This window comes from Talpa occidentalis, unplaced genomic scaffold (genome assembly GCF_014898055.3).
Source record: "Talpa occidentalis isolate TD23 unplaced genomic scaffold, MPIMG_talOcc4v2.1 talOcc4.2, whole genome shotgun sequence".
NCBI classification, from domain to species: domain Eukaryota; kingdom Metazoa; phylum Chordata; class Mammalia; order Eulipotyphla; family Talpidae; genus Talpa; species Talpa occidentalis.
Window position 1 is genome coordinate 79,381,092 of NW_023602073.1, and position 72,089 is coordinate 79,453,180.

A 72,089-nucleotide genomic window follows, 5' to 3' on the forward strand; every position below is an offset into this window, starting at 1 on the left:
AGATAAAAATTAAGCAAGACAAAAATCTGTTATACTTCATAGGGAGAGAGAGACAAGTAAACAAATAGGCAAAATGTTACACATCATAAAGAGATTAAGCCAACCTCTACCTGACAAGATTAAAAAAGACAATAATTACAAAATGCCATGAATATTACAAAGAGAGCGAAGTGAAGAAGATATTTCAGCAAAAAAGAGTTTAAGGCATTAAGACTGGAAGACTGTCTTGCATTGTTAGAACTGCAAGCAGTTTGTTAATATTAAAGTTTTGAATAAATATGGGATAGCAATGTAAAATAACACTAGAAAGTTTCAAGTCATGAAGATCTGTATGAAACATGCAGGCATTTCATAGAAAGTAAGACTTTTAACATTTTCAACTAAACAACACAATAGAAGATTTGTACTTTCTATAAATCAACTTAGCTTCAGTCTAGGAATTTTAATTTTGTTTCATCCCTTTTCCAAAGCCAGGCAGTGGAAGAAAAAATGGTGAGAGGAGAAAAGAGAAATATTAGAAACAGTAGAGAGATGAATTTAACAAAACTTAGTACCTAATTTGATTTTATTCCAGAAAAGGAATAACAACAACAACAGTAACAGTAATGATAATAATAGTTGTTCTAGATAGTAATCTTCCTTTGGTATTACATTTTATCTAAGTACAATAAAATCAATGAATGGTAAGGTTTTATCTTCTCAAGTTTGAAAAGATATATTTGGTATATATGAGATATCGAGTAAAACCTGGGTAACCCTCTGGCAATGAACAGTTCAAGTTCTTATTTTTGTGTGGAAAGGTAATTTCTATTTGACTTTAGACATCAGGTTCATGCCTTTTAAAGTGGACCTATGTTTTGAGTCGATAAGTCAACATTGATAGATAAATGCATGTATATAATACACACGCAAAATAAGGGAAAGCTGATTCAAAATTCCTTTTCTCAACTAATACATTCTTAATACCACCTTATGACAACCATATGACTTTATTTTTCTTTCCTTAGTAGTAGTACCATCAAGAAATGGTAGAAGATGATCATTTTTCTAAGGTTGCTCACGCATGCCCTGAAGTGCCCTTTTCCCCAAAAGCTAATAATTAAAATGAGAATGCAAATTTAAAATGTGATGCTTCTTCCTGAAGGTAAGCTAACAGCCACAAATAGTTTTTACTGATGACACTCTCTAGGCCTATACATTGAAATTCTCAAATCCCTTCCTCCTTTTATTTTATCATGGTCTTCTCCTGGATTTTTTTTTTTTTTAACTACTGAAGAAATGTTTTATTTTTTATGGTCTCAAATTTTCCAAAATACACTTATGGTGTGAATAATCTAATCTCTTTAGAAGTAAATCGCTGAAATTTAAGAGTCGGGAATCAGTGTCACTACTGGAGTTATTTCTGCTTCTGCTTCTGCAGTTCTCATTGGTGGGGTCTCCCTGGTGGCACAAGGATTAAGTCTCAGCACTGTGAAGCTATGGGCAGCCACTGCAGCAGAAGTTCTACCCCAGGCCAGGGAGCTGACCCACATGGCTCAGCAGACCTCTCCTGTCTTGCCTGCTGCTCCCCTCAGCAGTGTATTTCACTAGATTCGCCTGTTCTGCTTCCCACTGTCTCTGGTGAATCCTCTCACCCCCCCAACCCCTGCACCTCTGGCCTACACCCCAGTTCTTTAAAAAAAAATAAAATTCTCATTGCTATTTCTCAACTCTAGTTTTCAAAATATTATTTTGTATCTCTCATGTCCTCCATAATTTGAGTGTTTTCTTTCTGTTTATTTTTAATTACTTTTATTAGTTTTATTTTCTACGTATTTTAAATTTCATTTTTAACAGAAGAGAAATTCTTTTTTCTGAGTCCATTTAAGTATTTGTTGAATTTAAGAACATTTAACATAAAGCATTTTACTGTAAGGGAGAGCTAAAGTAATGCTGAATTATCATTTTTTCCATAAAGTTAAAGAATCAAGTATGAAAGTAAACAGAATTAAAATTACCCATGTTTTTTTAAAAATCACCATACTACTCAAATTTGTAGATTTACTACAATCTCAATAAAAACCCTAATGGCAGTCTTCAAAGAAAGAAAACAAAGATTTCTGAAATTCATATGGAACCACAAGGAAACCCAAATATACACAGGGGAAAAAAGGGAAAAAATGGAGGCATCACACTTCCAGACTTTAAACTATCCTACAAAATCATAATAATTAAAACAGAAATTATTCTACAAAACAGACACATGGAACAATGGGAGAGAATTGAAGCACTGAAATAAAACCACCCATATATGGACAACTAACATCTGGCAAAGGAGCAATGTATGTAAATTGGAACAAGGAAATTCTCTTCAATATATGGTTATTTGAAAACTTGGACTGCCACCTGCTAAAGAATGAAACTGGTCTATTATCTAACACCAAACATGAAAATCAACTCAAAAAAAAAACAAAAAAAGGTGGGCGGAGCAACATGGCGGCGAGGAGACGCTGCGAGTAAGATCTCCCATTAAAAAAAGTTAATAGGGAGGAAAAGCGGCAGGTCCCAGTGAGAACTGGGACACGGAAGATAAACGGAGGACTCCAGCAAACTGCCCGAAGAAGAAAGTTGCCATAAAAGAGGACGAGAAGGGAGGGAAGCGCAGAACCCTGCTCCCCTCCCCCGCCCACAGAGGCGGCACTCTCCGACCGGCAGAGAGGAGGAAACAACAAACCAAAACGGCCCACAAGAAAAACGGACACAGCAAGCGGGACTGTGAGTGGAAAGGAACTATTGCAGCCACCACACCCCGTGAACGGGAGCTGAGGCGAACCCTGCAGGATCCGCCTCGGAGGTGAGCTCCAGGCGCCATTAAAGAGAGCCCCGCCCCCCAGGAGGAGACCAGCCCCAGCACAAAGCCCCCGCCGCCCGGCTGCTTGAAACTGACAGATGACTCCTGGAAGAACCAGAGGGGAACAGAGAAGCCCACCCAAGATGCCGGCCAGTCCCAACAACACAGTGTCCCAACGCATACGGCAAATTAGAAAACAGACAGTAGGGAGGAGAAGAACCACACGCAACCTAGCAACTCTCCAGAGAAAAAGCACACCACGAAAAGAAAGCCAGCCCCCAGATTGCAAAGACAATAACTTGGAAGAATTTCTGAGCCTTCCAGAAAGAGAATTTAAAATTGCCGTGATTAAAAAACTGACAGAAGTCATAAAGGAAAACAATGATAAGGGAAAAATAATCAACGATCAGAAGAATGCAATTGAGTCCCTAGAGAGGGAAAACAATGGTCAGAAGAAAGAAATTGAGTCCCTAAAGAGGGAAGTAAAAGAAATGCAGGAGATCAAAGAATTAATGGAAGAACTAAAGAATTCTGGGAAAAGCAATGAAAGCAGAATAGATGAAATGGAAGAACGAATAAGTAATCTTGAAGACACAGAAATAAAAAGAACCAAAACAGAAAAGGAAAGAGAAGTACGAAGGAAAAAGAACGAAGAAAGACTTCGGGAACTATCTGACTCCATGAGGAAAGGAAATATAAGAGTTATAGGAATCCCAGAAGGAGAGGAGAGAGATGTAGGAACAGAGAAAATATTCAAAGAGATAATTGAAGAGAACTTCCCAAATGTGAAGAAGGAGCTGAAAATTGATATACAAGAAGCAAGAAGAACACCAAACTTCCACGACGAAAGGAAAAATACAGCAAGACACATAATAGTAAAGCTCCCAAGAATCCAGGACAAGGAAAAAATAATGAAGCTGGCAAGAGGGAAGAAACAGATAACATTCACAGGAAAACCAATCAGGCTGACATCAGACTTCTCCGAAGAAACACTACGGGCAAGGAGAGAGTGGAGGGACATAGTCAACAGACTCCAAGAAAACAGATGCCAACCAAGAATACTCTATCCCGCAAAGCTCTCCTTCCTCTTTGAAGAAAGAATATGGACCTTCCCAGACAAACAGAAACTCCGGAATTTCATTGCAACTAAACCCCCACTCCAAAAAATACTACAAGGAGTCCTAAAGCCAGAACCTCAGAGGGACGAATAACAATGAAAGAAGGCCAAAAAAAAAAGTTATTAAAAGAATAAATAAATAAAATCAAAGGAAAGACAAACACAATGGCAAATACAGATGTTAACATATCAATATTAACTCTAAATGTAAATGGACTAAACTCTTCAATAAAAAGACACAGAGTGGCAGCCTGGATTAAGAAACAAAACCCAACCTTTTGCTGTCTCCAGGAAACACATTTAGCTACAAAAGATAAAAATAGGCTCAAAGTTAAAGGATGGAAAACAATCCTACAAGCAAATGGACCAAAAAAGAAAGCAGGAACAGCTATACTTATATCAGATAAAACAGACTTCAAACTCAAAAAGATAAAAAGAGACCCCAATGGTCACTACATTATGATCAAGGGGACAATACTTCAAGAAGAAATAACACTCATTAACATATACTCACCAAAACGAAGGAACACCAAAATATATCAGACAACTGTTGTCCTCTCTGAAAACAGACATCAGAGAAAACACATACGTAGTGGGAGACTTCAACACACCACTATCAACAATGGATAGATCAACAAGACAAAAAATAAGTAAAGAAACCAAATCTCTAAATAAGGACCTAGAGCAATTAGGCTTAACAGACATCTATAGAACACTAAACCCCAAAAAAACGGAGTACACATTTTTCTCAAGCGCACACGGATCATTCTCCAGGATCGATCACATACTGGGGCACAAGACAAACATCAACAGATACACCAAGATTGAAATCATATCAACCATCTTTTCTGACCATGAAGGCATCAAACTAGAAATAAACCATAAAAAGAAGGCAAGGAACTTTCCTACCTCATGGAGATTAAAAACCACACTACTGGAAGACCATTGGACTAATGAGGAGATCAAAGAAGAAATTAAAAAATTTTTTGAATTGAACGACAAGGAGGACACTAATATCCTAAATGTATGGGATGCAGCAAAAGCAGTAATAAGAGGAAAATATATAGCAATAGAAGCTCACATCAAGAAACAAGAAAGAACGCAAAGAAACAACCTCATCTCGAAGCTCAAAGATCTAGAAAAAGAACAACAAAAAAACCCCAAAACCAGTAGAAGAAAAGAAATAATAAAAAACAAAGCAGAAATAAATGAAATTGAAACTAAAAAAACAATCCAAAAGATCAATGAAACCAAGAGCTGGTTCTTTGAAAAAATCAATAAAATAGACAAACCCCTAGCCAGGCTCACAAAGGAAAAAAGGGAGAAAGCACAAATAAACAGGATCATCAATGAAAGAGGAGAAATCACAACGGACACAGCAGAAATCAAAAGAATAATCAGTAACTACTATGAACAGTTATATGGAAACAAGTTTAACAATCTAGAGGAGATGGACAAATTCCTACAACTCTACAATCACCCAAAGCTAGATAAAGAAGAAATAGAACACCTAAACAGACCAATTACAATTAGCGAAATTGAAATGGTAATAAAAAACCTCCCCAAAAACAAAAGCCCAGGACCTGATGGATTTACAAATGAATTCTACCAAACATTCAGAGACGAATTAGTGCCTATCCTTCACAAACTCTTCCAAAAAATTGAGAAGGAAGGGACAATACCAAACACGTTTTATGAAGCCAACATTACACTAATACCAAAACCGAACAAGGACAACACAAAAAAGGAAAACTACAGGCCAATCTCCCTAATGAACACTGATGCAAAAATCCTCAATAAAATTTTAGCTATCAGAATCCAACAATGTATCCATAAGATAATTCACCACGACCAAGTTGGATTCATTCCAGGGGCACAAGGATGGTTTAACATCCGAAAATCAATCAACGTTATCCAACACATCAACAAAAAGAAATATAAAAACCATATGATAATATCAATAGATGCTGAGAAAGCTTTCGATAAAGTGCAACACCCATTCATGATAAAAGCCCTTGAAATTCTGGGGATACAAGGAACATACCTCAACATCATAAAGGCCATCTATGACAAGACAACAGCCAGTATCATTCTCAATGGTGAAAAGCTGAAAGCAATTCCATTAAGATCTGGAACAAGACAAGGATGTCCACTCTCACCATTGCTTTTCAATATAATACTGGAAGTCCTAGCCAGGGCAATAAGACAAGAGAAAGACATCCAAGGAATCCAAATAGGAAAAGAAGAAGTCAAACTATCACTATTTGCAGACGATATGATATTATACATAGAGAACCCCAAAAACTCCACAGAAAAGCTAATTCAACTCATCAATCAGTTCAGTAAAGTGGCAGGATACAAAATCAACACGCAAAAGTCAGTAGCCTTCCTATACACAAACAATAAATCTGAAGAAGAAGAAATCAAAAAGACCATCCCTTTTGTTATTGAAACAAAAAAAATCAAATATTTGGGAATAAATCTAACAAAAGAGGTAAATGACCTATACAAAGAAAACTATAAAACACTGTTAAAAGAAATAGAAGAAGACACAAAGAAATGGAGAGACATCCCCTGCTCATGGATTGGAAGAATAAACATTATTAAAATGGCCATCCTACCAAAAGCAATCTACAGATTCAATGCTATTCCAATCAAAATTTCAATGTCATTCTTCAAAGAAATAGAACAATTATTGATGAAATTCATATGGAATCACAAAAAACCCCGAATAGCCAAAGCTCTCCTGAAAAAAAAAGAAGGGAATGGAGGCATCACACTCCCAGACTTCAAACTATACTACAAAGCCATAATCATCAAAACTGCATGGTATTGGAACAAGAACAGACATACAGACCAATGGAATCGAATAGAAAATCCAGAAATAAACCCACAGATTTATGGTCAACTAATCTTTGACAAAGGAGCAAAGACTATGCATTGGAGCAAAGAAAGTTTGTTCAATAAATGGTGCTGGGAAAACTGGGTCGCTACATGCAAAAGAATGAAGCTTGACCACCACCTCACACCATACACAAAAATCAACTCAAAATGGATTAAAGAACTAGACATAAGACCTGAAACCATAAAATATATAGAAGGAAATATAGGCGAAACACTACGTGATTTGCACATCAAAGACATCTTTACAGACACATCACCCAAAGCAGTGATAGTGAAGGCAAAGATAAACAGCTGGGACTACATCAAATTAAAGAGCTTTTGCACAGCGAAAGAGACAATAACAAAAACAAAGAGAAACCCCACCAACTGGGAGAACATTTTTGCACCCAACACTAATGATAAAGGACTGATCACAAAAATCTGCAAAGAGCTGATGAGACTCAACAACAACAAAGAAAATAATCCAGTCAAAAAATGGGCAGAAGAGCTTAAAAGAAACTTCTCTGAAGAGGAAATGCAAATGGCCAACAGGCATATGAAAAAATGTTCAACATCACTTGTCATCAGGGAAATGCAAATCAAAACTACCATGAGATACCATCTTACACCAGTGAGAATGGCACATATTAAAAAAACTAGCAACAACAAATGTTGGCGAGGGTGTGGAGAAAAAGGAACTCTTCTGCACTGTTGGTGGGAGTGCAAACTGGTCCAACCACTGTGGAAAGCTGTATGGAGATTTCTGGACCTACTAAACATAGAGCTTCCATATGATCCAGCAATTCCACTCCTAGGTATTTACCCAAAGGACACAGAAACATCAATTCCAAAGAACACCTGCACCCCTATGTTTATAGCAGCACTGTTTACAATAGCTAAGCTTTGGAAACAACCCAAATGCCCAAAAATAGATGACTGGATCAAGAAGATGTGGTACATATATACCATGGAATATTACTCAGCATTCAAAAAAGATAAACACATGCAATTTGCAGCAACATGGATGGCGCTGGAAGGGATCATGCTCAGCGAAATAAGCCAAAAAGAAAAAGAAAAATACCGGATGGTCTCACTCATAACAGGAATCTAGAAAACTTAAATAAGGGACCAGGAAAATGAATAACTATAAGAAAGTGAAAATCAAAATCAACAAAAAACTATGAACCAGAGACACTTTTAGGGGGCGGGGGTGGAGGGGAGGGATTGGGGTCAGAATGGGGGGGCTGCAATTGTATGGGGATATAACAATAAAATTTATTAAAAAAAAAAAAAAGAAAATCAACTCAAAATGGAAAAAAAAAAAGGACTTGGATGTAATATCTGAAACTATAAAATACATAGAAAAGAAATAGGCAAAATACTCTATGATATAAACCTCAGAAACATCTTTGCAGACTCATTTGTAGCAGCAAGGAAAACAACAGAGAAAACAGACAACTAAGACTATATCAAATTAGAAAGCTTCTATACAGTTAGAGATACAGTAACCAAATTAAGACACACCCTACTTAATGGGAGAAAATATTTGCACACCATACATCTGATAACGGCTTGATATCAAATATCTACAAAGTGCTTATACAACTCAACAAACAAAACAACTCAATCAAAAAATGGTAAAAGAGAAAAATAGGCAGTTCTCCAAATAAGGCATGCAGATGGTCAGCAGACATATATAAAAATGTTCATCACCACTTACCATCAGGGAATTGCAAATTAAAACCATAAAGAGATACCATCTCACACCTGTGAGAACAGTCCCTATATATATATAAAAAAAAATACTAAAACACAAACAAGTGCTGGAAGGGATGTGGAGTAAAAGGAACCCTCTTAAGTGTTGCTGGGAATGTAGATTTGTGCAGCCCTATATAAAGAAGTGTGGAGTTTCCTCAAAAGACTGAAAATGGATTTACCATATGATGCAGAAATTCCACTCCTAAGTATCTATTCAAAGGGCACAAAAACACTAATTTGAAAGGAAATCTGCACTTCTATGTTTATTGCAGCACTATTTATAATAGCCAAGATGTGGAAACAAGCTAAATGCTCTAGAACAGATGAATGGATTAAAAAGATATTGTATATATACACAATGGAATACTACTCAGCGATCAAAGAAGATAAATCCATGCCATTTGTGGCAATATGGATGAAACGGTTAGGGTTTATTCTAAGTGAAGTGAGCCAGAAGGAAAAAGATAAATACCAGATGGTTTCATTTATACAAGGATGTTTAAAAAATAATTACTCATGTTTCTATGGGAAAATAACAAAGTTAAATATTCCTATTTTACTATTCTAAAATTAGATATAATTTTGTCATCCTTATTGGAGGAAGTCCTGTCAGATATATAGTAAGGTGAAGAGTAAGTGTAGAAAACATGTACTGCCTAACTGGAATTGTTAGTGTAGTTATTCTCCTTCAGTAAGTAGAGCAAAGATGGGCAACTCATACCACAAAGGCAAAAGCTATCTGGATGCCGAATTTAGCATTGTCTATAAGCTAAAAAATATGTTTATATTTTTAATGATTAAACAAAAAGTTGTAAGTTTAATACACTGTCAGCATGAAATTTACCTAATACTCAATTTTATAAAATATCAATCTTCATTAATTTATTGACACCTTTTTGTGACCTAACATGTTGTCTGGAGAATGTCCCATCTGTACTTGAGAAGAATGTGTACTCAGCATTTTTCCTTTTTTTTGATGTAGTGTCCCATAAATATCTCCCAAGCCCATGCGGCCTAATTTCTCATTTCAGGCTATTGCATCCACAATAATTTTGTCTGTTTGATATATCTATTTATTTATTTATACAAGAACCGGGGTACAGGCCAGATGTGCGGGAGGGTGAGAGTACTCACCAGAGACAGAGCGGGGAGCAGAACAGGCAGACTGAAGAAATATACTGCTGAGGGGAGCAGTGGGCAAGACAGGAGGGGTCTGCCATGCTATGTGAGACCCTCGCCAGCTGGCTGGGATCCAACCTGTGTTGCAGAGGCTGTGGACAGCTTCACAGCATGGCGGACAGCTTCACAGCGTGGCGTTCAACTGCCAGTGCCACCAGGGGAGGCCCTGTCCCCCATATTGAAATTCCCTGCAACTATTGTGCTACTACAAATATTTGTTTTCAGGTTTGTTAATAACGGTCTTATTTATTTTAATGATCCTTCATATGATGCATATATATATATATTTTACAGATTTATTTATTTATTTAATTTTTATATTCCCCATACAATTGCAACCCCCTTATTTTGACCCCAATCCCTCCCCTCCCCGCCCCCCACTCCTCATAGAGTGTCTCTGGTTCATAGTTATTTGTTGATTATGATTTTCACTTTCTTATAGTTATTCATTTTCCTGGTCCCTTATTTAAGTTTTCTAGATTCCTGCTCTGAGTGAGACCATCCTGTATTTTTCTTTTTCTTTCTGGCTTATTTCGCTGAGCATGATCCCTTCCAGTGCCATCCATGTTGCTGCAAATTGCATGTGTTTATCTTTTTTGAATGCTGAGTAATATTCCATGGTGTATATGTACCACATCTTCTTGATACAGTCATCTATTTTTGGGCATTTGGGTTGTTTCCAAAGCTTAGCTATTGTGAACAGTGCTGCTATAAACATAGGAGTGCAGGTGCTCTTTGGAGTTGATGTTTCTGTGTCCTTTGGGTAAATACCTAGGAGTGGAATTGCTGGATCATATGGAAGCTCTATCTTTAGTAGTTCAAGAAATCTCCACACAGCTCTCCATAGTGGTTGGAACAGTTTGCACTCCCACCAACAGTGCAGGATGCATATATATTGATGAGTGTTATGTCTTTCTGATGTATTATAGATTGAAATCATATCAAGTATCTTCTCTGATCACAATGGTATCACTAAATATCAACCACAGAGAAGAAAGCAGGACTAACCCAAATGTATGGAAACTCAACAGTATACTACTAAATGACTATTGGATTTATGAGGAAATCTTAGAGAGTTGTTTAAAAATGCTGGAGAAAATACAAAAATGAAGAACTACAAGAACCTACGGACATAACAAAACCAGTACCAAGAGAGTTTAGAGCATTATGGTCCAATCTTAGCAGCTCAAATAATCTCAAACAATTTTGAGATTTATTTTTTTCTTTTGATTTGGATTATTGACTATTTTCTAGAAATGGAAGATTTTTTTCACACCCTGGCTACATCTGGACATTGGCTTGTAAGTTATTTCTTTTGAGTACAATGAAAAAAAAAAAAATGGAGAAGGCTCTTTTGAGGACACAGTCCCACATCTAGACATCTGGCTTTCTTCACTATAGAAATAGTGACAAAAATTTTAAGTGAGGAAATTTTGAAAGGAATAGTAAGGAACAATCTCCAGTCAATAGGTATTGCTTATAGCCAACCTCACAGTTGAATCCATGACTTTCCAAACTCTACCCTTTGAGGGGGGCTGATAGAGAAAAGGGGGAGCTGTGATTCTTTTGGTAGTTAAACTGTTGGGCTTTTGGCTAATCTTCTGGGACTTCTGGCAGTTAAGCTGCTGGCACTTTGGTAGTTAAATCACAGGAGTTTTAGTGGTTAAAACCTTAATGAGGAGAGGTGTCTGTGGAAAAGCTTTTAGCTCTCCACATGAGGCTTTGGTTTGCATATTGGCCTGTGCTCTGTGGACACTATATGAGGCAGGATAGATGACATCTTGCTATGTGCCAGCATATCATTTTCTTTCTTTCCCTCTCCCTTTTTCCTCTCCCCTTGTATAAATACTGTTATTCTTTTTTCACCCAATATGTTTGCTTTTGGTTCCAGTCCTGTAGCTCTAAACGCACAGGAAAGGATCCACCTAATGGGTCAACTCCAGTCCTCCTGAGTTTGCCCTATTTCAGGAAGGATTTAGTTAAAGCTAATGGCAAATATTTATATGACAATAATAGCTATTATTTCTACAGCATTTAAAAATAAGAAAAATTTACATATTTATTAGATTCTATTTTCAATTTCTTAAATTTTAATGGGCCGTATAAGAAAAATCAGAAAGCACAGTATAAATATACTCCTCTAGATTATTCCATTTTCCATGTAGAGTCAGAGAAAACCAGACACTGAAAGACATGTCTCAATTGTGACTACTCGTTATCAAAATTAACTGTTTTGAGTTAATAAGACAAAAATTGAAACATAAAAATTCCTAGAATTTTTTAATGGCAAAATGTAGAAAATATTAAGTCCATTTATGCTAACTTCCACCTAACTACAATTTCCAAAAGTTATGTCAAAGAAAATTCTTCACACTCTATAGTGTTTCTCACATTTTGAGTGCATTTAATTTTATTTTCATGATTCCTTTCATACTGTTACAAATCATTCACTAAATTGCTACACGGAATGTTTTGATTAACTTTCCTTGAAACTGTCTATATTGAAAAGAAATTAAATAGAAATTGAAAATGAAGCCCCACTTCTGAAAAAAAGCAAAGATAGAACAAGTATTGCCTTGAATAATATGCAAGGAAATGGGAGAGAATAAACAAACACTGTTAAAGTGCTGACCTCTAAATATGTGAGACTTTCTTTCACCTGCAGGATCTATTTTTGTAACAGGGCTATGATGATGCTATAAAATAATTACAGGGACATTTTCCTAATATGAGTAGGTCAATTTAAAGAACAGCTAAATGAGTCAATTACCAAACAACCATATTGTGAAAGGGTTAGATTTTTATAAGCTTTATGTTACACACACATGCACGTGCACATACACAATCAATTGAACAATAGAAAATAATTGTATTTCCATAATAAAAGATACATGGAGGTTACCATCATGCAGCAAAACTGAGGCTATTTTTTAAAAAAATAAACTGATACTTTTATTGGGGATATGTTATATAAACCATTTCTTAGGATCAAAGGGGAATTATCATTAAGATGATAGTTTCAGCAAAAGTATTGCCAGAACCCCTAGCAATGTGAAAATTCTATGAGTAATGGTGACTGAAAATTCTAAGAATTTATTGTAACCTCTGTAAATAGGTTAGTTAAATGAACTGGAATCTACCAATTTGAAAGATGAAAAAATAATTATCAGGCCTATTGCTACAAGTTTACCAAATGCCTAAACTAAAATTAGTTTCAATAGCTCAAATACTAAAATTGGCTTATTTCCTTTCATTTAAGCACTATTAAAATACAGGTAATATGAGGAAATGCAGTTACATATTAATAAATTAGACTAATACTAAGGCAACATTGTAGATAATTTCATATAAAGTAACATGGAATATATAGAAATGTAGAGGACATTTAACACAGGAAACTGGGGACAAAACTATTAATACATTTCTTTATCTATTTTTAAGATTGCATAATAATCTTTATATAGGAAGTAATTGTGAAAGAAACATACAATGGATTCCAAGACACTATATGAGCCACCAAACAATTAAAGCCCCCACCATTTTCTTTTTCCAGCACTTTCAATATTTTAAGTAGAAAATCTCTCTCTTGTCTTCTGAAACTTTCAACTGCTTTCTCTTCCCAGGGCTACTCCCACAGACAATGAATAATTTAGTCATAATTCTAATTAAAAACTGAGTAGGAGCCCCACAGCTTGTGAGAGTTACAAGGCAATGCTGCTAATTATTTGTTACTTAACTTGTGGTCTGAGGTAGTTCTAGGCAGTTTCAGGAATGTACATGTAGAAATTAGCAATCCAGATCAAACTATTTTCTCAGAAATTCAGTTTAGATATTGTTGAATTGATAGTTATTCAGTCTTAAGCATGTTTCCAGTTTCCATTGTGATTTAAATCCCCTTTCTTTTTAGAAAATTATATGAATTATGATAATTATATGAATTATGATAATAGATTAATAATCAATTAAGTAATTTTTATTATACTGATGGAACACAATAACTATATAAACAACTGATTTTCCTCATTAACTAAAACTTAAGTTTTCAATGCTTTCAATTGAAGTTTTATATCATAATCTAGTATGTTATCCATGATAATGAAGGAGAAGAAAAAAATATTGCAAATGTAAAACTATCATGCCAGATGGATATTTGTATACATTTGTTTAAAAAAAGGGCACTGAAGTATACTAACTTAGTTCTGTATGGAAAATTTTCTGATGCTAAAAAGGAACTGATTGTCATCTGTATAGAAACAGCGCACAAAAAAATAGGAAATATCCAACTCTGGCAGGGCAAGCCTTAAAGGGTCTTCAGCCCCAAATCATACATATATTGTTCATGAAATTTAAAAGCTGAAAAATTCACCAGATCAAGTTTTTCTTTAAAATGTTTCTTGAGACTGAATTTTTAAACATGGCTGCAAGTATCTAGAAGATTCTCTCAAAACTATTATAATATTAAAGCAATTGTTTTAATTTAAATTTATGTCACATTAGCTTTACAAAGAAAAAATATACACCATAAACACTGTATGATAAGATTGCATCTACATTGAAAGTTACAATACTATATGAAAAAGATACAGTGATTGGAATTTGCCAAAATATTAAGAGTTCAGCTTACCTTTTTGATATAAATCCTATAGACAAAGTAAATGGCAAGCTGACTTTCAATGTCAAGTGATGCTCTTAGTACCAAAATTTATGGTATTCTTTCTCATTACCATAATTGAGTGGATAATTTACTTTTATAGAATTTTATAACTCTATTTAAAATAATCATAAGCTAAACCTTATTAACTTACAAAGTGAATTATAGAAATCTTTATAAAGTCTGTTTATAAAAATAAGAATGTTAGTACTTCAGAAATTGTGCTTGAAACAAACTACACAGAAAAGTTGCACTCACTAATACCATCTAAATTTCTTGTTTCATTGAAATTTTGAGTTTTTAATCATAGACTTACACAAAGGGACAGCCATCTTAATAAGAATGTTAACAAATTAGCATCTGGTGATTCCCAAAACCCATATTATTGACCGTTCTACCTGAAAAGGAGAAAATAAAAGGACAAACTTCAAAGTTAACAAAAGTCATTGTTGAGTATTAAAATAGAATATATATAAATACTTACATTTTTCTTAAACTTTAAAAATATTCCACTCTTCCATTAAAGCATGCATTATTTTATATTCTTAATATATGACAATAAGCTAATTAAATAATGATCAGTGAGGAGGATATAGCTGAACAGTTGCAAAGACAAAGACGATGCATTTTTACTTAGTTGAGTAATGTAATCAATTTAGAGTAGCACAGCATTTTATTAGCTAAAACACGGCTAAAACAGAGCTAATAAATGGTTCTAATGGTTGTGTCACTGTATATTCTTTAGTATGAATAAAGAACATTTTTTTATTGTCAACTGTGCAGATCATAATTTCAGTGCTTAAGGATTTATTTAGGAAAATTAGAGAATATTTTTAGGAATTGATAGTGACATTGACAGTTCATTCTTAAAACTATGCCACATATTATTAACTGAGCATATTTTAGCATTAAACTGACAAGAATAATGAAGGGGAAAATTCTTGTGAAGTATTTCATCATATTGCCCTATAGGTTAGAATAGAAAATCTCATAATAACTTAAAATACTCTGATGCTGTGATAGTCACACCGTTTGTTATATTACAGGAAATATTAAACTTTATTGATTTGTTCCATGTCTTTGGCTCTTTTGGACATGCTTTCTGAAAAACATGATGGTTTATAGATCATATTCCATAGAACCGTAAAATATTTAGCAGGAGTGAATGAGACAGGGAGAACTTCTTGTTACTTCACTGTAAATCAACTAACCTCTCCGAATTATAAATCAGAAGAACAGAACACAAATCAAAATAGAATAGGAGACTCACCAAACCAAGTGTTAGAAAAAATATTATGTACTAGTGAACACCAATACTTCTTCCTTGACATCTAGTATTGGTTTCATGTTTATTAAAAACATCATATATCCTAAATGCACTTTTTAGCATATTTAAAGCAATTCTTACAATTTCTCTACTTCATGTGAATATGTAAATAATTTGGGTCATTAGTTTTTTGAATGTTATTGAAGATATTAATGAATGTTGTCTGCAGAATTCATATTGTCAAATCAGATGACATAGGGCTTAATCTTCTATTGATAAAAGTGTATATATGTGCATATATATGTATATATAGATATACAGATATATAACTGTGTGTGCATATAATATTGTGTTCACAGGGCCTCCCTGGTGGTGCCAGGGGTTAAGACACAACCTATGAAACTATCCACAGCCACTGTAGCACGAGTTCTTTTCCCGGCCCAGGGAGCTACCCACATGGCGCAGCAGACCTCTCCTGTCTCACCCATTGCTCCCCTCAGCAGTGTATTTCAGTCAGTCTGCCTGCTCTGTTCCCCACCCTGTCTCTGGTGAATCCTCTCACCTCCCACACGTCTGGCCTGTATCCCAGTTCCCAAATGCATAAAAATAAATAAATCTTTAAAAAAATTATTGTGTTCACAAAAACCAAGGACATCACAAAGAAAATAATAGACTAATAATTTTGGTGACTATAGGTACAAAAATTCTCAGTAAAATTCTAGCAAACCAAATTCAACAAAACATTCAAAGAATTATACACTTTGATCAGTGGCATTTATTCCAGGGATGCAAAGATTATTCAATATATATACAAACCAACAAAATGTGATACATCATATCAATAAAATGAGGGATCAAAATCATATATAATCATCCCAATAGATGAAGATAAAACATTTAAGACTCAATGTCCTTTTATGATAAAAACTCAAGAAAATCAGAATAGAAGGAACCTACTTCAACACAATAAAAGCCATATATGACAAACACATAATGAACTGTATGCTCAATGGTGAAAATTATAAAGCTTTTCTCTCAAGGATATCCCCTGAGTCTCGGGGGCTTAGAGAAACCTGGGGCCAAAATTGAGACAAAAGCACTATTTGAGGTTTGTGGCACAGAAATTACATACTAGCTTCCAGGACCGGTCAGCTATCTCACAGAAGGAGAGTAACACTTGAAGAAACATGTCCATACTATTTTCAGTTGCTAGTTTTGTAAAACTCCTGAGTGCACCTCAAATCCAAGTCCAATCTTAAATCCCAAATATATAAACTTCTTAATCAAGAAGAAATCATACTCTTAGTTTTAAAAAAGCAAAATCATGAAAAAGTGCAAATACTCCAAAAGTTGATTACTTACAAAAAAAAATGCAACATTAATAGTCAAACATCATGGTAAAAGAGCTTCTTATCATCACTGACAAGCAATCCTGCCATTCCTACAAGTAAACTTAGCCTGAAGACACCAGAGACAAATATTCTAAGTTTTGCAAGTCTAAGTCCTGATTTGTCGGATTACAAAAAACAAGAGCCCAGCATTTTATTCCCATAACATTAACATCTGGACATTCAACACCCACCTATTCCAGAGGAATGCAAGACAGCAAAGAAACACTTCTCTCATACATATGTGCATTAATTTGTAGTACTTTCTCTCTTACCTTAAATGAACGGTTTTCATTATGTCTGCCATTTTCTGTCATACAGAATTGAGTTGTTAATGGAGGATCTAATCACTGACAATGATTTTGATTAGATGTCCATAGCCTAGAGAAAAAGGATCAAAAAAAGATGATGTCTGTGGGTCCTTGCTTTTTTTCAAAAACACACACATCCCTGTATATTAGTAAAATTTGAACAACATTCCTATTTTGCATGTAAACATAACAATCTTAAACATTCTACAAAATAAATAGGTAAAAAACCTTTACTAACCATGATATAGTGTGTCATCACTTCATTAGAAAAAAAGAGAACTAATTTCATTAGAGCAAAGCAATCATATTTGTAGATATTAATGTCGATTATCAAACCAAACATTAAAGTTAATTTAGCTATTATTTTTCTATTAAAAATATCACTTTCTCTAAAAAAATAGTATCATGTATGTATGTTTTATGTCAAAGGAAAAATTCTATTTCATTATTGTTTTAATTTACTGAACAGTGGTTTTCATAAAAGTTCAATTCTTTTTCATGACATGAAATCATTATTTGTAGTGTGTGTGTTTAGATATATAAAATTATTCTATATATAGTTTTTGTTTCTTAGTTTCCCAAATTTTATAATAGCTTTTCAACTCAGAAATTAGGTATATATGTCATTATTTTAGTCTGAATTACATTCAGAGATGAGTTTAATCATTCTCTAAATTGACAAATTGTTTTATATTTGTCCTTTTTACCTAGAATTCTGTATAAAGTGATATAATATTGTTACTAATCATATAATTATTTTAGTCATTTCCTTAAAGGATAATTAGTAGGTTAAAAATATATGCCTATTGTACATGTTGTCACTCAATATAAATATGTTTTCAAGCGAGGCGTTAGCAATTTATATTCCTGCCAACAATATATGGGAATGTTTTTCCCACTGATTCTTCCTTATATTCAATTTCAATTTACCAGTCCCTTTCAATTTTTAATGTTCTTGGAAAAACATGAATTTTCTTAATTTTTAGACTTTTTTATCATATATATAAATAAATAACATTATTGTCTTAATAGTTATTCAATTGTGATATAATTATGAAAAATGAGATGTTTTATATTTTTATATTTGACAGATTTTTCCTTTTACACGTTCTGATCACAATATATATGTAGCATAAACATACACACATTTATTTTTTTGAAGATTTTATTTATTTATGCATACAAGAACTGGGGTACAGGCCAGAGGTGCCATAGTTTATATGGGGTCAACTTCTTCCCTTGATGTGGGATTGCAACGAAAAAAAATGTACTCTTCAAGCATGTAGAGACCAAAAGGAAAGTATGTTAGAGTAATAAGTGGTAGGATGTTAGGTGATTTTATTCAGTTTTCAGATAATTGGCAGTTATATAATTGTTACTATGTCTAGGTAGTACATATATCATTTGGGGGACTGATCTCTGTATAGTGTAAGGGATTCAGAATTAAATGATCCTATAGACAAAATGGTGCAAAGTTACTTTGGAAGTGAGATGATGGAATTTACTAAACATTATGCATCATTTCAAATTCACATACATATTACAGTTAATGCAATAATTTATATTTTATTGAAATTTTCTCAGGAGCTGTTTAAACTGATAGTTATGAAAGCACACCTTAACAGCACAGCTCCTAAAGGCGTTTTTACCAAATGGGAGTGTTGATCCTATGGAACTTTAAATTTTAGCAGATATATTCCCCCCCATATCCAACTTTTGATTATATTGAAAATATGTTAAGGCAAGTAGCCCTCCTTTTTGATATTTCCATATCTCCAAAACTGCCTTAGAATCTATAACAAAAATATTCAACACTATCATTTTGAGGATTAAGCAGACTCAAATAGGTTGTAAAGAGAAACACTAGGAGTACATGCTAAATTTGTGACAGCATTAATCTGGCCACATTAGCTTTCAAATTATTTAAAAGTGTTATTTAAAAATATTCTTAACACATTAGAATTATGTCACAGTTATTCTGGGCATATATAACATTCTATTCAATATTCAATTTACAAATAGATTTCATGTGATTGCTTGGAATTTTTCTACTATTTTATATATTTAAGTTAATTTGCAATACCTTCAAACAAGGGATGAAACCACTGGCAATAAATTTCAGGTGGATGGTGGATAGGATCAAAGAATAGAGATTATAAAACAATTTTAGACTTCTACTTAGCAGTTTTTATGTCAAATATTAAAAAAAATGCAAACTGTTATATAATATATTCTTGCCTCAATTGTTACTACTAAGAAAAACTCATGTCGACATGTCATTTTAAAGTCTTAGAATAGGAAGGAAAATAATAGTATAGCAAGAATGATAGATATGTCTTGCCAGAATATAAATAATTCCAATTTTTCATTTAGTTTTCAGTTTCATGGGATGTAATAGCTTATTCTGTAGCTGTTTGCATTTACTATGTATTTAATAAAGTGTTGCCAGTTAAGCATCTGAAATAAATGTAACTTTCCAAATTTGAAGTCTGAGTAATAAGAATAAAAAAAAAAATCAGTTTTAAAGAAAAAAAAATTCTCCATAGTAAATTTAGAAGAGATATCTATCGGGCCTCCCCGGTGGTGCAGCGGTTGAGCGCTGGGTTGCAAAGCTACCTGCAGCCTTTGCAGCGCTGGTTCTATCCCGGCTGCCGGGCGAGGGTCCCACATGGTGTGCAGACCTCTCCTGCCGCCCGCTGCTCCCCTCAGCAGTGTACTTCCTCACTCTGTTCTGCTGTCCGCTCTGCCTCTGGTGAATTCTCTCACCCTCCCGTGCTTCTGACTGTACCTAGTGCTTGTATAAATAAATAAATAAATCTTAAAAAAATAAATAAATAAAGAAGAGATATCTATCTACTGAGGAAGAGCTTATCCAAATTTGAGGAATAATTTGCTAATGATGAATGATGAATTTGCAAATTCATTGCCAATAAATTTATTCATATAAAATATTGCAAAATTTAAGTCATAAGTCTTGTCTTTGATATTCAAAGTAATTTGTAATAAAATTACTTAATATTTTCCCATTTTACTTTCCATACATAATATTGTCCATACAAAATAATATTTAATTATTTCACATTTTCAGGATTATTTTAACTTAATAATTTGAACTTTTATTCTGAAGATATTAGAAAATTTATCTTAATTGTTGTCAACCTTTTCACATTAAATATGGTCATGTGAATCATATCTAAATTTATTTTAATACTCCTTATAAAGAAATGTTCACATAATTCTGAAGTGAATCTCAGTAGTAAAATGAAATGTGGATACCTTTATACAATTCATCAGAAACACTATTGAAGCGATAGTAAATATTTTACTTTTTTTTATTCATATGAATTTACCTAGAAATTTCATTCTGGTATCAGTTCTTTTGGAAGCCAGTGATCTTCACTGGGAACAACATTATATATGCTATACAATTTAATGGAATTGAGAAATAATCTTAATTTGTAATTCTTTATGTATATGATAATGGCAATATTAGTTTTATAAAGTTGAAAGTGGCTTTATTCCTCTCTCCTTGATTTCATTAAAAACAAATTTTGAGTTGTAAACAACATGCAGTGGATCGTTCATGACATATGCTTAATTGAGATTTCTGGTATCATCACTTTTTCCAAGAAAAACACTTTACATGTCTATGGTCATCTGACTGATGGCCTCCAAAGATGTTTACACCTTATTCCTTAAAACCTGTAAATGTGTGAATTAACAGGTCAAAGAGGGAGTAAGGTGTAAATGAAATTAAAGTTCTAATCAGATGGCCATAAGAGAAGAGATTATCCTAGATTATCTGGGGGTATAAATTTATAAGGGTCATTAAAAGTGGAAGAGGAAGCTGGAAGAGGTGGCCTGAGTGATGCAATGTGAGAATTCAGCGCACCATTGTTGCCTTTAAAGATGAAGAAAGAACCATGTGCCAAAGAATTCAGGTGGCCTTGAGAAACTGGAAAATATAAGATAATGTAATGTCCTTTGGGCCTCCAAAAGGAAAGTAGTCCTGCCAACATCATGATTAGGACATTGAGGGTCATTTTGGACTTAGAGCAGTAGAGGTAAAAACACTGCATTTGTATTTGTGTATTGTTTTAAGCTACAAAGTCTTAGACATTTAGCAACAACAAAAAAACTAATATAACTTTTATGTCTATATCTATCTTAATTATGTGTTAGCAATCTTTCCAAACTTTGCCATTCATGCTCCCTAAAAACTTGTAAACAGTATAAACAGAGTGTGCTTAAAAAAAAAAAAGGTAAAAAAGTCAAAGTAAAAAATAATATAACAACTCCATTTTGTGGGAGAACAGAATATATAATTACAGCATATATTTATGATATATATAATTATAGCACATGTGATTTACTATATAGCTATCATCAAAATTGCAATCACATATAGATATAATACATAGTAAAAATTATACTTTAATATACCACCTAAATAACTATCACAATAAAAGGTATATCTGAAAAAAAACCCACTTGATCTTTGCAAGTCAACCTAGTAAACTGATATTTTAAAAGGATTATTTTATGATTGTTTTCCAGATTTAAAATTCATACTACATGTGATATTTGCTCCTCTACTCTATCAAAGGAAACTAGAGAAGCCCCAGCATGCACATGACTCTGTGAGCATGTAAATAAGGTGTTCCCAGTGTTTCCTAGCAGCAACAATTTAATGTCAACAAAAGTATATATATTACCTCATTAAAGCAGATCAGAGAATAAAATAAAGCAAAACCAGCACAAATACATTTCATTAATTATGTCTTCACTATTGAACCTTTTGTTTTATGATAAAGAAGCTTGCAAATGACAGGTGCATATACTAGAAATGATGAAGTGCCTACTTCTCCCTGGTTATGCTCCTTCCTGGATCGCAGTTGGTTTAGTTATCATTACTTAATGTTTGTAAAGTGTTCAGAAGACAAAATCACTCCCTAGATACAGAGCAGGATCATCAGGCCTGAATACATCTAATGATGAAAAGCATATGTTACCATTTCTAACTTTCTTAGAAAGTAGCTTTTTCCATAAAAGAAAATAAAACATAGCCAAACAAACAAAAGAGAAAAATAACAAGTTTAAAGGGAGTTGCAGATTGATTTAGAAGGAAAAATCCCTGTGCTCTCTCAGTCCAGTCTCTTCTTGTCAGAGAGGGTAGTTCCTGCCATGAAGCATAGAGCCAGATATACTGGGGTACCTGTCACTGGAGGCCACAGTCGGGTTGCCCAAATAAGGTACTGGTCAATGGGCTAGTTTTAGATACTGGGGTTTCATAGAAAAATAATTCGCTACATCTGTGGGTAAAAGTGATGACTACCAGTGCCTTCCTGTTGTGGTATGACTATTTTGAGAGCAACAGAGCAAATAACGGTGAATGTGATTCTGTAACAGAAGAGCTGTGGAAGAGATTAATGCACAATTAGGTGACACTATAGATGCCAATCTTGACTAGATGATTTTCCGTAATGTGTAGTAGGATTTTTCAAGGAAGTACTAGCATAGGAATAACGGGTAATGTGCCCAGTAGGATTATGTGTACACAGTGGAGATGAGGGACCTAACCACAATCTTCAACACAACAAGGATGAAAATTAAATGACACGAGCAATAATATACTAAACATAGTGACCTTTATCCTATTGCTTTATGTGTTTATCAAAGCCTTATTAAGGCTTTCATTGGTCCTAGATATATTTGTCTCCTTAGATCACCTTTGTTCTATCTCCTCTGTTTCTGTCTATGAAAGTGTGAGGATGTATTTAAGTAAAGATATATATGTAAGTATAACTATATAATTATAAAATTATTTACAACATATACTATATATCACAATTATGTAAATAATATAAAAGATAGCCCCTACTATACGCATTATTTTGTACTCATTATTGTTATACCATTTTTATTTTTAAAATAAGTTAAAGCTAAAACATTTTCATGAACCTGTAAAATTACCATGAGCTCTAAGCATCAGGCTTACTGTTTCTGATGGAAAAATTGTTCTTGGTGTGTGTAACCATTCACTCAGATTTCTCCAATTCTGCATTTGTGATAAAACAAATTTACCTTGGTAAGAATATAGACAACATGATTACTTAAAATTCAAAGTATGAATGGGCAGAATAATTTATCTACAAGCAATAAAGCACTAACATACTTGTTAAAACTATAAAATTGGCTTCTCTATTTTTATTGAAAGAATTCAAAAATGTCTTTGAAAATAGGATCATTACCATCTGCATGTGTCATCTCTCAGCCAAACAAATGAACATTGAAAATGACTACATTAATCAAGGCCAGGTAGTCACCTCTATGAAAACATAAAGGTACAGGATATAGTCACATCAAGCAATTGCAAAAAAAACTTCCCTCCCATGAGGGGCTGAAAGAATGTGGGATGATAGCTCATATGCTCATGTGAAACATCTGAACTGATAGAAATGATTTAGGAAGACTGAACTATTTCCAATTCTGCCTTAGTAAAATTCTTCATGGAGACAATATACTGTTGGTAAGTTCAGTAAGATAAAACTCCTAAAATTTAGATTTCATCCTGAACTAAAGCAGTATATTGGAACTTTTTCTTTAGACTGAAAATATTTAAGATGACCTATAAATTTTACTTCTTATAATTTGAGCCCTATAATTTGAGATTTTGCCTAATGTATATGTTTAAGATTTGACAAAATAACAGTCTCCAAAGAAAATAGTACAATGTGATATGGATATCAAATATATTAAATGTCTTTTGACCTAATGAATATTGGTTTTGTTGTGGCAAGCATATACAAAAAGGGATGGGTATTTCATACCATAGTAACAATCATTCCTACAAAGAAATAAATCACTATGATTTGATTTTCAGCATACTGCTTTTCTTTCAAGGAACTTAGGGAAATATGCTCACATATCACCTGTGTAAAATAGGAACAATTTATGTTCTTTCAACTGTGAACACCAATCACACACAGACATTTGCAAATTTACATGAGATGGAAAACAATTTCAAGGCAATCAACTGAACCACAATAAAAATTACACATGCATCACAGCATTGGGTGAAAGATAAAACTGACTTGCCAAAAGAAAATCACTTTGTACATAATTCTGGCCGACCAGTGCTGGTGCCCTGAAAACAGAGGAGTATCAGCCAAATGACACCATAGACTGATGTACTAACTCAGCCTTTAACAGGGCATCTCTGTGTCCAGGAAACAGGTCACTTGCATGCTGCTTTGTGCCTTTACTTAACTTCTAACTAGAAATAATTTTGGCTTCTTTTCAGCAGTTAATTTAAGAGTAACAGAATTCATATCCATTTGCACCTTTTTTTCCAAATTTAAAAGACTTGCAAAATATCTATTGCTTTTGCAATCTATTCAAGTGGTCATACAGATAGGTTTAAAATGAAACAAGAAATTTAAAAAATGAAAATAAAACATTACATTTTTTAATCGGTCATGCTATCATATAATCTAGATCCTACAGTGTTAGTAGTGTGCTTTAAATGTTTTTATGATTAGGCTTTTGATTTTCACATTTAAAATATTCATGAATTGGGACTCCCTGGTGGCACAGTGGTTGAGCACCGGGTTGTGAAGCTGTCTGCAGCCTCTGCAGTGCCAGTTCGATCCCCGCCACCGGGTGAGGGTCCCACATGGCGTGCAGACCTCTCCTGCCACCTGCTGCTCCCCTCAGCAGTGTACTTCATCACTCTGCCTGCTCTGCTCTCCCCTCTGGCTCTGGTGAATTCTGTCATCCTCCCGCTTCTGACTGTACCCAGTGCTTATATAAATAAATAAATAAATCTTTAAAATAAAATAAAATATTCATGAATTGTTATTGTGGAAAATAAAAATAAACAATTTAGAAAAATCTATAATCATTCACTTTAGGATTAGACACTTTAATAGCTGTTTCCCTAAAGTTTATTTTATTTTGTGTTTTATGTGTGTGACATATGTGTACATAATACATATAATCTTTTAAAACTTACTTTTCTGTACAATTGTACATCAAGATATATTGCACATCAAGTTCCATTAATGTTTGAAACAAGTGAACGTCAGCAAAACATCGATATGATAGTGAAGAAAGGTTAACCAAATAATTTTTACAATGAAAACTAAGTAATACCATATGGAACATACTTTACTAATGCAGAATTGATGCAAATGTCAATTTTAGAAATTCATGATCTTACCTATTTTAGTCCTTAATATTTAATATTCATAGTTAATACTCTGTAGGAGAGGCTATTCTAAGCTTTTATAGGTTAATGCATTTAATCATCACATATTACAATGAGTTAGTTCTATCATTGCCTACTTTAAGTTATATTCAAGTTCATAGAACTAGTTATTAATGTATTTAATGTATGAACATGCACAGTTCGTTGCTAGAGTCTATATCTATCACCCATTTACTATGTATATTCTTTTGTAACACTGAAAATCATTTATGAGAAAGTTCAGCTAGTCCTTATTTAAAAACACATAGCCAAAAAGGTATTTTTTTAAAAAAAAGATGCACTGTAAACAAAAGGCCAGAAAGAGACAGATGACATGAAAAGGTATTAGGGTGCAAGATTTTTTTTAATCAAAAGTTTGAAACTGCAGTTTTAGACATAAGAACAAGTTCTGTATGAATCGGGAAATTTATCGACATTTTCATTCATTCATTCATTCGTTCTACATTTATTGAGTGCTACTATTGTTATAGAGCAAACCCCGATATTAAACGGGTTCCTGGCTGTGGGTCCTCACCCGCGCGCTTTAAAGGGACTTATGAATACTCTACTACAGACACACACAAAAGGGTTAATAAAAGGTTTATTTACAAGAGGAAAGGAAATAAGGAAAATGTACAACTCAGGGAGAAAATAGGGAAATAAAGTCTTTAATGCGTCCTACCCGATCCGACGACCTGGAAACCCAAAGTCACTCCCAGAGCTGGCCGGAGGCTCCGCGCTGGCCCAGAGCCCAAAATGGAGAGACCCCAAAGCCCACGTGTCTGCCTTTTGTATCCACCTGGCTGCTTAACCCCACCCTCAGGTCCCAGCCACCTTCCCTTTGGTGGTGATGGGATTTGGAGTTCCCAGTGTCTTTGGCTTTGACCTGGGGTGGGGGTGGAGTCCACAAAGCCTGTATGGAATTTGCTTTGGGACCGCCTTTTCCCCTAACACTATGTTCTGGAAACTTGGAAACATAAGGGGCATAGCAAAGAACCAAACACAAATCTCTGCATATCTAGTTAAAATACTTGCAGAAGAGAGAGTTAAGCAAATAGTGTAGTTTATAAAAGGCTTAAATTAGTGAAGAAAGATTAATAGTTGGTTCCCTGTGGGAAGAGGTCAGGGCTGCTCATAGCCTTTGTCCACCGGTGCACTCAATACAAACACCCAAGAACAAAGGGATCAATACCTCAGAATACCAGTTAGCAGGACAAACTGAGATGCATACAATATATCGTGTTTGGAACTCACAGTGAAATCATTTTTTTCCCAATTAAAAGTATTTTAGAAAAAAAATGTCCTTGATCTTTAGGAATATAGGAAATTTACTTTTCAATTCATTAAAACTCAGCTGATAGCCTCCCTGGTGATGCAGGGGTTAAAGATACAGCACTATCAAGCTATTGACAGTCACTGCAGCATGAGTTCGATCCCTGGCCATCCAGGGAGCTAACCCACATAGTGCAGCAGACCTCTCCTGTCTCACCTGCTGCTTCCCTCAGCAGTATATTTCAGTACATCTGCCTGTTCTTCTCCTTATTCTGTCTCTGCTGAATCCTCTCACACCCTGCATCTCTGGCCTATATCCCAATTCTTTTATGCATAAATAAATAAATCTTTAAAAAAAACTCAGCTGGTAAGATATGATTCCCTCCAACTCCCAGATTTTTTAATGCAGATTCCTCAGAGCTGGTACCTAAATCAAAATAAATTCTTGTTGTAGTGGATTCTGACATATTGAAATATGTTCCTTAAATTGAAAATATCTGAAATACAGTTTATCCATTTAAATTTTCAATTAAATGTATTTTAAAATAAATCCATGGAACAAAACCCAAAAATTGTTATTTCCTTTTTCTGTTATAGCCTTTTTCTATTATATCCACTGGTATTGCCAGTGGCCCAAAGGTTAGAAAAATGATCTGTGAAAGCAAATTACAACCACATATCTAAAAGGAACAATAGTTTGAATAGTCACATTTATTCTATTTTAAAAATATTCATTTTATTTATTTATGCATAGAAGAACTAGGGTGTTCTAGCTGGGATACTGGGGGATGGTAAGAGGATTCACTAGAAAGAGAGTGGGGAGCAGAACAGGTGGATCTACTGAAATACACTGCTGAGGGGAGCAGTGTTCTCCCAACTCCCCCCAAATCTTTCATTTTTGCAGGAATAGGCTCTCTGTTCCTTTGCTTCTCTGCAGAGTTGTAGTGGAACCCAAGTAGAAATTATTATTTAAAAAAGTGTCTATGTTTTAATAAAAACATTGTTCACTATGGCCATAGCCTAAAGGTTAAGGATAGTGGAAAGTAATGGGGTAGATGAGGAAGATTTTCTTGAGACTGTAAAAATTTTCAGACCCAAGGAATTAAAGTGCAGAAGTGACCCAGGCTTAACCTTCTGAAAGTGGCCTGAGGCTCTCAAGCTTGCTGAATGTTTCCTTTAGATGTGTATTGCTAATGGAACTCTGTTTGGCTCATAATCACTTGAGTGCTTTAGGTTCCAGTGTTTCCTTCTCCTATTCAATTTGTTACAATGGCCATAAATTAGTTAATTAATATTAGTCATTGAAAAATTTGTCATAATTCTAGGAATTGCCTCTATCAGTGACATTTCAATGAGACATTAGATCTATGTTAGACTTTATATTGGTTGTAACTTTGATTGGAAGGATGTATTCTTTTACTTGTCTGATTTTTTAAAAAAATGAATTAATTTTAAATATTATTGGCTAATAATTATATATATTTTGAATTCATTGTGTTTTTTTTCTTCATATGACATAGGAATATACATTAATTATCAGATTTGTTTTCACTATTATATTATCAATCTGTAAATTATTCTGTTGGGTATTAATTGCTAAAATATTTAATATATGAATTATTTAATTTATTTTTATATATATTTATTAAGATAACATTGGTTTATAAAACTGTGTATTATTCAAAAATATAGGATCCACCTGAATGATTATATACTTTTCATAAGACACATTAGCCAGTATTTTTCACTGTAACTAAAATGATAGTTTTACATTTATGTTATTTTAATATATCTTGATAATTTTGATAGTTTTAAATTAAAAACAAGTTATCACTACTTAATTTTGACACATTTTATGCTTTATTTTCCCTTTGTGAAGACCTTTTAATGATGTTTTAGTTGTTTCTGCTGTTAAGTGTTAAATTGAAATGAGATTGGGAAATTCTGGGGTACTCAAACATTAGAACATCATCTTTACTAGATACATTGAAGGGAGCTGAGCAAGTATATCACTATCTTCCCTAGCACTAGGCTGAGAGCAGTTAAGCAGTTTTTCATTTTAATTGTGAGCAGTGTGAGCACATCATCTCCATGCTTATCACAAAAGGACTATGCATAAGCCTCCCTTATTCATGTGCATATAGGCATAGAGATCAATATTTTTAACATTAGTGTAAAAATACTGTTTTATACAGCATTAAACGCTGTCTCTGTGCTTAAAATAACTGAATAATAAATCATGCAACATAAATACTTCTAAACACAAGTCTCAGGAATAAAACTTGAGACCTGCTTTAAGGAATATCCAAACCAATCTTCTACCTAGCATACAGCATGCAGTGGTAATGACATGATTTTAACCTAAAGTGGATACTGAATACTTTGAAATGATCTATTTTGAAAGGTAACTGTATACACAATTTCCTAAAAAGATTATATGCAAGCCATTAAACCTAAACATGTTATTCTTCTACCAAATTTTTATCAGTTTGTTATAATTTTTTTTCAACACAATAATATTATTTTCCAAAAAAGGTACCAATGGTCCTTGAAATATTTTCTAAACAAATCAACTATTTGAATCACGATTGACTGAACTTCACTTATAAAAGGAGATGCAACTCATTTATGAAATATATTACACTATTCATGCACTCAAGCTTTACTAATCCTATTGCTTCTTATTTTTTCGGTCAGCATCTATTATTGATATTTTCAGTATAAGCTAGAGAAAATAAAATCATACACATATTTAATTCACTTATTTATTCAGCAAGCCTCTAACTCCTCCATTATCTTTCATTCAATCAATCCATATTTTTAACTATTTTGTACCAAGCACTATTCTAGGTAGTAGGAATATGGTGTGCACAAAAAAAAACATTCTTCTACCATTTATGGACTTAAATGCACATAGATATATTTGATGTGCTGAAAACTATTATAAAGAAAATTATAATGGCAAGGGGATAGTGAGTGAAGGACTCTTTGGTGATGTAATTAGTTTGCAAAATATATTCATCAAAAACTCTCTCTGTTAAGACTATGTTAGAGGAAGCACCCAAGTAAAGGAAAGTAATGATCAGCTTAAATGTTTTCTGTGTAGAATATGCTTGATATGCTGGCCAGACAACAGGGTATGGGATCAGACAAAAGGGAGCAGAGTAGTATCAGTGAAATGGAACCAACGAGAGGGAGTATACTGGAGTGAGGACAGTGAGTTAATTAAAGAAGATAATGGCATGCTCTATAGAACTTATGGTATAACTCTATTTTGATTCCACAGACATTAAATTTTACACAAAGACCTTACAAAAGATTACTCTGATAGCTTTGTGGAGAATAACAATAGTAGATACTGTTGTGAGCACTGATTAAAGTACACAGGAAGCTAAATTTATCAATAGTATAGTGCTGAATAAAATAGATGATGATCCTCTTGGAGTTTACATTCTAGCGGGGGCATATAAAAAGGCTAAAGTGAATAAATAAAATGGTTATACAAGGTACTAATAAATATTAGGATGAAAATCAAACAGATTGATGTGATGAGAGTAAAGGTAGAGAGTACTACTTCAGGTGCAAAATTCACACTCTAATTGATTAGAGTCCAGCATAACCAGAAGAAAACAGTTATGGATAGATGCTAAAGAAGTAATTCTGCAAAGAGAAATAACATGCGAAAAAGGCCAAGAATAAAGACAAGGCTAGTGTTTTGGAGCAGAAGGAGACAGAGTGAAATCAATATTAAGTTAAATGGAAAAGCAGAGACAAGATAATGTTGGGCCATACAGGGCACAAAAAAAAAGTTTATATTCATTTCTAGGGAAAGTGTGGATGGAGCCCCAGGGGATTTTTAGGCTATGAGAGTGACATACTTAGAAGATTGACTTTTCTTTGAATATTGATTCTGGTAGGTTTACATGCAAAGAATGAAAACTAGAATGCCATTTTTATTATTTCATTAATCCGGGGGGGGGATTTGATGGTTTGATGGTTTACATTAGTTATTAGCAGTGAACATGAAAAGAAGCAAATGAATTTGAGATATATTTTAGTAGTAGAGATGGCATGATACCATAATTTCAGGTCTAATCTCCCAGGCAGGAATGAACCCCAGGCTGCAGTGGCAGCGCTGAGCCCCAGCCACCAGACTACCATGGGTTGGTGTCTCACAAAGCCGCAGCAGGAGCTTTGCAGACACTCAGGCAAGCAAGTGAGAAGAGTCAGATTTGTTTAGAGAAAGAAAGAATTTATTAAGGATAAAAGGAACAGAAAAAAATGGGACTCTCAGGCCCAGTGGAATCTGGCCAGGGAAGGGCCAGCAAGCCAAAGTGGAGTCATGCCTCAGAGAATATATACCTTCTTTCCCTAATTATTCTATTTTTTTGAAAGATTTATTTATTCATGCACACAAAAACCGGGGTACAGGCCAGATGTGCAGGAGGGTGAGAGGATTCACCAGAGACGGAGTGGGAATCAGAACAGGCAGACTGACTGAAATACACTACTGAAGGGATCAGTAGGCGAGACAGGAGAGGTCTGCCGTGCCATCTGGCTATCTCCCCGGCCAGCCAGGACCAAACCCTCACTGCAGAGGCTGCGGACAGCTTCACAGTGCTGTGCTCAACCGCCTGCATCACTAGGGAGGCCCTCCCTAATTATTCTAAAGCTCCTCCAATCTCTCTGTGATTAGTTAGTTCTCACTCACTCTGCCTTAATGTCTGTGCTCAGAATTAAGACTGTGCCACAGCCCTTACAGTTCTTTTCTTTGCTGCTCTTGCCGGAGAAGGGAACATCCGCTGTCCATGGTCCTGGGGTGTTTGATTAACTCCCTTTGAAAGTTGTTGCCCTTATCTTTGGAGCTTCCCTTATTCCTTTTGTTTCCCTTCTCTCAGAAGCTTCTTTAGCTCTACCCAAGCCCCTGCCTGCACTGTCCCTGAAGCTGCCTAATTTACACTAACTTGCCCTGTTACTCAACATGATCAGGGGGCGAATGTGTACCTTTTTTATTCTGGGAGTGAAGTTACAGGGATCCAAGACATCTCCTAGGCATTGGGTTTTAGTAAATGTGTGGATAGGGAAACTGATTCACAGACCTAAGTTTTAGAATTTGTGGGAATGGTGTTATGGAAGCATTATTTCTCTTTTGAGTAAGGTGAATTAAAAATATAAATTAGTATCCAAATATTTATATCAAGATAGTAGTCAAGTATACAGCTCTCCCCATCGGACTTAGTATAAAAAGGACAATTCAGGTCTCCTTCAATAATACATTCATTTTTTGCCTCTTAAAAAAAAAACACATATTGGCTTCATCATAATCTCTAGTTCTTTATCAATTTTCCTACTTTTAGCATATGATCTAACATATTTTAGTTAGACCTGATCCAAAGTGATCACTCCTAATGACATTTTTCTGCCAGAAGCTTACCTATCTCTTTACTTAGAAGAGAGTAAACTTTTTCTTCTCAATTGTGTAGGACTTTTTTTTTAAACTTCCAATATTTACTTATATTCTTCCAACAGCAGCAAAATACACAATGCATTAAGGACTGAAAAAAAAGGCATAGCCTTGAAAACAGTCTGGGATTGCTTTGTAGGGACACCACTAATACTATATAGTATCTGGCATAACAAACATTATTTGAATATTACATAAATGGGGGTGTGGGGATGCAGGAGGAATGTTCATTCTTTTCAAGATAGTTAAACAGATATTGAGATAAAATATCTGAACTGTATCTTAAAGTGAAAATTAAATTTCTAAGAAGGGAGAATCAGAAGAATATCAAGATGGCAAGCAAGAGCAAAATATGAATAAAATATGAAAATTAAAAGACACATATTTGCATTGTAGCTATACATTATTTGAAAGGTCACATGATGCATGAAAGAGAATAAGAGAGGAGGTTGAAAAATTAAGTATGCTAGATTATGAAATATATTGCAGTGTCATGCCAAGATCCTGTTTTGTGGATAATAAAAATGAGAATTACATGATCATATTTTGATTTTAGAATGAAAACTCTGTTACTTCATTTATAAAAAAAAAATGCAATGGAAAGGACTAGATTTCATAAAAAAGTGAATGCAGTTTTTCCAGAAGGTCGCAGTTTGTGCAATGCACTAAATGCTTATGTCTCTCCATATTTATATGCTGTAATTTTAATAATTAAGGTGATGTTACTAGGGGGTGGACATTTGGGATGTGATTAGTTTGTGAAATGAAAGCATCCCAAAATGGGATTATTGCCATTCATGCAAAGGAATAGAGATAAATAGAAAATGGGCTGTTATAAGACACCAAGTCTGTGAAAATTTCAATCTTGCAGTTCCCAGTCTCCAGAGTGTGAAAAAAAAAATATTTTTGATTGTTTATAAGCAACCAAGACTACAGTAATTTTTTTAGCAGCCCACAGGGCCTAATATATTGAAACTGAAAAGAACAAGTTAGAAATTGAGAGTTCAAAAAGCTAGAATTATCATAACTTAGCTAGTAAGTGAATGTGTTATGTGAAGGAGAGTTAAGTGTCAAAGATGATTCTTACATTTTTATGGATGGTGCTGGAAGGGATCATGCTCAGCAAAATAAGCCAGAAAGAAAAATAAAAATACCTGGATGGTCTCACTCATAGCAGGAATCTAGAAAACTTAAATAAGGGACCAGGAAAAAGAATAACTATAAGAAAGTAAAAATCAAAATCAACAAACAACTATGAACAAGAGACACTCTATTGGGGGTGGGGGGAGGGGAGGGATTAGGGTCAAAATAAGGGGGTCGCAATTGTATGGGGAATATAAAAATAAAATTTATAATTAAAAAATAAAATAAAATAAAATGAAGAGTTTAAAATGTTAGTTTCTGATATTCCAAGAAATTTGATTACAAGCTTTGGGTGTTAATAAATTATAATTAATCAATGAAAAAAAAAGATGATTCTTACATTTTCAGTATGTGCAATTGAGTGATTTTTGTAATTGAGGAAGGAAAGTCAATTTGATGAGGGGGTAGTGATTTCTCAGGAAGAGTTCAATATTTGAAAATTTAGTAAAGATGATCAGTAAGCAGATGGGAATACAAGCAGATGGGAATACAATGAGTTGATTAGGGAAGAAATCAAAGCTTACATCAGAGGATTGAGACTCATTAGCAAATCCAAGAAAGTGGCAATTGCTACATTTGATTAATTTCCTGATAATATACTAAATCAAGAAGGGATCCAGGCATGAAAGTATGTGAAGTTGGACTTTCAAGTGACAGGAAGACTAGTTGGAGTAAATCAAAAAGAAGGACTTTTAGAGTCATCATGGAGAAGGAAGAGAGTGGTAAAAAAAAAAAAAAAAAAAGAAAAAGAAAAGAAATAGGAAAGAACTGTCCACAAAAGTTCTAGCTTTACCTCAGCTATTTTCCTTTGCTTGATATTTTTGAGAATTTCCATCTCCCACTCTATTTTTTTTGTTATAACCCCAAGTATATTTCTAAAAATCCTGAAAAAATATTCATTTTAGTTCCTAGTCCTATTTGTATTTAAGAAAAAGCTCAAATAGTTATAAAATCAATGAAACTGCGTAAAGGAAAAATAAATGGGACTCAAAATATTTTTTCTGAAACTGAGTATAAGTATATATCCTAAAAACTGTTTTTGATAGCTTTTAATGTCCAAATGACACATTTTTTGTTGTTTATGCACCGTAGTTCTTCTATGAAAAAATAAATGAAATCTTAAAAAAAACTATAAAATATTTTTTATGATCTATTGTTTTCATTTTTAAAATTCATACATTGCCTCTATTCATAAAGTGAAGATGCAACAATTGAACGGAGACTTGAAGAAAGTTGCTATGTGAAGACATGGGGAAAGTAGATCTAAACAGAAGCCACAGCATATACAAAACCCCTCCGGTAGCAAATAGATTGTTTCTTTGAAGGAAAAGAAAGTCTGTATGCTTTCCACATAGTGAACAGAGAGGAAAAGTATGACTAAAATGTGTAAGAGCATGAAAAAATGATCAAAGCTTTGTAAACCTTAGGACAGACTTTGGAATGGAGAGAACACCAATTATTAAATGACTAGAAAAAGGGATGAAAGCATGATAGTTGAAAAGAAAAAGCCAACAGTGGGATTTGACAATCAAAAAAATATTCAAAACATAAGAACATAAACACAGGCATTGGCATGAATTCTTAAATTTTTAAAGTACTTTAGAACTGACAGATCACATTTGCATGCACAATCTCATGCTGTGTCTCATGGTAGTTCCATAGGCTTACTGCTTCAGTATGAGTCTCTGTGGAACAGAGGCCTTATTTGGTGTGTTGAATGGGAACTCTCCTTTTAGAATCCCACTTGTCTCTTCTCCTATAAGGATTTTAAATAATGAGAGAATAGGGGAAAGGCTTCATGGTGGCTAAATGATCTCTCCTCTTATACATGTAGATATACTAGCTGGTATAATTGATTCTGTTTAATGATCCCATTTAATAATTTCATTTAAAATCTAGAGGATGATTTTCAAATAATATGAAGATAGGTTATAGTTACTAAGAGCACTGGAGAATAGTCTCACAATATGAAATCAATTGGCAGGATTGTAAATGTGGGAATATTGAACAAAGAAGGCAGTTTTCAAAGTGGATGGCATAGAGAATATCAGTAACAGTGTGTGATAGAAGAAAAAAATATGAAAGGAAGCATGAATAAAAAAATGAGTGGATTTCCCTGATGGCAACAAATCAAAACTACCATGAGATACCATCTTACACCAGTGAGAATGGCACATATTAAAAAAACTAGCAACAACAAATGCTGGCGAGGGTGTGGAGAAAAAGGAACTCTTCTACACTGTTGGTGGGAGTGCAAACTGGTCCAACCACTGTGGAAAGCTGTGTGGAGATTTCTGGACCTACTAAACATAGAGCTTCCATATGATCCAGCAATTCCACTCCTAGGTATTTACCCAAAGGACACAGAAACATCAATTCCAAAGAACACCTGCACCCCTATGTTTATAGCAGCACTGTTTACAATAGCTAAGCTTTGGAAACAACCCAAATGCCCAAAAATAGATGACTGGATCAAGAAGATGTGGTCCATATATACCATGGAATATTACTCAGCATTCAAAAAAGATAAACACATGCAATTTGCAGCAACATGGATGGCGCTGGAAGGGATCATGCTCAGCGAAATAAGCCAAAAAGAAAAAGAAAAATACCGGATGGTCTCACTCATAGCAGGAATCTAGAAAACTTAAATAAGGGACCAGGAAAACGAATAACTATAAGAAAGTGAAAATCAAAATCAACAAAAAACTATGAACCAGAGACACTTTTAGGGGGGTGGGGGCGGGAGGGGAGGGATTGGGGTCAGAATGGGGGGCTGCAATTGTATGGGGAATACAACAATAAAATTTATTATTAAAAAAAAAAAAAAATGAGTGGATAAAATTGTAAATGTAACTCTGACAGCTGCAAAAATGGAAAATCACTTACAGAATAAAGAGTGTAAATTTTGCTAGATAAATTTTTAACATATTTAAATGTGATTTTGAAATTTTAGTTATACAATTTTAAATAAATATTTTGTACTTTTGATTAAAATAAATCTGTTTAGGAAGTCCTCCATAATCTCCTAATTTTTGTATATAGGAAATATACAAACACAGATACAATGATGAAAGTACATAGGGTAACTAAAATTTAAAGATCACTACAATAGTCAGTGTCAAATTAGAAATACAGAAACCACAAAGTAATTCTAAGGGAATTTAAAATTAGTAAGTTGATTACACGGGTATTATGGGATCAAAGAACAACCCTGGAACCTCAAGGTTACCAAAGATAAAAACTTCAAGACTAGCTACTATTGGATTGCCAGAACTTTAAAGCCTAGAGGGTTTCCACAGAGACCTCCTATGGAAATTTACTTGGAACCATAAAAGATTCCAAATAGCCAAAGCAATCCTGACAGAAAAAAGTGTCATACTCCCAGACTTCAAATTTTACTATAAAGCTAGTAATCAAAATAATATGGTATTACAATAAAAATAGACACAGATAAATGGAATGGAATGGAAAATTTAGCAATAAATCCACACTTATGTGGACTGTTTATTTATGCAAAATGTGCTAAAACTATATAATGGAGAAATAAAGTCTTTAAACAAACGGTGTTGGGAAACTCAGATAGCCACATGTGAAAGAATGAAACAAGAACACTAACACTATGCACCAAAATCAACTCAAAATGGATTAAATACTTTGATATAAGATTGGAAATAATAAAAAGTATAGAAAAAAAATCATAAGCAAAGCAATTGCTACACTGGTTTGAGAGATTGTCTTTGGGACCCAACTCCAACTGCAAGGGAAACAAAAGTAAAAATAAACAAACGGGACTACATCAAATTAAAAACTCTGCACAGTGGAGAAAGAAAACTATCAATAAAACACAGACACCTGACTAAATGGGAGAAAATATTTTCGCATCATACATTTAATATAAGCCAATATCAAAGAACTCACACAATTCATCTACAAGAAAACAAGCAACTCAATCAAAAATATGGTCCGAAGAATAGGCATTTGTTCAGAGAATGCATACAGATGACCAACAGGCATATGAAAAAAATGCTCATCATAACTTAACATCACGAAAATGTAAATCAGAAACATAATGACATGCCATCTCATACCTCTGAGAATGGCACTTATCAAAAAGCCCAGAAGCAAAAACTGTAGCCAAGGGCGTGGCAATAAAGAAACCTTCAAAGGCAGTCAGCGGGAGTATATATAGACCCAGCCACTAGGGAAAACAACATGGAGGGCTTGTAAGGTTTTTTTTTTTTTTTTTTTTTTTAAGATTTATTTATTAATTTACACAAGAACCAGGGTACAGGCCAGATGTGCGGGAGGGTGAGAGGATTCACCAGAGACAGAGCGGGGAACAGGCAGACTGATGAAACACACAGCTGAGGGGAGCAGCGGGTGCAACTGGAGAGGTCTGCTTTGCCATGTGGGACCCTGGCCAGCTGGCCACAATTGAACCCGCACTGCAGAGGCTGCGGACAGCTTCACAGCACAACACTCAACTGCCTGTGCCACCAGGGGAGGCCCGAGGTTTTGTAAGTTTGATAAATAGATATGCTATTTGATCAACAACTCTTTTCCTAAGTATCCTTGCAAATAATACAAAAACACTAACTCAAAGGATATATGCACTCCTATGTCCATTACAGTGCTATTCATAATAGCAAAGCATGGAAAACTAAGTGTTCAATGGCACATAAGTGGATAAAGATGATGTGGTATAATACACAATGGAATACCTCTCAACTATTAACAAAAAAAAAAAAGTTGAAATACTACCTTTTTTCATCACAGGGATGGAACTGGAAATGATGGATTATGCTTAGCAAAATAAGTCAGAAGGAGAAAGAAAAATACTGGATGATTTCATCCACATGTAGAAAAAAAATAAAACAAGGGAACAAGAGAAAACTAAACAAAGCTTAAAAATCTATCTGAAAATCTGAGGCTACCAGAAGGGGAGGTGAGGTTTAGGAGCAAAGGGGATGGAGCCTAATGCACTACGTAGAAAATATGGGGAACATGGTGTTCGGTGTGGTGTGGGAATACACATTTGAACAGGTGTATGCCTATATCCCTAAGTCATGCATTTTGTAAACCAACTTTACCTCAATATAAAATAATGTTATTTTTTAAAAATCCAGTTGATCAAAGGACACTATCAACAGACTGAAAAGACAGCTCACAGAATGAGAAAATAATATTGTAAACAGACATCTTATATAAGCGTGGCATCTATAATGTGTTTAAAAACATCCCTACAACTTTTACAGAAACAAAAACAATGTTTCATGAAACCATGAAACCAAGGGGAGAGAATTGAAGTTTGTTTTTCCAAGAAGAAAAGTGAGAGTTGTTTGTGTTTATTTTGGTTGCATTGGATTATAATTTACAAACAGGATGTGTACATATTTAAGATATATAGACTGATGTCAAATATATGTATATTGAAAAATGATCATCACAGGTAATCTACTTAATATACCAGTAATCTCATATTTCCCCCCTTTTCTGATGATAACACTTAATATCAGCTCTTAGCAAATTTCAAGTAAACAATAAAGCCCAGTTAACTAGAGTCATCAGGATGTACATTAAGTCTCCATAATTTCCTCTGCCTGCGTATTCCACTCAGCATAATTATTGGTTTTATTAGATGTTACTGAAATATCTTAAAAGTGGAGGTTGTAAATAAATTTTTAGTTAGAAAAATACAGACCATTTGAGTGTAGGAATGGTGAAGGAAGTAATATTTATAAATGGTTTGAAGATTTAGGTAGTTGCAGAAAGAACATCAACGTTAGATAATAATTTGAAAAAGTTTACCTGTTACCAAGAGATAATTTACAGGAAGATATTAATACAGAGACTATTGCTTTCTATTTGCTAGTGTTCCATAATAGTAGATATTTGAGCATGATTATAAGTTTTCAGTAAGGATCATATTATTGGAGAAAAGCCAATTAGAAGAAAAAGTATCATTGATAAATGAAGCTGCAAAGGAAAAGCAGCAAAAGCTACAGTCCATTGGGGAAATTAGAGAACATTCTAACAGAAAGGAAAGAGTGCTGGTGGCTGTAGGTGTAGGCATTCTGTGGTTTGAAGAAGAGGAAAAAATAAATCATGAATATGGATTTCATTTTCTTTCTAAGATGGGGATTGGTAGCAATGAAAGAAATGACAGAAGAGGAAAGAAAAGAGAAAGGTATTGCAAAAGGAGACAATGAGTGAAACTAACAAGACTGGTATGCTATCTGGCAGTGCGCTGTGTCCATTGGGAATGCCTGATTTATTATAATTCTACTTTATTGGAGAGCAACATAGTTTAATATAACCAAATCAGAAGTGCATACACACACACAAAGATGAAGCAGAGTTTTGCTAAAGGACTGTAATGCATACATTTATTGTCAGGGAGTTTTAGAGAAACATTCTTAAAATGATCAACTATGTAATCTAAGTCATAAGGAGAAATGACAATAAAGGGAATAGGAAATATAAGGGTCAAAGAATTATTCTCAAATGAGAATATTTGTACAATAGCCACTTGAGTGATAAAGGGTAGAATGCATCACAGACAACTTACAGATTGAACATCTGTTTTTGTGATAATACAATAGACACAACCTAACGATAAATTAAATGATCAAGCTTTTAACAGAATGAGTCAGTTTTTATATTTGCTTTACTCTCATATAATTTTCTTCTAGATTAATTACATTGTGTTCCTGCATTTTGTTACACAGCTGGACAGATTTGAAACACAAAATAGAAAAAAAATAAAAATAATTGGTGGATAACAGAGTACTGAGTCATATACATGAATTTAGCAACCATCTAATAAGGTAAACATATAAATGCAATTAGTCATGTTTTTCTCTAAAAGACTGTTTCAATAGAGTATAGCAAGTTATAATACCTTTCATTAAAATCTAATATTGGTTACTAATTCCCATATTTTAACATTTTGAGATACAAAACACCATTTGGGTTTAATGTGATTATCAACAATGCAAAATTTATTCTCATGTGCTTATTTATTAGTCTTCCATATATGAATGTACTTGCCTCACATGTGAAGGACATTTTAATATATCCAAATTACAGAACTGACACACAATAATGGTCCTTCGAATCACGACATTTTTAGAAAGTGAGGTCTAAAATTTCCTGGACTCTCCATGCTGTTATAAATAGAAACTTAAAAATTTTCAGCTGTGCTAGGTGAATCCATTATAACATTTTTTTGTGAAAAAAAAAAAAAAAAAAAAAAAACAAAGAACAAAAACTATTGTATAGGTTAGTAACTTATACTTGCTTAGTAATGATTCACTTATGCCACCGATGTTTATGAAAATAAAAATACATATCCCATAGCTAAATTCTTATTTTAAATTCTGATTCAAAACTACATACTTGTGTTTATATACCTACATACACATATAATTCACACACACATATATGTGTATATGCCAATTGGTTTAAATATTTAGAGGATAAAAAGGAAGAAATTCCTAACACTAAAAAGATAAAAGGAAACCAAAAAAAGTTTTATTTTAATGCAGTCCAGAGTTTAAAAGAACATAACCCTTTTGATAAAAAAAATGAGAAACAGTCATTAGATCAAAAAGATAATTACCAGATTAATCCGGGTATATAGTTATAACAAAAAAAAAAAAAAACTTGTAAGAGAAACAAATGTTAATTCAAAATTTAGTAAGAAGATATTCTCACATACACATTCGTAAATACCAGAAAGTATATAAAACAATGATGCAGAGAAAGGGTTTGATTTTACATGTCTGAGTTTTCCTCTGTGACTAGAAGCAGAAATCTTATTTTAGGGTTTTCCATTCCAGGGCAAGGTAACTTTTCTACAGAGCTGGAGGTGGACAAATTAGTCCCAAGCGTCACACAGGGGCCATATTACAGTTTGGTGACTAAAATATCAAGTTGACATGAGTCAGAGAGTGCCACCTGGCCCTGTCGAAAGCTAAACAGATAAAATCATGTGCAAAGTTTTCCCCAATGTGAGTCACAGGCAAACAAGGCAGCTATCATCAGATGGAGAAGAGATATTTAGCCAGGTACAGAAGAACTCACAGGATACGGCCAAGTTAGAAACAGGGACACCAAGAAATCTGACATATTTGACTTGTTTATCTTGTGCTACAGAGTGAATGTGAGGATGCATCCCCCATGCATATGTTGAAGCCCTAACTCTCACATGGACAGCATTTGGAGATAGGTTTTTAGGAAATAGCTAAGGTTAAAATAGATCATAAGGGTGGGGTGCTAACCCCATAGGATAGGTGGCCTTATAAAAAGGAGCACACATCAAGGAAAGGCCACTTGAGAACACAGCTGGAAGGAAAGCATCTGCAAGTGATGAAGAAACTCACAGGAAGAGAATCTTGTTGTTACTGTAATTTCATACTTCCAGGCTTTGGAAATGTGAAGATAAAAATTTATGTTGTTTAAACTACCCAGTCTAGAGTAATTTGTTATGGCAATATGAATAAACTAAGAAGTCTTGGAAGATTTTGTACTCCCCATAAGGACTGTTAGAATTGTTACACATGAATACATTAAAACATGCCTAACTTATTTTGTTTTTAACAAATTCCTTAAAAGCATAAGTCAGTTACATGTAATAGACTGAATTTTCTATGCACAATCAAGCACAGCATGTGCCTAGTTGCTACATAAACAACTGCACACAAGCTTGATCAATGGTTCAAGAGAAATATTCCTGGGCTGCCATGTGACCCTTCCAGGTAGTTCACTCCACTTTATTGGAGAAGTGGATAAAGAATTTAGAGTCAAGGAAGTCCTTGAGCTAAGTACAGAACATAATTAGAAGTCAGTGTCATAGACTAGAAACAAAAGAGTCATGGGCAATAAAACTGCATTTTGTGTCCTGCAAACTACATAATTTTTACATGGATGGAGGGAAGATGGATACTTAAATAGGATAAAGTTGCCAAGAGAGGTGGCATCTTCAAACGTGAGACTTTTTTCATGCTCTACTGAAGATTAAACTTGATTCTCAATAAAGAAGAATGAGAGAGTGATAACAAATAATGAAGGAAAAGGTCAAATTTACATTTGAGAAAAGCCTCCTTTGCTATAATATGGAGATGGATTAGAAGTCATTTAGATTCTAGGTAGAAAAATATGTTTAGAGGTAATTTTAATTATCAAAATAAAAAATCAATACAGGTCTATATTTAAGAAATGGCAATACTGTTGGCCACAAGTTGGCTTCTTATTTACAGTAAGTGAGCTATTCTATATAATCCCCTGGTAGTTAGCTTTATAAATTCCTTGTAGGTGGGTCTGTCAACGTCTTCTTCTCACAGATACTGTCCAGGATTTCTTTTTAATGTTTTCATTACACTGAAGAGAAACATATTTGAAGGTGAAAGTAGAACAACTTTTTCTTTCATTTATTTACATTTGTCCTCCCTGTGTATGCAAATACTATGGATGAAAAAACAAAATACTATTTATTCTGCTTTAAAGATCTCGTTGGAAAGTCATGGAGAAGCCATGCTAGAATCAGAGAAGTTATCGTTCTCAAACCTAGATATAAGTCTATACATTCTTATGTTATTTTCCATGCAATCCTGTTTGGTCTTAAGGTTGTTGAATGTTGTTGTTTTATTGATATATAAAATAATCAGACACAACATGTCCATTGTGAACTCCAGTTAAGCATTCAGACCAAGAATGGGAATCAGAATTCAAGACTTATGCACATATGCCATATGCTGATTTTATAAGTCATGCATAGTCCTGGAGAAATGGTGCTAGACAGATGAAGCTAATGCTCCACTTTTATAGAAAACACCACTGTTGTGCTTTGAATCCAGATGTGTCAGTAACTGTAAGTCACAGAGCTTAATAGCAAATCAAGACTGAGAGCCAAGTTTTTGAAATTATAGTCTCAGACATTTTCCCCTAATACACACTTTCTTAAAGCCAAAGAATTAGGTTGATGATCATTTTATAATTTACCATTTCTTAATGCCAAATTGCTTTTAACTTTCCTAACTACATGTTGGCAAATATATTATCTTTAAAAATGAATTCTGGAGAAATGGTTTCAATTTGTATTCATATTTTTGGCCATCAATTACCACAGATATCTCCTCTCTGAATTAATAAACTCCTCTAAAATGATTGTTACTTTCCTATAATTTTAACTCGTTCAATTATTTCCCCAAATTCCTAAAATTTCTAAACCTTGAACACGTTCTAAAATATTCAGCATATTTTCTCTGTTCATTTATCCCCAGACTCATTTTTAAAATAAACCTTTAAGGGCCTCCCCTGGTGGTGCAGCGGTTGAGCACTGGGCTGTGAAGCTGCCCACAGCCTCTGCAGCACTGTTTCAAACCCCTGCTGCTGGTGAGGGTCCCACATGGTATGCAGACCTGTCCTGTTGCGTCCGCTGCTCCCCTCAGCAGTGTATTTCGTCAGGCTGCCTGTTCTGTTCCCTGCTCTGGCTCTAGTGAATTCTCTTACCCTTCCGTGCTTCTGACTGTACCCAGTGCTTGTATAAATAAATAAATCTTTACAAAAAAAGGTAAAAAAATAAAAATAAACCTTTAATTTTAGAATAGTTTTATATTCACTGAAAATATGTAAAAATATTAGAGTTCCACATACCCTACACCCAATTTCCCGTACAACTTTCTAATCATTTGTTACAACTAATGAAATATGATGCAGTTATTAACTGAAGTTGTTCATTTATTCAGATTTACTTAATTTTTACATAATACCCTTCTCCCCTCCAAGATCCCATCTAGAATACAACATTATTCTGTTTCCAAACAACATCATTTTCTGAGGTAGGGCATAGGGTAGGACTTCATCATATGATTCATAATACTTTCAAATTCCTACTGAACCATTAATTTATTTTCTGCATCTATGAATCTGCCTATTCTGGGCATTTCTTATAAATAGAAATCAGGATATATTATGATTTGATGAACTTTATATGATCTTGTTAAACTTTATTTTCTTTTGAAATAATTGTATTTATTAAAAGTAAACACATACATACATACTAATTAAAGTGATTATATTCTCTCAAGTAAGGAAAACATTTTAATTCCCATATCAAGTAGTTGAATTTTGAAACAGACTAATAATTTATCTTTTTGATTCATATATTTTATTTACTTATTTGTTCTGACTTTTTTTTTAATTGTGGTAACACTAGTTTACAACACTGTATATAATCAGAGGTAGAGCTTCACTCCTTTTCAGAAGTATGTTACCACATCAAACCCAACACAAAGGGGACCCAGAATCCTCTCCCATAATTCACTGTGCCCCCTCTCCCCTTTGCTTTCTAATTTCCTTCTCCACCTCTGGTATTCTCAGTTTCAAGCCATATTTCTACGGTTTGTTTTTGTTTGCTTTTTTCTGACCCTTTGTTTCATTTCTCTATATTCCAGATAGGAGAGAAACAATCTGGTAATTGCCTTTCTCCTTTTGGTTTATTTTGCTTAGCGTAATCCCCTCCAGGTGCATCATGTTGTTGTGAATGGTAAGAGATCTTTTTTGTTTAATCGTGGAGTATTACATTGTGTGTGTATCCGTGACTTTTACTTAGCATGCCTTCAAGAATTGTCCATAGTGTAGCATGTGTCAGAATGTTGAGCCCCTCTTGTGAATTTTTCATTTTAATCATTAAATTTTCTGTCTACAGTATTCCCACTTTCATTTTTATAATATGTATTGCAGACTGATATCTTCCATTTGATGAAAAATTGTCATGCCCTCCTTTAATGAGTCAATCTTAGTTTCCATTAGCTATTTGAAAATATTTATAATAGACAAAATAGGTAATAGAGTGCTTTGTGTATGGGCTCCCTCTGCCATGGATACAACCCCTTCCTACTGCACTGGACCTGGGGCGTGGATACCACTTTTCCTAGAACTAGTCCTGCACTAAAAATGGTTATTACTTGTGTTTTCAGGGAGAAAGAGAAGATACTCCATGGTCTTCTTGGCTTGCCCCATTCCAGCAGGGAACATTCACTCTACCAGTGAGTTATTGCACGGACATTCACGGCCCCAGATTTCATTGCCTGCCATTCCTGGGAAAAAAATATTTTCCTATGAGAACAGACTGTAGAGAAAGGACAACCTGTTCCTCTTTGCCACACTTCTCTGAAATAGAACTTGGTAGTGTGTGGGATGAATGGTGTGATTCAAAAAAAAAAAAAAAAAAAAAAAAAAAACTATGGTAGCCTCTCTCCAGAGGTGAAAGCCTAGCCCTTCACTGAGAATTGGGGAGAGATTTGAGCCAAGGTCATCCTGGCTACCCCAGCCTGGAACAGAGTGCCTTGGTAGGGCTTATCTGTAACACAGAATTGGGTGGTAGTGGTGGCGGTGGGTGGAACACTCTGTATCTCAAACACCACAAGTTATCACTGTTTTTCTCAAGAGCTAGTAGAATATTTATTAGGATGTTTCTTTATTTGCTGTATCCTCTTAGGACAATTTCCAGAGACTTTAAGTGATGGTTTTCTTATCATTTTTCACTAGCTTAATTGTTGTTTTGCTGGGAGAGGCTCTACTGAGCTCCTTAGTCTGTTGCTGCAGAAATCCCAGCTGCTTTTTTTGTTTTTTTAATTTTAAATACCAAGCATTTGTTGCTGGTCCTATCCTTATTTTCCATTGCTTTCTCTTGCTATTTTTACTCTAAACACACTAAAATTACCTATTTTCATAAACTTTCAGTTCTTTTTTCATGATTTTCCATTGCTTTTTCTCTGACTAGAATGATCTCCATCCACCCTCTGCCTCTCACTATTTTACATTCTACTTATCCTTTATATGTCCATTGAAACAACATTCTCTGATCCTAGATGAGTAAATCCCTGACTTCGTGAGATAAAATTCATATTTATATATATTTTTGAGTGATAGTCTTAACTCATACTTTTTAAGAGTATTTTCTCCTGTCATGTGCCCCTGTGAAGCCCCTGTGAGTTAAAAGTAATTTTGGATATTGTTCTCTACACTTTTCCCACAAACCTAATGTTTATTTATTGCCAGATTCTAGTAGGTACAGAATAATTACAGTGGATACCTTAGTTTAACATAAGCCATCACCAAAAAAAAAAAAAAATATGTAATGAGATCACAATTGTCTTCCATTCTCTACCCCCTCTTCTAAAAGGGTTGAGGTGAAAGATGTTACCATAAAGCCATGTCTCATGTCTGTAGGGACAAATGACAGGAAATTTCTCATTTTTTATAGTGGATGATGAGACTGGTTCTCCATTTTCAGGGTCTCTAGTTAATCTCCTTAGAAATAGGGACAACAAATAAATTATCAAAATTACTACCACTGACCAGGAAAATTTCATCAGTGTAGAAACCAGAGTCCTCCCTAAAAGTATTTCATCTAAAATTAACTATTTTGAGGTGTCCCGAAACTACAAGTGAGACAAGGTAGGTCAGAGAGTCTTCTCAGAGACTGCACTGAAATGTGGCACAGGCTCAGCTCATGTCTGTCGTTAATCTTATAATTGCATAATCCTGCATTTTAAGGAATTATATCTTTTGGATCTTGCTTACTACAGTATAATAGGGCATTTCTTCATTATGTTGATTTCTATATATGAGAACTGATATAATCTTTGGAGTTCTAATTTCAAACTAACCATCAATTTTATCATGTTACGACAGATTTTTTCCCAATTTGAGTCAAATTAATTAATTTATGATCATTTTACTTAACATCTTTCTACCAAGCATTACACCAGACACTGGAAATGCCAGCTGAATAAGACTCATATTTGAATTCAAAGAGTTTATAGTCTGATGTAGCAAATATATAAATGTTATAATTGGTCAATTTATATAAATATGTGCAAAATGTTGGTGTAATATGTTAATGACTATGATATATTTTGCCACTAAAGAGGAACAAGTTCATAATTTGGAAATCCATGAGTTAAATACGTTATTACATAGCTTTTGAGGTGTTATAAAGTTATTATATTGTATACTAGGGAAATGCATAGGCATTCATGCAGTTAACAATTTTAAATTGATTAACTCATAGGGGAATTTGGAGCAACATATATGAACTACAAATTCAGTATAGCTGGGACAAACATTAGAGGTAGGGAAAACCATTTTAAGGTACTCAAGACCCCATATTTATAACACTAAGGTTCTAAAAGCCAAGATGGATCAGCTAGCATTGCAAAGAAATATTCAGAACATGAATCTGAGCCAGAATGCCTGCCTTAATATATTGATGGAGGATTCTGTCAATATTTCATTCTTTAACATGGAAAACAATATAACTCATTTACATTGTTCAAGTTCTCTTAAGTATGCAGAGAGGTTGTCATTCACAATCGTACTGTGACTGAGACAATCTGCTGAAAGTGAACTGAAATAAGTGGCATATATATGAACTGAAATTAAAAAAATACTGAAGTGAACTGAAATATATTTATATATATATATGAGACACTCTGGAGTGAAATGCACAAATGTGCAATGAAAATTAATAAGATAGATAAGAAGAAAATTATGAATAATAGCATGAAGGTTTGGCAATTGTTCTATATTTCTTATATTACATTTATTTTCACATTATTAATAATTCTAAGAGGTACAGGCTTACAATGATAGTAAGAAAGTAACCTATGAAAAACTGGGGATAACCACAACATACTTTAAATAATAGAAGCCATTTACAACAAACCCATAGTTAGTATCATGCTCAATGGTGAAAAATTGAAAGTTTTCCACTAAGATCTGGTATAATACAAGGAAGTCTACTCTTATCACTACTATTCAACATAATATTGCAAGTCCTAGCTAGAGCAATTAGACAAGAGAAAGTTGTAAAAGGAATTGAAATTGGGAAAGTAAAACTATTACTGTTTGCAGATAACATGATAATATACCTAAAGAACCCTCAAAATTTTATAGAAAAACTAATTGTAATTAATCAGTTTAGCAAAGTGGCAAAGCATAAATTAAACATGCAAAAATCACTTGCCTTCTTATATACAAACAATAAGACAGTAGAGGAAGAAATGTGAAAAATGATCACATTCGTAATTATACGAAGAAGGGAGGCAGGACACAGAACCTAGGAGTAAACCTAACAGGAGCTGGAAGATCTATACAAAGAACTAGAAGACAGTGTTGAAAGAAATAGAATATATTATCAGATTAGTTCATAGAAAATGGCTTTAGCTATATTTTCATATGTTTGGAAACACTTCTTTTATACCAAAGTTTAATTTATATAGGTTTCATATAGCTTGAAACCCAATTTTTCAGGACAATAAGAATACAGTCCTTTACACAAAGAACTTTTCTATTTTTTATTTCCATTTCATTCCCTTTCTGTAACATTTTTTATACTTATATGGTAAAGACAACTAGAAGTACATGATCTTTAAATACTATGCAACAGTATTCAAAATAGGCATACAGATATAATAATCAGTAATACAAAAAGTGATTTTCATTTATTTGGAATTAACATTTCCCTATCATTTTTCCAGAATAAGGAATACAGAACATCATGATGTTGCTGAAAACATCAGATTTTGATGGGTTTGAATTCTAGATCTGATGGTTACAGATTTTATGTCTTTCTCAAATTTCTGGAGTTTGATGGTCATGAATTCTCATTTTGAAAATAAAGGCTCATGCCTCCTTTACTCTGTGTGTGTGTGTGTGTGTGTGAGAGAGAGAGAGAGAGAGAGAGAGAGAGAGACAGAGACAGAGACAGAGACAGACAGACAGACAGAAAGACAGCAAGAGGAAATTGTAAAAATAAAAATCCCTACACATTTGAACAATTCTTACCAGACTTAACTATCAAAATCCAAATGACTATTTATTAGGTTAAGGCATTAATGAATATGGCAAAAATGTTTGCTAAATCAGAATATTTAAATTGTCAATTTATCATCTGAAATCTAGTATGTATCACCAGTAGTTATTTAGTGGAGCTGGATCATTAGTAGGTCATTTCATTGGGAGTCAACAAAAACTGTTTTCTGTTTGGTAGAAAAAAAATTGATATGCATACTACAATCTAGGTCTTGACTTTTCATGCCTCTGCATTGCATAGAGAATTGTGTAAATGAGAATCAAAACCTAATATCAATGAAAACCTAATTGTTTATATAAACAAGTTTTATATTCTTTTATATTTTTTTTTATTTATTTACACATACGAGAACTGGTATATAAACCAGAGGTGCAGGGGGTGAGAGGACACTGCTGAGGGGAGCAGCAATATCACAGAAGTCTGCTGTGCAATGCGGGTCAGCTCCCTGGCCTGGGATAGAACTCAGGCTGCGGTGGCTGCAAAATTGATAGTGCTGAGAGTTTAACCCCTGTGCTATCAAGGAGGTCCCCAAAAGTTCTATATTTTTGAACTGCAGGGCCTAATTTCAGTTGTCACACTTAAAATTGATCTAGCATACTTAATATTAACACTTCTGGATTTTGTCTCACTTAAGTCTCATATTCAGTTGCTTGTATGGCTTTATCAAATACTGGCAGTGCTATTGAAAATAATTGCATTTGGGCATGTATGGTCACTATAGAGAATAATACAACATTTAAGAAAGGTTATATGGTTTATTTTGTTAACTTATATATTCCAGTTTGACATGTAGCTCTTATAATATAGGCTTAAAATTAGACTGCCATCAGCACAATCAATAATTTTGTTACTATACCAATAAAAATTACAGCTGCAATTATTACTGTCTATTACCATCAGCCAGTAACATTACTTAACTTTATATATGACAATATTTAAACATAGGAAGGTTAAGCAACACCCCCTCCACACACACAGTTGATTTTATTAACTAAACAATAAATAGTTTATCTTTTGCCTCCTTAGCCCTTCCCTTTTTGTGATTGTAAGCTGGGTATAAAGCTTATTTCTTATGTCTCCTAATCAAATAATCATCAAAGGATACTTCAAAAACCACTGCATTTAACGAATAGCTTTCAGTGTCCTTTGTCTCTACCTTCAGGAAAAGTAGGAGGCACACAGCTTAGTTTGCGGCATGAACTAGCTATGATCAATTTCTCATTTCATTGGAGATATAGGGGAAGAGGAATGAGGAAAGGAAATATAAGGGGGGTGTCAACTATATGGTGGTGGATAGAAAATTAGACTTTTGGTGAAGATTATAATGTAGCATATGCAGATATCAAATTATAATGCCATATACCTGAAACCTAGATAGAATTGTAAATCATGTTACTGCATTGTTTTTTAAAATAAAGTGTAAAGCTGAGCATCTTTTCATAGTAAATGCTAAAGCATTACAATGGCCTAGAGTGGTCTCTCCAACTCTCTAACCTACTTTCAAACCAATAGTTCTCTCTTGTTCACTATGACCAGCCATATAGTCTTCCATGAAGATTCTTGAACACACCATATACCCCTCAAAGGATCTGTGTTTTATGTGTCAGGAATTATTTTCCTTTATACATTTTTTTCTTCTTTCCTTATTTCCTTAAGATCTATTCTTAATGTCAACTGACCCAAGATGCTGTTCCTGATAACCCTTATATCAGATACGATCCTCATAACCAAGCCTTTTTATTCTGATTTATTTTCTCAAAACATCTTTTGATTCCTATTACATATACTTGTTTACTATTTCCTTAAAAAAGAATATAATCATCAGGAATTGTACCTATCTTATCTTCTGTTATATTTCTAGTGAAAAGAACAGCACTTTGTACATTATGAACACTCAAAAACTATTTGGATAATAAATTAATCATGGTAGACATAATATTCCCCTGAAAAAAATCTCATGAGTTTTAATGTAATTACCAGATACAATAGCAAATACGTAATCCACAGAAGATAGAAAGACGAAATTGTGTAATATTGCCTTTCATTTGCCCCTTCCTTTTGTCCAAAATCATCCCAAATTACTTTGTCCAGAGCCCATACATCATTTTTTCTAATAATTAGACACCCAGTCACTAATATTTTCCTATGAGGAAAGATATCTTAAAATACTATCAGAATAAATTCTTACCAGAATTACTCTTTATGATAACTAAATTAGTTTGAAAGATATTGGTCTTTTAAAAAATAGTTATATGTATCATAAATTTCTATAAAATATCAAATACATCTGTAATTCCAGATTGTATACAATTTCCACTTAGGATGTACTGTGAGAAAAGAAAAAGAAAAAGACACATGAATTTTATTTTCACCAGGTGGTTTCAGCAGCTCAATTTTAATACTCCACAGAGAGCTTTCAGACATTTATGAGATTTAATGGCCTGCTATTATTAGACTAGAGATATTTTATTTTAGTTGTGATTGCTATAGCCATTGCATTAATATTTGAAATGATAGGTGAAATCATGGAAAAAGCATCAATGTACCTTTTGGTGATTTAATCTATATACCTTTCCTACAACTTGCTTTTTGATGCATGATTACACATACAAAAATAACAACTCATCAACATTCTGGGAGGAAAAATGGGTATCATGAAATTGAGTTTGTTGAGAGACAGTTTAATCAAGAGGAATGACACACATTACGGTGGGAAGCAGTACAAGAGGGTGGCCTAATCTCAACAGTGTGTGCAAGTTTGATAAGTAGAGTCTTTGGGTATACTCCTGGTTACCCTGCATAACACAATAATAATGGGTTCATTATAGCATCAGTCAAATACTACAGGAGATACAGCATCAAGAATAAAAGAGAAGAGCAACATGGAATAAAACTGAACTCATACTTCCCTGGAAATCATGTCTCCCAGCAGTCTGAAAGGAATGCAAAAACTATGGTGATATATTGGCAGCCACTGCAGCACGAGTTTGATCCCTGGCCAGGGAGGTGTCCACATGGCACAGCAGCCCTCTCCTGTCTCTCCTGCTGTTCCCCTTAGCAGTGCATTTCAGTCAATCTGCCTGTTCTGTTCCCCACTCTGGTGAATCCTCTCACCCCCAACACCTCTTGTATGCCCTTGAATGCATAAATAAATAAAATGAAATGAATCTTTTAAAAAAAATAAGGGAGAAATTGAATCATGATCAAAAAGTCACTGTTCATGCTGATGTAGCATTCTCACACATTCCTAAGGGTAGTCATGTGACACACAAATGTCCACAATGTATCCTGGGAAAAAAAAAGAAGCAGGCACATGGTAGCAGCCAGACCCCTTAGTGGGGCCCAAACTACTTGTTACATTTCATTAACAAAATTAAAACAAAACAAAAAATAACTTTGACAGACATATCAAAAGCAAACCGCTGAAAATTAAAGAAAAAAATTGATAATACAACTGGAGATATTTTATACTGATGATCTTGCTAGCAAATTCCTATATATGCATTGATCTATCCTGATCTTCAAATTTTCAGAGGTTTCAAATTTTCTTATTTTGTACTTTAATTCCAGATTATATGTCTAGGTATTTGTTCTTTAAATCTAAGATAATTCTGTTGTTTTTTTAACTTCTATGTTTTTGTTACATTGAAATATGTCCCACAAAAAAAAAAAATAGTGTCACTAAGATACTTTCAGGACTAGTGGTCAAAGGTTATTTTCCTTCATTAGTTTTATGTCCTAATGGAAAAAATGCTACTATTTCAATTTGCAATATATTTGAAGTATTTCTGAATTGTTTTTGATGTATCACATAATAAATTACTGCCTAAATTATACAAACTTACTATGGATAATACCCATTGTTAAAATTACTCTAAACACAATGTATTTATTTGCTAAAATTCAAAAGAATCTTCAGAAGAGACATCATTTTGGATGACAGTAGCATTTGTGAGGTAAATTCATAAAAGTATAAGGAAACAGAATTTTCTGGTTATGTTACTTCAAATAGGTATGAATGATTATAACATTGTAAATGACAAACCATTGTCTTTTGTATGTGCTATTATTAAAATTTCTAATATCCTATTTTTTCCTCTTGTTTTCCAGGCATGTACCTTACTACCATATAAATGCTACTATCTCAGATGCAATTATCCGTAAAGCTTAATTTTCATTGAAAAAATTAAGAAACTTTAAATCTTAATGTAGAAACTTTATAACAGTTATTTACATAGTCACCTAAATGCATCAAAAGCACTAAGAAGTGTTATCGAAAAGAAGTCTTTAAAATATATATATATATATACAGAGGTACTATGTTATGATAACAGATTCATTTTTACTTTACAGAACATTTTTTTAAAGATTTTTTTATGCATACAAGAACTGGGGTAGAGGTGTGGGGGTGAGAGGATTCACCAGAGTGGGGAACAGAACAAGCAGACTGAAATACACTGCTGAGGAGAGCAGTGGGTAAGACAGGAGAGGTCTGCTGTGCCATGTGGGTAGCACCCTGGCTGGACAGAGATCAAACTTGTGCTGCAGTGGCTGCGGATAGCTTCACAGTGCTGTGCTTAACCCCTTGTGCCACCAGGGAGGCCCACACAGAATATTTTTAAATCATTTGGATAACTGAGTATTGTTCTTCCCTAACCAATCCCCCAGGATAAACACAGACAAACACATATGTGTTCACCCACACCTGGTTTGCCTATTGTTTTAATGATGAAATATTTTGGTACATAAAGTAGGTAACAGTAAATAAACCATAAACTTATCTCCATCTCTTCTTGAAATAGCACACAAATCCTCAGTTAAGAGGTATAAACAAGCAAGGAATTAAATTTATGCAGGATGGAGTGGAAACAGTTCCAAATGACATCTGTCATCTGGTCATGTAAAGAGGCCGATGGAATATATGTATTTTTTAATATTTATCTTTGCATGTAAGAACTGGGATGTAGGCCAGAGGTATGGTGTGGCGGGGTGAAAGGATTCACCAGAGATAGAGTAGAGAGCAGAACAGGTGGACTGATTGAAATACACTGCTGAGGGGAGTCACAGGAAAGACAGGAGAGGTCTGCTGCACCATGTGGGTAGTTCCCTGGCCAGCTAGAGATTGAACTTGTGCTGTCGTGGCTGCTGACTGATTCGTCATGCTGAGACATAACCCCTTGCACCACCAGGGAGGCCCATGGAATATGAAACTTAAGAAAAATTCTTTTTGTATATGATAAACTTTTCTGACATTTGATAAAATAAAAAAATTAATAGTGATCAAACTATAAATATTAGATTTCTAAGTTGGTATGAAAATAATTTTATAACATTCTTTAATACAAGTCTATAGTGAAAAGTAGAAATTAGTACAGAATCTTTGTATTTTATGGGACCTTCTTACTGTTTAAAATAACTGAAGGTTATATAAGAGCTATTAATCTGGGCCTCACTGATGGTACAGGGGTTAAAGTCTCAGTGCTATCTACCTATTGCCAGCCACTGAAGCATGAGTTGGATCCCCAGCCAGGGAGCCGATGCACATGGCACAGCAGACCTCTCCTGCTTCATCTGCTGCTCCCCTAAGCAGTATATTTCAGTCAAGCTGCCTGTTCTGCTCCCCATCCTGTCTCCAGTGAAACCTCTCAACACCACCCCCCACCTCTGGCCTCTATTCCAGTTCTTGTATGCATAAATAAAAATAAATTTAAAAAATAAAAATAAAGAGCTATCAATCTAAGGGGTTTTATTTTTACCTATTTTAATATTGCTTTCTTTCTGAAATTAAAAAAAATACACTGATCATTCGAAATGGTACATAAGAGAACTCACAAGATTTTACAGCATGAGGTACCATTTTGGTGACGACAGTAATATGATTTTCATTTTTGAAATGAGAAACATACTAATTTTCACGTTAAAACAAGCTATGGCCATAATATTAAAAAACATAATGACAGGATATATCACTTGGATTATTCTGAGCAAACAAATTTCAAGTTAAAAATATCCATATGGATATAAAATTTTGAAGTGTTATAGAAAAAGTATATGATTGGAAATTAATAGCAAGGGAAATATTTAGAATAAAATGAAAGCAAGAAGAGTCCTTACAGCTTTACATTGGAGGAGAAAGCAGCACTTTTCAATTCTCAGTCCACAAGTTTTATTTTCCCTGGGATATAAAGAAACTTTTGCACATTCTATAGATGTGTTCCTTGTGATGTTTTCTTCTTTTTTGCAGGGCATTGTGATATAGTTTGCTTTATTTTAATCTCAAAACCACAAAAAAAAATGTGTTTCCCTTTAATATTAGTGCAGTATATGTGACTAGATGTTGGTGGCAGGGAAGGAGATATATCTTCTGACCAATATGTAATTTTAAGTATTTTGAAAAATGTTCTTCTTGTGTAGATCAAAAACAAATAAAACCTCTATTGGGTATTATAAAAGCAACTTGATCTGAGTCTCCTGGTACTTAGATAAGTTTTCTGGCTGCATATGATAAATGAGTGTGTATGTATATATATGCCAATATAGTAGGTGTAAAAAAAGTGTACTGAGAAGTTTCCCAAAACCAGAATCTACTATATACGTAATTCTTAAAGTTAAACTAGAAATTACTGTTTTACCTTTTGAAATTAAAATTGGTAAAACATCTGTGACATGACAAAATCAAAACCTAACATTAAAATATTTTAATTTTAGATAAAAAGATTAATAAAAATATGAAAATCCTTAAACCTCCCTGGTGGCCTGGGGGCTAAGTCTCAGCACTATCACTGCTGCACCCTGAATTCAACTCCCAGCCAAAGAGGTGACCCACATATGGTGCAGCAGACCTCTTCTGTCTCGCCCGCTGCACCCCTCAAAGGTGTATTTCAGTAGATTAGCCTGTTTTGCTACCTACTCTGTCTCTGGTGAATCCTCTCACCATCCCAGATCTTGTATACATAAATAAAATAAATATATTTTTTTAATAGAAACATGAAAGTCATGGTAGTGGAAATGCAAGCTGGAGAGGAAAACAGAATGGCCTTACATACAATAACATATATGCTAGATGACTGAATAATTTAAATTTATCCACAAATAAAACTTTATTGACAAATGATAGATGGTAGACATTATTGACACTTTATAAATTTCCTTTCATCTTTGAAATGAAGTGAGATTCATTGACACTCTTTAACAATGAGAAGTGAGGAGTAATGATATCCTTCATTTCAGGAAAGAGGCATTTGAGAGTCATTGCTTGATTTCTGGCCTTTCTTTCCTTGATAGTAATAACAAATGGAGGTGTAATATTTGAAGTACCTAGCACTACTGAACAATTAGGCAGGAGAAAGTTGCCTCAGGGTATCCCACAAATTTCCAGCAATTTTTTTTGTAAGGGCTAAATATGGTGTCAATCTTCTGAGATTTTTTTGTGCACCGTCATAATATATCCTATACTGAGAGAGACATTAAATTATTAAAATATAACTGATGTATTTCTGTACCTGAATGAAAATATAAACAGTAAAATGGCCATGTAGGAGTTACAGCTACTGCTATGCAAAACTGAAAAATTCATTTTTAATGTTTAGAAAATTATATGCAAGAATGAAATTGATTATTGACATTCTCCATTGACTCCAAGACTGATCAGTAAAAATGATAAATCATTACTTTGAATTTAAGACTCCATGCAACATACATTCCAAATTTTTACTAGTATTAGAGGGAATGTTCTCCCACTAATCTTCATGTGCTTTAAAACATGCCCAAATTTCAGGAAAATGAGTGAAGACTTAGAGCTGGATGGTACTCCAGTTCCTTCCTGTATATAGAAACCAACCTGAACAGCTCACACAGTCTCTCTGAGGCTATTGCTCATAGGTATATCTTCTACCAATCGTTTCCAAAGATCTACAGATACCTGAACATTTGCTCTTCTTTACAGCACAATGGCCCTTCTGTCTATTGTTTCATTTTCCTGATCTATTTCTTCCTTTCTATCTCATTGTTGTTAAGGTTTACCAATATTTCAATTCCCCAACAAAATGTCACTCTCACTGATGTCCATTTCTCTGTCATTAAAACAGTCCTTTGAATTCCATAATCATACCATTTTCTCATAGTATTCATTATTAACCTTTGAAATATTTTTGTTTTCCTTATATAGTCTAAACTTTTCCAAGGTGTACAATAAATCAGATTATTTGCATGTCACACAATACTCACTGTGGTGTCATGTTATATATACTCTAAATACATGTTCAGAATAGTGAATGAAAAACACAAAAGAATACACAGACAACAGTAAGGCAAGAAAAAGCTAAGGGAGGACTTCCATGACATTATTTTTTGATAAGAACTTCTTAGAAAATAATTAAATTATGTGTTCTTGGGCCTCCCTGGTGACACAGACGGTTGAGCACAGCACTGAGGCTGTCTGCAGCCTCTGCAGTGCTGGTTCGATCCCCGTCGGCCTTGGAGAAACCCACATGGCGATCAGACCTCTCCTGTCTCACCCGCTGCTCTCCTTAGCAGTGTATTTCATCTGCCTGTTCTGTTCCCTGCTCTGTCTCTGGTGAATCCTCTCATCCTCCAGTGCATCTGGCCTGTACCCTGGCTCTTGTATAAATAAATAAATCTTTAAAAAATTTATGTGTTCTTTTACTCTTTTAATCCATTTTCTCCCATATATTGTTTCTTTTTATTTTTGTCTCAAACCTAAGAGCTTTTACTTATCTAGGACTCAGACTTTCTGAGTAAAATGATCATTCTTTGGAGTAATTTCACTTGGAAAACTTTGTACTTCAATGATCTTAAGGAATGGAGAATAACAACATTTCCAAACACATTAGGATTGATTTAAGAGCAGAAAATGTTATCCATATCATTCCAGTTCTGTTAGGTTATATCATTATCATTATATCTATATCATTACATCTATATCATCTATATCTATCATTATCAGGTTATATCTATATCATTTCGGTTCTGTTAGGTTCTATCACACATTATCTATTACTATAGTGTAGAATCACAAAATTGAAGTTCAGATAGTGGTTATTTTTAAAGTTTCTGCATTTAAAAAAATGTATGTCTTTATATATTATATGTACACTTTCACATGTCATCAAAACATTTACCATATTAATACAGAAATAATACCATAACAGAGATCATATCTACCTTGTGAGCTTGTATTTACCATTCTTTTATAATGGAATGCTCAGATAGCAAATATCCATGATACTTTAAAATGGCTTCTTAATGTTATCTTTAAAGTAAAAATAAACTCAATTATAGTTTGCATGGTGTTTAACAAAATGCTTTCTCACATACTGTTATATTTAATACTCATATAATAATGAAGTAGATAAAACACATTTATCTATAAAGAAATATGAACAGAAGATTAAATTATTGTTCAATATCAAGCTGTTATAAGTTCTAAAGCCATGAGTTGAGTATAACTTTTTTTTTTTTTAATTTCTAATCTACACTGCATCCTTTCTCTTACTGTGAGTTTAAAGTAAAATGTTTCCATCTGGAAAATTTTAATGTGGTTTTTATTTTCTTTAACTCTTTTAAATAGTTCTCTGGAATACTCATTAAATAGAGTTGTTCTACCAGTGTACAAAATTGTTGCTGTTTTCTGGGTATGAGTCCTTTATACTCACTTCTGAACAGCACTCCAATATTATCTTCAGAAATTGTCTATTCCAATTGAACATAATCTGCTAAAACTGTATCAGGTGCATGTTCTTACTTGGATAGTGGATTAAGCTATTCAATCATGTGCTCCCTCCCAAAACAATTCTTTTGAGGTTCAAAGATAAGAGTGACCTGCTCATTTCATACAATCTGCTTTATATTCAGTACCTAAATCTCCGTACCTGATTTATTTTAAATAGTGCCCAGATACCTTTCCAAGCCTTTAGGTTAATTCTGAGAGCTCATTATACCTGTACTCAAGTTGGCCAGAGGTATTTGTTTTACTTGCCACTTAAAAATCTTGGTTAAATTGGTCAACATCAACTTATTAATAAATGTTTTTCTCAGTACATTACAGATCATATAGTGTTAAGCACATATACAATGATCAAATAGAAAAATTACAAAACAAATGAATAGATATATTGAATGAATAAGCATATGTGGAATCAAACAAATTTAATATTTGCTTATACAATAATACTCTATTCTATTTTCTTGGAATTTCCTCATTCACATCAAAATTTATTTGCAACATCCCAACTTGATAGGCTGAATGTTATTTGCTATTTTAATAAATGCATTGATATTCAATGAGGAGAGATCTGTCTAGAGCCACTGAAATTCTTCTGCTCCCCAAATAGCACATACCATGCTTCCTATGAGTATATAGCTTCTGTTGGACCTCTGTCACTATGCCAGATTTACCTTGCACATTGTAACTCCTACAGACATACATTCATGAAGAATAACACCTGTCAGATAATTAAAAGAAATCATCTCTTCAAAGAGAAATCTAGCCAAATTTCACATAATTCTTTGTCCTGAAAATAGCTTTTGTGGAAATTCTAGCATTTTTTTCCATGTGTTTTAACTTACAACATCAATACTTTCCTTGCAGATGAATTTGATAGCTATCTATTAATTAGAACTCAAAAATGAATAATATTGCAAAAACTAAATTTTTCTATTTGTTCTTATAACTCTAGTAAGTTTGATAAAGTTTGTATTATTTTAATTATTATTAATGAAATAGTGAGAACACAATTATTCTTTGAAATTATATCAAGTTACAGATACATCCATACATGTACAGAGGCATAAACAGATAGGTTTGTGATTGGATGGATGGAACACAGAATGAATAGACAAATAATGCATCACTTTGTTAGATGCATATGAAATAACAAACACTGTCATACTGTTTATGAATCAATAAACTTGGATTATTCACTAGTTTATCATACAAAATTTTATTAATTCTCATTTCTATGCCTAGTTTTCTTTCCTATAATAAGATGATGTATTCCATTCCTCATTAAATAAAAATGCTGAAAATATTATCTTAAAAGGTATTAGCATTCTCTTTCTTGCTTTAACATGTGTATACTTTCTGATTGTCTTTGATGTTTTCTGGGTATGGTTTTTTGTCAACTGAACTGGATAATTGCTCTCTACCAGATCTTTTGATGTGAGAGATTACTACTGTCAACCTTTTTTTTTTTTGTTTGTTTTCCTTTTTAAATATGTTACTAACATTAATATACTTCCCTGAAAAATATTTTTAAAATAATTTTGAAGCCCTAACATTCCTATGCAAGCACACTAGAAGTAATGGTAGTTTGAAATGTTGTAGACACTTAGATATCTTTTCTGAAAACACAAAATGAATGTTAAATTTTAAAACACAAAGTTGGAAAATTGGATTTGATGCATGTGTTATTTTCTGATTTATTTTTTGGCTTAATTCTCTGAAATAATGCTTTTCAATCATATTTTGGGTCTATTGTTAGAGTGAATAGCCACCTATTTTTCCTCTACTTTTCACAGAATTTAAATTAAAAGCCATCAAACTCTTATTCATGAGACTAGTCCAGGATTACCTTTAAACTGTAGTAAAAAAATAACAGAAGATAGAGAAACATCATTTTCTGAGGAATACTCACAAACATTTTTCCTCTGTTGCATTTTTGGTTGCTGTTTTATAGTACTTTTTAGATTTAGTCAGCATTTTTGAAGCTTGTGCAGATTACAAATCTCTTAAGAAATGTCCTGACAGCAAGAAAAGTCATGTTATCTTCTATTCATAAAAAATGATCATTTTGGAGCAGTACTTGCCTTTAGTACTTTTTGGAAACTTGTTTCTATAATGAAGCAGCCAAATAAAATTTTTAGAGAAATTATAAAACTACAAAAACTTAAAGAAGTTATGTAGTTTCTACACACAGGAAAATTATTAATAGGAAATTTGTTAACAATAAGACTCCAGAATATTACTGGTACATGAATTTGAATTATGAATGCAGAAATAATGCAGTGAACAGAAAATGGAATTTGAGAACATCATCACTGAAGCTGCTGACATAATGGAATGCAAAAAAAAAAATTGAGAGAAATTCTCCAGGTATTGCTGGAACTTTCACAGTTTGAGTCAGGAATCTGAATGGTGACCAATTTACTAGTTCACTGACTTCTCTGACCTCTACTCATTGAAAGGTTGCCTGGGCTAACAACTGCTGTTTCCAGGGATAGCAAGGCCACCAGGTGGTAAATGGAAATCCAGATCCACTTTAAACAGCCTCCTAACCTCTTATTTATTATATCTGTTGGATATTATATATATAGAAAATACCAAGTTATATTTTATAGTCAGTAAATTAATTCTGATTGAAACAATATCATTTTTATATCTGTCCCGACCTAAAATCAAGTACCTGTTTAATCTCTATTTTCATTCACTCCAACTCAGTTCTGCTCAGTAATTAAATATTAATACATAAATTATGTCTTTGTATATACCTATTTACAGTGTATATAACTGTAAACATAATGCACCATATGCATGCACCATACTTTCTACTTGACAAATTGGTCCTTATATATTATCTCATTCTCTGCCACATGTAAACATGTCTTTCTGTACTGTTTTTCATATTTATGATACCTCACATTTCATAGGGCTTTTTAAGAATTCAATCTCTTCCCATCAATCCTTCAAGACTCAGTTCAAATATTACATTCTCTAGTTCTACAGGAAAAATGGACAACCCAGCTAGTCAATTCTGGATTGAATTAAAAATAAAGAGCTTTGATATGTCTTGAGTTAAAAATCAGACATAGAAATCCATAGAAATACACATACATCTTCAAAACTTAACACATTATGTATTAATATTGATAAAAAGTATATTATTCATGTGCTAAAAATTCATAGAAATGAAATTAAAATATCCTACTTAATGGATAATGATTCTTTTTTGAGATACCAAAGTGTATTCATTAAAAGAAAAAATGAGCAAAAAAAGTTGTCATTAACATGTCACCTATTTATGTTTTTTATTTTCACACTGAAATTGAGGTCTACTTTCACTGGGTTTCTTGACATTTGATGTAATTAAGAAGTAGAAAATAGGATTTTATAGTTTTGTTGGTGTTATTTGTTATTTTTTGTTTGGATGGTGTTGGTTTGCTGGTTGGTTTAATGATTTTTTTTTTAGCTCAATGGAAAATTGCATGAAAATGAATTTGAATAAAGCAAGGAACAGCTAAAGAAACCTTATGTTCTGTTAATATTTCCACCTTCAGTTAATATATTGGCTTTCTCTTGGAAGCTCAATATCCATTGCATATTTCTCCTAACAGTAATTGGGGCAAGTAAAGGGTAAGTAGAATAACAACTTACATACTGGGGAAAATGAGAAAGAAGAAAGATACTTCATAGAGATTACTGTCTTCAGCTGAAACATAAAACCATTTCTCCTTAAGCTACTTTGTAGGTGATATTCATGCTTTTATTTTTACTGCCATTTTCCTTGGAATATTCCACAGTATACAAATGAGCTCAGCATAAATGATAAATATATTAGTACAATATCCCATGTGTAAGATGAACATATCAGGTCATTTCCCCTGGGAAGTTAATTTGTACCACTTCTGATGAAAAGCTGCTCATCCTCCTTATTACAACATGGTTATTTTATAACACTTTAATACAAATGCTTGACCTTTAGAAAACTAGTTCTTTTGGAGAAAATCCCAGATGTGCATACACTTAGAACCAATGCTGAATATTTTGCGTTGCCAGATCACTAATTAAATTCCAGCACATAACCTTTTTCCTACTGAAATGCAACATTTAGTAAATTATTTTATAATTATGCAAACATTGTTTTGTATAGCTTTTGCATTTTAATGAGTTTGGGGGAAATCACAATTTAGAGTGGAATCAGAATCTGAAAAACATAATGTACTATATAGCCTAAGAGTTGTCATCCAACCATATATATCAAGAGCAAAGGTCCACTGGAAAAGGGTAGGAGAAACTAACTGAACAGTGTTTGCAGTGATATTGGGACAGGGCAACTTACAAGAGTGAAGCCCGTATCCTCCAGTAGTTGACTCAGTAGCACATACCCACACCAAAATTTTTGAAGAAGGCTCTGAACTAGATAAGGGGTCACACACAGTTGGTATCCAGAAGAGAGAGTGTATTATTGGAGAACTAGAAGAGTAAGGGTGCATAGTGATGATCATTGGCTTCAGCCTGAGGCTCCCAATTTGGAGCCTAAACCAGGCAGATAGAACCAAGTCAATCACATGTATCTCTTTATTAAAGAGACTATTATTTGTAGCCTGAGGTTGTGACATTTCAAACACCTGCCTTTTACCACTGGGGGCCAAAACTAAGACAACTGAAGTTTTATTCAAACCAGAGTTTAATTACTTGGATTTTTTTTTTTTTTTTTGCACTTAGAGGAACTTGGGTGTAGACCAGAGGTATGGGGGAATTAGAGGTTTCACCAGAGACAGAGTGGGGAGCAGAACAGGCAGATTTACAGAAATACACTGCTGAGGGGAGCAGTGGGCAAGACAGAAGAGGTCTGCTATGCCATATGTGTGTTAGCTCTCTGGCCAGGGATCAAACTCAGGCCCTGGTGGTAATAGCACTGAGACTTAACCCATAGGTCACCAGGGAGGCCCTATATCTTGATCTTGACATAGGATCAAATATCTCAAGTTCAGGCTCTATACTGGAAAAGCAAAGAGATCAAATCCTGGCTTGAGGTCCTGTTTCAATTACAATTCTCATCCAGTGCTAGAGCTTAAACATCACTTAGAGGTTGAGCCTGGCATGAGACTAGAAATTGTGTGATAATTTCACTAGATACTGAGAAAAAAAAAGACAAAATAAGATGTGAATAGAAGAAACCTTTCTTGATATAATAAATGCCATAGATAACAAATTAAAAGTCTATACACTAGTTAATGGTAAAAGATTGACAACTTTCAATTCTCTTTAAGATCAGTAGCAAAGGATTCCCACTGTATTTATGCTGAGTTCTGTTTAATTTAGTATTAGAGGTTTGATCTGGAGCAATCAGAAAATAAAAGGAAATAAAAGGAATCCAACTATCACTAATCTCAGATGATATGATTTTATATATAGAAAATCCTAAAGACCTTATCAAAAAATTAATTATTGTTCAATATAGCAAAGTGGCAGGTTATAAAATCAACAGAAACACCCATTGCATGTTTTTCATATATAAAAAAAAGAAAAACAATATGAAAATAATTCCATTAAAAGTTATTTCATAAAGGACTAAATACCTGTGAATTAATCTAAACAAAGAGCTAAAGGAACTATAAAATAAGAATAAAGCTGTTATTAAAAGATTTTGATCACAACATATGATGGAAAGAGTCTATGTTCATTGACGGGGAGAATCAATAAATCAAAATGATTATTCTATTTAACAGAATAACTAAATTAAACATAATCCCCTTCAAAATTCCAAAAATGTTCTTTAAAGAAACTGACCACAAAACATTTCAATTTATGTGGAACAAAAAATGTCTCTAGGGGCCTCCCTGGTGGTGCAGGTGGTTGAGCACAGAGCTGTGAGGCTGTCCCCAGCCTCTGCAGTGCCGATTGGATCCCCGCTAGTCTCGGAGCAACTCACATGGCGAGCAGACCTCTCCTGTCTCGCCCGCTGCGCCCTTCAACAGTGTATTTTGTCAGCCTGCCTGTCTGTTCCACACTCTGTCTCTGGTGGATCCTCTCACCCTCCTGTGCATCTGGACTGTACCCCAGCTCTTGTATAAATAAAAATAAATCTTTTAAAAAAATGCCTAACAATAGCAAAATCAGAGTCTTCCTGGTGGTGCAAGGGGTTAAGACACAACCTATGAAGCTATCCACAGCCACTGCAGTACAAGTTCAATCCCTGGCCAGGGAGCTACCACACGGTGCAGCAGACCTCTCCTGACTCACTCGCTGCTCCCCTCAGCAGTATATTTCAGTCAGCCTGCCTGTTCTGTTCCCCACTCTGTCTCTGGTGAATCCTCTCACCCTCACACCTCTGGCCTATACCCCAGCTCTTGCATGCATAAATAAATAAATCTTAAAAAAAATAGCAAAAGTGATCCTGAAGAAAAAAGGTGATAAATGGAGTCATTACCTCTCTTGATCTTAAATTGTACTATAGAGCAACAGCAATTAAGCCAATATATTATTGGCCCAAAACAGACACATGGATCAAGGAACTGACTCAAAATTACAGAAATAAATCCACGCACTGATCAATCCTTAATATATGATAATGCAGCCAAGACCGTACAATGGGGAAAGAAGTCTAACAAATATGCTGGGAAAACTAGATAGCCATATGTATAAAATAATGAAGTTAGATAACTCTCTAACTTCATGTACAAAAATAAAAATTAAATAATTTAAAGATTTATGTCAGACCTGAAGGATAATAATATATCTAAATGAGAGCCTGAGCAACATGTTCCATGACATCAATGATAAAGATGTTTTGGAGACAGGACCTTTACAAGGGAAATAAAAGCAAAAATAAGTGATTGGAATTACCTCAAACTAAAATCCTTTTACCCACTACAAGAAAATAGAAGTAGATTAAAAAGATATCCTACAGAGGGCCTCCCTGGTGGCACAAGGGGTTAAGAGGCAACCTATGAAGCTGTCTGCAGCCACTGCAGCATGAGTTCGATTCCCCCGGTAGGCCAGGGAACAACCCACAGGGCGCAGGAGACCTTTCCTGCTTTGCCCGCTGCTTCCCTCAGCAGTGTATTTCAGTTGATTTGCCTGTTCTGTTCCCCACTATATCTCTAGTGAATCTTCTGACCCCCCACACCTCTGGCCTGTACCCCAGTTCTTGTATGCATAAATAAATAAATATTTTTAAAAAAGATATCCTACAGAATGGAAGAAAATAATTACGTATTACAGAACTGACAAATATGTTAATATCTGAGATAAACAAATCACTTTAACTATTCAACAATTAACAAAAAAAGTGGGAAGTCGACTCAACAAAAAATTCACCAAAGAGGATACCCAAAGGCCTAGAGACACATCATTTCTTCCAACAAGCATGATTCAGGGTAAAGCTAAAATGAGATAACATCTTATCACAGTGTGAGAATGGCACATATTAAAAAGACCCCAGCAACAAGTATTGGAGAGGATATAGAGAAGGAAAAACCCTATCACTGTTGGCAGTAATAACACTGGCGCAACCATTTTTAGAAAACTATTTGAATTTGTTAAAAAAAAAAACTAAAATGGAAATACATATATTAAGGTCCAGCAACCCCACTCTAGGGCATTTACCCTAAGAACATGAAGCCATCAACTCCAAAAATTATATTCTCTGCATTCTTCATTGCAGCAATATTCACAGTAACTAGAACATGGAGGCAATGTAATGACCACTGATAGAAGTTTGGGTTAAGAATACATGGTATGTCCATTTTATGGAATATTTCATTATAAAGAAAAATGAAATAATGCCATTTATAGAACAAAATGGAAGGGGTTCGAGGGAATTTTGTGTGGTAAACAAGTCAGAAGGAAAAAGACAAATACTGGACATTTACATAGTGGATGATTTGAGAAAATAAAAAAAAACTTACATAAACTAGCAAACAACAAATGATGTGAGGTTTCTGTGTTTAAGAGGGAGGGGGAGGGAGGCTTCCCTGGTGGCACAAGGGATTAAATCTCAGCACTATGAAGCTATCAGCAGCCATTGCAGCATAAGTTCTATCCCTGGCCAGAAAGGTGACCCACATGGTGCAGCAGACATCTCCTGTTTCGCCCGCTGCTCCCCTCCCCTCAGCAGTGTATTTCAGTAGATCTGTCTGTCTGCTCCCTACTCTGTCTCTGGTGAATCCTCTCACCCCCCACACCTCTGGCCTACACCCCAGCTCTTGTATGCATAAATAAATAAATCTTTAAAAAAAAGAGGGAGGAGGAGAGAGAAAGTGTTAAAGGGGATATAGGGATTGGTGATGGATGAAAAAAATAAAATTATGTGGATCTTGCTAAAAAAGTAAGTTTTAAAGAATAGTCACAATGTACATTGTTTCCAAATATCCAAAACTGTTCTTAAAAGAATTATCATATGCTAAGCCAGTAATAGAAGATGAGCCATATGAATCCAATATCCCTCATTCTAGTCATCAATGAACACATTACTAATATATTAAACACTATTTCTGCCTGGTTTGGGGGATTTTTCCTATTACCTCCCTTCAGTTGTTTCATCAGCCGCTCTGGTATCTACTAGCAATATTCTGCATTTGGGAAATTTATAAAAACTAATTTCTCTTCTCTATGCTTTTAAAATAAAAAATAATCAACAGTACTGAAGATACTATCTTAACGATGATGGAAATTAATAACCAAAGAATAAACAAAAGTCTTATCTTAAGAAAATCCTGCTGACTCAGATAGATTTGAAAATCAAGCCCAAAATGCCAGTCTATTTAGGAAAAAAAAAAATGCAAATAAGAAAACTGCATCTCAAATTCTTAGGATACAGGACAAATAATACCCAGAGTAAAAATCCATAGCCCCAAACTTTCCATTATCGATAATAAGGAAAACAATTATTTAATTAAGAGTTAAAGAGACAAAATTAAAAAAATACAATGTAAACTTTAGTAAAGCTAAAGAAAGGAGTTATTTCATTAAATATATAAAACACTAAATAAATGCTGGAAGAAAACTTGATAATGGATGATAACATGAAGAATTATTTCTTTGAAAATAAAAATGATAATATAAAACTAGTTAGTCTGGTTGAAAATACAAGAGCAGATGTATATGTATAAACATAATTTTAAAATAAACATTAATTCAGATAAATTATACTGCCAACTGAAATTTAAATGCCAATGCTATTAATGATCTCAAGTAATATAGAACTGTAAATTAACTTACTTAAGCCAAAAGGGTGTTGAAAAGAACTAACCTTCCTCAGAGTAATAAGTTAAAATATGTACTTGCTGATTGTCAGTAAACCCATTTTAGTTTTAATATTTCAGAGTATATAGTAAGAAAGTGTTTCAATGATTTTGCATAAGTAAAAAAAAAAAACCAAACTTCTAAAACCATATATAAAAGACTAATATTATGCATGCACACGTGTATAAATGTATATATAATGCATAATATCATTTATATATGCTAGTCTTTAAAACTATAAAAGTGAATGTCCCTCTGTTAAATGAATATTATGCCATATTATCACTTCCTCTCCTATTCCTAATCTGCTTTAAATTAGAAACATTCTACCTTATTTATCATCTCATAGAAATAGCCCAACAGCATATTGAATGATAACATCATCTAAATTATCATAAATTTCAGGAATAAAGAAAGGATATTGGTCTACTATCACTGTTAGTATTTTACTTTCTTGTAGAAATTTCACCAATGGTCTTAAATGACACTATAAAAACCAATTAAGTAAATTAGGGGAAAAAATTACCTGTGTTATGATCAGATAATGTGATTATCTCCTTGGAAACAATAAGTGAAACTTCATTTAAATTATAAAGAACTATGAGGAATAAAAACAAAGACAAATGTCCTAATGGAAGATGACAGACTAAACAATTATTTCTAACAGAAAATTTCACTTTGTCAATACTCAACCTTTTTCACTACTCTATGAAATGGAAATCAAAATGAGATGTAACTTGCAATCAGATTTGAAAAAAAAAACAAACTTTTAATAATTGATATGGTGAATGTATAAAAAAGTAGAACTCTTACATCCTGCTGAAAGGTATGTAAAGGAGAACTTGGTTGTACCAAAAACAAACAAAATAAACAAAAACACACAAACAGTCCACATGTATGAATATTCCCCAATACAGCAATTCTACTTCACATTCGGTGTTTTCTTTTAAACCAATATTTGTAAAAGTGAGGAAATCTGCAGTGATGTTCACACTTATGTGTAAGCAAAACAAATTTATAAATCTATGTACATGAACTCTAACATCAATCTTCTATAATGGAGGTTATTCTCCTGAAATCAGTAGGCAGTAGATGAAAATAAGTATATTTTTGGTGTTCACCGTTGAGAATTCAGGGATGGTTATTCTGTCTTCCAGAATGTTGAGCACTCAGGACATAGGTCTGCTCCCTTGTGATTTGTCATCAGGATCTACTAAAGGAATTATGCTGTTTGGGAGACCAGGCCCATTCTTGTAAGGTGCTGAATTCTCAGAGCACTGAAGCAGTATGGTCCTGTCCCTTCACAGATTATAAATCTGTACTAGCTGAGTGACTTAAGAGTCCCCAAAATACTACTATGATGAAAAGTGATGAAACTTAGTTTTGTGACATCCCATATGACTTGAAAACCCTAGCAGATACAAAAAGTTGATGGAATTTTTGTGAAGGGGGTTGTGTGTGTATGCATTTTCATGAGATTATGAATATATCAGGCAAGAAATAGAGTACTTTAGGCACAAACTAACCTGAAATGTCTTTTTGAAGAAAAGACATGTTTGGCTGGGTATTTACCCATGAGGGGTTGGGTAAATTTGGAAACTTTTACCTATTATTTCCCTTCTCTTTATTGCACACTAATTGTATTGAAGTTCCTTTCCATTAAATTTTGAATCATGGAATTTGATTTTTTTTTATTGCCAAGATAATAGATCTTAAAATGATAAGTTTTCTAGCTAACATGTGGGGGAGAACTTGCTAGCATCTACTAGGAACTACAAAGCTGTGCAAATCAAATTTACAACACATTAGACTAGAGCAGACATGTTTGCTGTACGATAGTATCTATCACTACAGATGGAAAAAAGGCACTAAATCAAGGAGCTCAGGTTCAACTTTCAGATACGAAAGCCTGGTACTAATTGTGCAAAACAAGTCCCTGCTAGATAAAGAAGAGCTTTCTAACCTCTTCCAGTTATTAAGACAACTAAAGAGTAGAAAGAGAACATGGTGATTCAAAACAGGAAATGATGAAATAAAGACAAAGATCTTTTTAAAAATTTAGCTGGCTAGCTTAGAGTTCTTATTTTGACTGTAAAGACTTTTAGTAAATGAGTGCTAAAATGTCTAGATGACACGAAAATTCTCCAAACAAAAAATCAAATTTTGAATCCAGCTCTAAAATATCATAGATAAGGATAACATGGCAATTGCAAAAAGAACAAAGCCTGAAAAAATAATGGTGATGGTACTCAGAGTTTAAAATTTTGGTGAAATTTCAAAATATCAAATTTTAATCACAGAGGGTCCACCTAAATATATAGCCTTACTACATGAGGACATCACCTTCTTATCCAGGGATCAGTGTTTACAGTGAGGCGACCAGGGGAAGGCGGGCAGAGAAGCTCGGAGCCTGGCAGAAACCAAGTTCCCCAGCCCCCTGTGAATCTTTACTCTTTTTCTGGGCTCTCTCTGGGGTTCTTACCTCTTCTGTGGTCACTCGGCCTCTCACATCCGTCTTCCTGTAGCCATCTCCCGTCTCTGAGTGATGCTGCCCTTATAGCCCTGACCTCTAGGCACAGGTGTGCACACTTGCGCATGCCCACACCAATAAGCAACATGTCCATGCCCCCAAGTGCCTTTTGCATCAACACTATCAAGGCCACAGGTGATAGCCACAGAGGCTAATGGCATAAAAAGCTGATTAATTCATTTATCCTACAGTTCTCTTCCTAGGAAAGATCAGATTAGATGGATTCCTTATGCTGTAATCATTGGTAGTCTACACTTGAAGTTATTTTACATTTTAGTATCCCTACAAAATTTCTTCATTAATATAACTGAGTGAATTAGAAGAATGGTTCTCAAGTGTGGCTCACAAATTAGCATCACCCAGACTACTGGTAGGCCCTAGAACTACAGAATGAAAAACATCTGAGTTGGGACAGAAGATCTAAATATTTAACAGGACCTCTGATGAGTCTCAAAAGCACTAAAGCTTGTTATCCTGTGGGCTTCAAGTTATGGAGATGATACCGAACCTAGAAATTTGAGTGAAGAATCAAAATCCCTCAAAAGACAACAGAAAAAAACAAACAGGTGATTATACCTGATATGAAGTTACACATTTCTGTGGGAAGCACGTGAGTTCATAGGTGGAGCGGGAGAGGAAGACCCAAGAGGAAAATTAGATGGGGTGTTAACTCTAATAGATGGAAAACGGAGAAAGGAAAAAAAAAAAAAAAGTTAAACAAAATTAAAGAGAAACCAGGCAGAAGAATAGAAACTGGGGATAGGGGAGACACAGATGAAAGGAAAGAAAACTGATGAAGAGGGAGAAACAAGACAGGAAGAGAAAGAGGAAGCAAGAGAGGAAAAGGAACATCAATTATAAACTGTCTGCCAAATATTCTGCTTCCAGTGGGATTAACTCCACATTTAGAAGAAAATCTAAACTGAACTTAAATAATGGGACCCACTTTTCAGCAAATACTATGCATAAGTGTTTTAACTATATGAAAAGTATGTATGTGATACATATTAATTTTCATATATTACTTAACCAAGGTGTTGGGGGTTGTAGGCTTAAAAGCTCAGTCTCTTCCTTGCCTTTTGATGTGGATGGGACATTTTGATCAGAAAAAGGAAACGGAAGAGTAACCATGGGAACCAGGCCTGAGACCTTGGGCAGATAAGGGAACAAAATGGTT